Source organism: Physcomitrium patens, chromosome 21 (assembly GCF_059467195.1).
Source record: "Physcomitrium patens ecotype Gransden chromosome 21, ASM5946719v1, whole genome shotgun sequence".
Classification (NCBI taxonomy): domain Eukaryota; kingdom Viridiplantae; phylum Streptophyta; class Bryopsida; order Funariales; family Funariaceae; genus Physcomitrium; species Physcomitrium patens.
In genome coordinates this window covers 5,280,400-5,347,556 of record NC_143430.1, presented here as the reverse complement: position 1 = coordinate 5,347,556, position 67,157 = coordinate 5,280,400, and the positions used below count along the sequence as shown (strand labels likewise).

General features: G+C 42.6%; 5 protein-coding genes and 2 long non-coding RNA genes across 13 annotated transcripts; 4 read left to right on the top strand and 3 right to left on the bottom strand.

The window, feature by feature from the left end:
* Nucleotides 1-6,282: 6,282 nt before the first annotated feature.
* On the top strand, nt 6,283-10,939 carry LOC112273862 (cryptochrome DASH, chloroplastic/mitochondrial). 3 transcript variants are annotated; one of them, XM_090245633.1, is made up of 15 exons: nt 6,283-6,403; nt 6,505-6,582; nt 6,946-7,188; nt 7,626-7,765; nt 8,036-8,230; nt 8,363-8,506; nt 8,609-8,686; nt 8,811-8,927; nt 9,067-9,113; nt 9,222-9,298; nt 9,504-9,582; nt 9,840-9,909; nt 10,086-10,209; nt 10,430-10,479; nt 10,592-10,939. In XM_090245633.1, exons 3-15 carry the CDS (start codon nt 7,011-7,013, stop codon nt 10,796-10,798), a joined length of 1,506 nt encoding a protein of 501 aa, XP_090101759.1. In that variant the 5' UTR covers nt 6,283-6,403; nt 6,505-6,582; nt 6,946-7,010; the 3' UTR covers nt 10,799-10,939. The 3 variants fall into 3 exon arrangements, with proteins under 3 accessions (XP_090101759.1, XP_024358644.1, XP_090101758.1); XM_024502876.3 differs by lacking the exon at nt 6,505-6,582; XM_090245632.1 differs by lacking the exon at nt 6,505-6,582 and having other exon boundaries at nt 6,877-7,188.
* Nucleotides 10,940-14,044: 3,105 nt separating this feature from the next.
* Nucleotides 14,045-16,303, top strand: LOC112274466 (uncharacterized). Its single transcript, XM_024504010.3, has 4 exons — nt 14,045-14,306; nt 14,743-14,920; nt 15,220-15,446; nt 15,746-16,303. Exons 1-4 carry the CDS (start codon nt 14,070-14,072, stop codon nt 15,992-15,994), a joined length of 891 nt encoding a protein of 296 aa, XP_024359778.1. The 5' UTR covers nt 14,045-14,069; the 3' UTR covers nt 15,995-16,303.
* A 231-nt stretch (nt 16,304-16,534) lies between these two features.
* LOC112274465 (putative potassium transporter 2) lies at nt 16,535-22,150 on the bottom strand. Of its 4 annotated transcripts, none has more exons than XM_024504004.3 (12): nt 21,860-22,150; nt 21,142-21,438; nt 20,308-20,551; nt 19,903-20,148; nt 19,527-19,577; nt 19,026-19,286; nt 18,861-18,913; nt 18,543-18,657; nt 18,152-18,406; nt 17,510-18,020; nt 17,149-17,395; nt 16,535-17,031 (listed from the first exon to the last, which is right to left on the bottom strand). In XM_024504004.3, exons 2-12 carry the CDS (start codon nt 21,190-21,192, stop codon nt 16,717-16,719), a joined length of 2,349 nt encoding a protein of 782 aa, XP_024359772.1. In that variant the 5' UTR covers nt 21,193-21,438; nt 21,860-22,150; the 3' UTR covers nt 16,535-16,716. The 4 variants fall into 4 exon arrangements, with proteins under 4 accessions (XP_024359772.1, XP_090101681.1, XP_090101679.1 ...); XM_090245555.1 differs by lacking the exon at nt 21,860-22,150 and adding an exon at nt 21,597-21,787 and having other exon boundaries at nt 19,903-20,083; XM_090245553.1 differs by lacking the exon at nt 21,860-22,150 and adding an exon at nt 21,597-21,735.
* Nucleotides 22,151-26,580: 4,430 nt separating this feature from the next.
* On the bottom strand, nt 26,581-29,062 carry LOC112273845 (uncharacterized). Its single transcript, XM_024502838.3, has 2 exons — nt 27,658-29,062; nt 26,581-27,283 (listed from the first exon to the last, which is right to left on the bottom strand). Exon 1 carries the CDS (start codon nt 28,594-28,596, stop codon nt 27,691-27,693), a length of 906 nt encoding a protein of 301 aa, XP_024358606.1. The 5' UTR covers nt 28,597-29,062; the 3' UTR covers nt 26,581-27,283; nt 27,658-27,690.
* Nucleotides 29,063-40,503: 11,441 nt separating this feature from the next.
* Nucleotides 40,504-42,019, bottom strand: LOC149986730 (uncharacterized). Its single transcript, XR_016499660.1, has 3 exons — nt 41,175-42,019; nt 40,829-40,888; nt 40,504-40,726 (listed from the first exon to the last, which is right to left on the bottom strand). It is a non-coding gene; the product is annotated as an uncharacterized LOC149986730 (long non-coding RNA).
* Nucleotides 42,020-44,219: 2,200 nt separating this feature from the next.
* Nucleotides 44,220-45,735, top strand: LOC141044713 (uncharacterized). Its single transcript, XR_012216380.1, has 2 exons — nt 44,220-45,377; nt 45,528-45,735. It is a non-coding gene; the product is annotated as an uncharacterized LOC141044713 (long non-coding RNA).
* A 1,433-nt stretch (nt 45,736-47,168) lies between these two features.
* On the top strand, nt 47,169-66,891 carry LOC112274277 (uncharacterized). Of its 2 annotated transcripts, XM_024503600.3 has the most exons (4): nt 47,169-47,371; nt 48,649-48,884; nt 49,204-50,026; nt 50,337-66,891. In XM_024503600.3, exons 2-4 carry the CDS (start codon nt 48,696-48,698, stop codon nt 66,179-66,181), a joined length of 16,857 nt encoding a protein of 5,618 aa, XP_024359368.2. In that variant the 5' UTR covers nt 47,169-47,371; nt 48,649-48,695; the 3' UTR covers nt 66,182-66,891. The 2 variants fall into 2 exon arrangements, with proteins under 2 accessions (XP_024359368.2, XP_024359367.2); XM_024503599.3 differs by having other exon boundaries at nt 47,169-48,884.
* Nucleotides 66,892-67,157: the final 266 nt, after the last annotated feature.

The following is a 67,157-nucleotide window of genomic DNA, read 5'->3' as shown; positions in this document are numbered from 1 at the left end:
GAAGTTTTAATATGGCCTAAAAAATCTTCTACTTTGGCTTCTATGTCATCTTTATCAATGCAAGGGACTAATCTTAAAAAAAGAGAAATGGAAGAGCAAGTAGGGGATTTTAATAGAGAAGCCAATTCTTTACAGATGAAAGAAATTGGATCTTATACCAAGGGTGGTGAAGGAGAGAAGAAAGATTCTTTTCAAACTATTACTATGGAAGGCCAAGGTATCCAAAAATTTGAAGGTAATGCGAAGATTAAGGATTTGGAAACTAATGATAATGCGGTTAGAAGCTATGGCTATTCTATATTGAATAAGTTTGTGCAAGTTGGTGATGGCAATTTGGATAAAAAATCTCTTGGTGATAAAAAGATATTTTCTATATTTGAAGGAGGTGAGGATGTTTTGCCTAATACTTTAGATTATGTTGAAGAATTTAAGGTTGAACCTTTATAAAAAATAGATTATGGATCCATTGAAGGTTATGATCATGAAGATTGTATGAATTCACAACATTATGATGTGAGAAGTGGTGGGATTATGCATGGATCTGATGATGAAAGTCAAATTGCATATGGCTATGAAACCATATATGAGTTGGATGAAAGAAGTTATGAGTTTTTCCATGATTATTATAAAGAGGGTTATAAGATTACACAAGGTTATGATACTAAATGTGGTTGTCAAACCACAAAGGATTATTGTGAAAGTTATGAGACTTTTCAAGAACATGAGATTTCGAAAGGGCATGAGATTTTTCAATATTATGAAGTTATACAATGTTTTGAGACAACAGAAGATTATGATGTTTCACAAGGATGTATTCAAGAAGATATGAAGGATGTTATACAAGATTATGTGGCAAATAAAGATTATGGGATAAAAGATAAGGATGCTAAGTCATTGACTATGATTAAGTTAATTGTGAGCACTTCTGTTTTGGACCAAGGTCAAAGTTACATAAGTAATACACATATAATGGAAACACAAATGGATTTTAACAAAGATAAGATTCATCATCAAGTATGGAATTCAAGGGTTAGAAATTTAAAAATCTTCAAATATAAAGACATAGAAAATGTATTTAAAGATTACATAGACATCTTAAATGGGACTTGGAATCAAAGAAATAAAAAAAAAGATACAAGCAAGATATATGTGGCTATGTGAGAGAGGTTTCAATTCAATCTTTTCATTTCAATTTTTGTACCTCGCCAATGGTTTGGTCATGTGCAAAAGAGGATAATTGCAAAATACTTGCACATGAAGAGTAAATGAAAACATTGGCATTAAAAAAAAAAAAAAAAAAAAAAAAAAAGATTTTGAAGAAGTATAATTATAAAGCAAGACTATGGAGGTATAAAAAGGGTGGTACATTTATAAGATATAAATGCCTTTGATTTAAGTTTTATTGGCAAAAAAAATAAAATAAAATAAAATTGGAGAAGTATCATTGTAAAGCAAGACTATGCAGGTATAAAAAGGAAGGTACTCTTACAGGATATAGGTGCTTTTGATTTAAGTTTTATTGGAAAAAAAAAAATAAATAAATAAATTGAGAAAGAATTATGTGGGTTGGGAATATTAGAAAATGATGAATGAATTTTGGAATTTATCAAGAAAATGGATTGGAAGATTTTTGAAGAAAATTGCATATATTAGATTAAAGGATGATGACAATGGGAGCAAGTGAAGATACTCAAACAAAAGCAAGCATAAATAAATATAGAAGAATTTATCAAAGACATAAATATTTTAAGACAACAAGATGATTTTGATTTGAATAGCGAATATAAAGAAGAAGAATTGGATGAGGACATTGAAAATATTGTATGAATCAAACAAAGTTAGATTATTTGGTGCATACCAGAGGATGCATAAGTTCAGAGGGGGTGGATGTCATGTTGTAATACGACTATATGGTGAAAGATGATAATATGGATCTTATTATAGAAGAGACAAGTTAAAAGAAAAGGTAGAAAAATATGGATAAAAGATAGGAAGGTAGTAAAAGTTTTAGTAGTAATGCTGCCATTTTAGAAAAAATAGCTTCTACTTACTTTGTAGGGCCAAAAATAAGACAAAATAAGGTAGATTGGAAAAATAAATGATATAGACATCTTTAGGAGGAAGTTAAGAGTAAATTCTAGTAAAAATTACTTAAAAAAAAAAACTAGATGTTGATACGCAGAGAGGGCCGGTTATGAACCAGGATCGAAATCAGACCCTGAGGCTTAAAACCGAGTCTCGATGACGACTCTAAGACTCTTTGGCAGATTGGAGAATGGGGTTTGATAGAAGATTGGATAGAGTTTCTATGGGCATTAATTTTGGATAATTTGGAGTTGTTATGACTTTGTAAGAGCTTTGCAAAGTCAAGGTTTGTTTCAGATGACTTGGGTTTTATGAAATAAAATAGGGTTTACGTTTTGGATGATTTCAAGAATTTTGTAATTGATCTATAAGTGAACTTTTGTGGATTTATGGTTATAGTTGTGTTTAATATGTGTTGTGAATTTGAACTCGATCTAACGGTTGAATTGAGGAATATTGAGATTTAAGTGGGTTAAGGTGTCAAAAAGTAGAATTTTACGTCTAGTGGGGATTTTGTAAGATTTCTTACAATCTACTAATTGAATTGGAGTGAAACTTACATGAAAAGATATAAGACTTGATTTTCTATATGTATGAGAATTTTGATATCAATTGAATAGTGCAAAGGAGAGATATTGGCTCCGGAAGATTGGCATCAAGTTTGGAGAAGAAAGCTGGTCAATACCCGAGTACATTTTTGAGGTTATCGTCAATTTAGTAATTCCGATCCTTTTCAATTTTTTTTTGTTTTTTTTTTAACTTATTTTTTTAGAATTGTGCAAAATTTGAGTTGAGATCAACGGTTTATTCATTAATTATTGAGGTTTAAATCTATTATAGGAATTACTAGGGTTTGGTTTAGGATTTGGTTAGGATTTGGTTTAGGGTTTAGGGTTTGGATTAGGATTTATTTAGGGTTTAGGATTTGGTTACGGTTTGATTTAGGATTTAGGATTTGAATTAGAATTTAATTTAGGGTTTAGGATTTGGATTAGGATTTGAATTAAGATTTGGTTAGGGTTTGATAAAAGGTTTAGGATTTGAATTAGGGTTTGATTTAGGGTTTAGGATTTGGATTAGGATTTGATTAGGGTTTGATTTAGGATTTTGGATTTGGTTAGGATTTGGTTTAGGATTTGGTTTAAGATTTGGTTGGGATTTGGTTGAAATTTAGTTTAAGGTTTTTTTAAGGTTTAATTTAGGGTTTAGGATTTTATTAGGATTTAAGATTCAATTAATTTTGGCCTAAAGTTTGAATGAAGTTCTATAGGATTTTAATTAGAATTAAATTTAGATTGAATTGAGATGTATTTGAGTGATACTTGTGATCCTTTTAATATTTCTTTAAGAATTCTTATTGTTTGTTTGAAATTTCTTGAGGTTTTTTTGAATTTGATTAAAGCTTGATTAGCATTATTATGATCTAATTAGAGTTTAATTAGTATTCTATTAGAATCAGGATTTTGTTGTTGTAATTTCCATTCTTCCTTCTACAGCTAGGTACTCGGAGCATTCTCAAGCAAGACTTCACGTATTACGACAACGTGTATGGGTTTAGTTTTTTGTACTAATTGTATATTATGACTTTTAACAAATTCTTTATCTAAAAAACAAGAAGAGGCTCTCGAATTTATTAAGACAAAGGTTTTGTGGTTATTAGGTTCTAAAGATACATCTATTGTAAAACAAGAAGAGGGTTTTGAGGAGAGAATATGATCTTTATTAAAAATTGTACAAGATTCCAACCACACAATCTCTATTATAGTTGGACAAATTTGTTTTTTGACATGTTTTCATCTTTGACAGCAATACTTCTCATTTTGTAGTTGCGTCATATCTTTGGACAATATCACTAGCTTTACTTGATTGATGAATTTTTGAAACTTAAATCTTGTACCATCAAACTTCTCAAGAAATCTAATTTTTGGTTACTAGAAACTTGAATGATGTTTTGTTGTAGGAGCAATAGTATGGTTTGGTGTAGATATTGAAGTAATTCCAATCATCTCTATAACTACATTGCTTGATAATCTTGTTGCTCCTTATGGTGGTAGAGTGAATTGATGTATTATAAGCATTAATTCTCTCATTTGCTCTTGCATTTGAGCCATTGCACTCTTTATTTCAGCAAGCTTTGCCATGCTAACACAAGAAAGGTGTCTATTCTCACAAAATATAATACTCAAGAATCAAGAAAAATTTTCTAGAAACAATATCAGTTTAGAAGAGGGTAATCCATAACTTCTAATATTCTTATCTTATCAAGAGAAAGGAATAATCGACTCTTAATTAAGAAAAGACAAAGCTCTGATATTATGTGTGCATTCTTGTCAATCTGTTAAGGACACAAACTGAAAGAAGATACATAAAGTTATGGAATCTATGTCAAAAGAAAAGTGACAAAATAGAAGAAAGTATGTATATTCAAGGAAGAACTGGAATGGATATTACCTAGGATTAGAAAACATAAGACTCTTGAAACTAGACTAAAAAGAAAAAAAAATGAGTTAGCAAGAATGAGGAAGGCCTCACTCTTGCTTCTATGTATACTACTTAATTAAGAAATACATGGCGACATGCTATAGGACCTCTAATACACATCCAACTTGCAGGACACATGTCTAATTTGCAAGGCAAGTTTCCTAGGTGTGCGCCATATGTCCAACTTGTACTATAAGTGATCAACATGTCGACATGTGGCTCCTTTGTTGGCCAAGTTTTCAATCTACCAATCACCTAAAGACATGTTTGAAGGCAAAGTAGCGTCTATAAAGTTTCTAGGAAGCTTTCTACAAGATATTATCATATTTATCTACTTTGACTTACTTCTACCTATTCTTATTATGTAGATAATTATCATGATAAATATGTATGTCTGTGCCATTAATACAACTTTAAATCAATTTCTTCTATTTTTTAATTTTTTAAAAATAAAAATAATTAAATAAATCAAACCAAAAAAATAAATTAGATAAAAATATTATTTTTACAATATCACTTGCTACATAATTTCCTATATTGCTTATATGAAAAAAGACAAGCAAAAGAAAATAGAACATATTAGATAGATAATGGGGTTTTTTTTTTTTTATTTATTTATTATTATCAACTTTAATGATGTTTTGTAGATATAAATTAGATATTTAGTCTCTAATAGATATGTCAAGTGGTTATTGAAATTTATATTCTAAATTTCTTTCTTTTTAAAAGTTATATTAGAATCAACGTGCAACATGATGCTCATGCTATAAGAAAAATGTCTGTTTTTATAAGATTTCTACTTTGGATTAAAATACCTTAATATCTAAGTTTATAATTTACTATTAAATCCAACATAATTGCACATGAAGCTAAAAAGTAATTGTTCATTAGAAGTAATGTAGGTTGAATGTAAACATCTAACTTATTTGCATGCTCAAATTAAGAGACAATAAATAAATAAGTAAATAGATTTGTAGTAGTGCTCTTAATATATTTCAATGACACCATACAATCATATATATGAGAGGTTTGACAAGCAACTCTAAAGTGGTTTGGAATAACCCTTAATTACTACTAGATGATGGTATATTGGACCTATGTATCTTAAGTTTGTTCAAAAGAAATTGGTGGTTCAACTCCTAATTGTAAAATTCCAACCTTGCTCAAGATGCTCACCTTGCAATTGTCAAAACATTAAAATTAAATTTAAATTTAAAAGCAAACAAAACCAAACCAAGGTTTTCAAGGAACTAACCTCCCGAGATCTCCGAAAACAGAAAATAGAACGAAGTTCTCACGTTCCAACTCAGAAGTAACTCCGGCTCCGAGACGTTCCCATATGTTCCAATTTTCTCCCGTGCCTCGAAACGAATGCTCCTTCCTAAAAACTGGTCACAATCCAAGCTTACCCAAGCTTACAGCGTGGCAGCTCAAAATAACTCCAACCCTACGATCAGAACCAGGATCTAACGGTGATCACGGTCGTACCATCCTCAAGGCTCAAAGTGGGCCACGTCCAACAACCATGACGTCGTGAATTTCGACAGAAGGAAGATCCTACGCCCCAGCCGCGCTTTTTGTAGATGTCACGATCTTGAAGTGACGATTGTCCAGAAATTTGAAATTTGAAATGGTAGATTAGCGGGGTGGTGGATTTGAGACCTTTCTGAGAGAAGCAAAAAGAGGTGGGGGTTCGAGGGGGGGGGGGGGTGGAGAAGAGTGAAGAAGGCAGCCATGCTCTCGACGAGCGTTCTCCCAGGCAATCGCCATTTGCGCTCCTCGTTCCTGCCTGCCGTCTTTGAGTTCGCTGCCTCTCAAAACCTTCGTCGCGCAGCTGGTATGTCATTTTTTTTGGCGTTTTTTTTTTTTGTCACAATTGGTAGAGATTTACACTTCTGACGTCAGCTCGAATTGCGGTCTATGGTGCATTGTGGCTAGATGGTGGACTTCGATTTCGTGTTGGTTCTTTTCCAGACGATGAGGCTACCAAGTATCTTTTTGAGTGTGAATTAAATTGTAAGATCATTGTATTAGTAATGAGTTAGAGAATTTACTTGTGTGTGCATAAAATTTGTGATGAATTGTACGGGATGGGATTTCCAGTCGTTTTGATTGTTTTTGTAGTGCTAAATGCTGAGCTTGATAGGCATGTAGTTGTGTTTGTTTCTGGCGGACGAGCAATTCTTTGCAACCTTATGTCATGTCTGAAGTAGCCATTCTGATGATTCTGTGCTCACTTGTTGCTCGTAATAATAATATTTGATTGTAAATCTCGTAGACCTGAATTATTCACTCCTTGTTAGTGTATAGGTTTACAATACCATTGGTTCAGTTGAAGTATACAATTCCGCGTAAAATAATATGTGTCTGGCATGGTAGGAGCTTGGAGAGTCCAGAAATTCGCCGTGACATTGACTGTGTCTGCTAGCGGCGAGAAATCTAAGATGACATCAAGGAAAGGCACGGGTATCGCCATTGTATGGTTTCGGAATGATCTACGCATTTCGGACAATGAGGCTTTGCTGAAAGCCTGGCAATCTTCTCAGGCTGTGGTACCATTATACGTCGTAGATCCGCGACTTTATGGCCAGACTTATCACTTTGGATTTCCCAAAACCGGAGGTGAGCAAAATGAAAGGCCGTGGTGTTTTTAACTGTTATCTTGCATAGTGTGCCGGAGAAACAGATTCTTTGAGTTTATGAATTTAGAGCTTCCAGAATGCATGAACAACTGCTTTTCCTTTTCTTTTCTTTTATCCTATTTTACAAACTTGGAATATAATTCTTAGACTTCAACTGCAAAAATTACTTTACATCTTTTGTATCATGACATTCGTACAATATATTAAAGTGCGACTGTACTAATAAATTAATCCAAGTTGAGTGGAGTTACTATAATATGTCATGTGGAGGTGGGTTGAAAAACATACAGAAGCACTTGGAGTAATTAAGGTACAGAATAGCCGAATAATCATCCGCAGAGCCTACTCATCTTTCGCAGGATGTGTGCAGTACATGTACTGTCTAAAATTTAAAATTTTGTGTAATGTCGTGGACAGAGTTGCGAGCTCAATTCATCATGGAAAGTGTAGCGAACCTTCGTGATAACTTAAGACAACGTGGATTGGACTTGATCGTTCGCCAAGGGAAACCCGAAGATGTTGTTCCCTCGATTGCTAAATCGATAGGCGCTCATACTGTACTATTTCTGTACAGTTTGTATGAATCCTGCTCCGCGAATTTCTCATCCGATCATGGTGTTACTCTAGAATAAGAGCTTGCAGATTATCTATATTACTCAGAAGCTGGTCGAAACATGTGTTTTCTATACATTTTAATGGAGCCATGAAGTCATTATGATCCTGATTACGTGATGTATTTTGATAGACGTGTCTCACTTTCTGGATAGAGATTGGAGCGTCAGACGATTCCGTTACGATTTTGTTTAAACATAGTACTGTACATGCAGGTTTATGCGCACAAGGAAACTTGTAGTGAAGAGACAACTGTTGAGACAGGTGTAAAACGGGGTCTAGCAAACTTGGAAGGGGGTCCAAAAATGCAAATTCGGTTGGACTTTGTATGGGGTGGCACTTTGTACCATTTGGATGACTTACCTTTCAGTCCATCTGAACTTCCTGATGTGTATACCCAATTCCGAAAGGTATCGAACATCTCTGTATCGAGTTCTCTTGTTCTTGACTTGGTGGTTTTGCAGAACTAGGAACATTAGTTGATTAGATGTACCATTTCTATTATCGTTTCTAGATCTTATTATTTCATTTTTTATTTGCAGGGGGTCGAATATAATTGTAAGGTTAGACCAGCTCTGAAAATGCCGACTCAGATGGGACCTTTGCCTGAATCTTTGTCTGAAAAAATTGGAGAACTCGGAGATATACCGACTATGGCTGAGCTTGGATTGAAATATCGTGAGCAGGTATGCAGTTGTGCGTGGGTCTTTTTCTCTCTGGTACAACATGCCTTGATAGGTGATGAAGGAGATGTGTTTACAATCTATCATCTTTGTTCATGTATGCAGAGCCCCTTAGGTGTAATGCATTTCGAAGGTGGAGAGACAGCAGCTTTAGCTCGACTTCAAGACTATTTCTGGAACAAGGTGACGTTTCAATCGCTGTTTCTAAGTATGCTCGGTCGACGTTATTGAATTTTAAATCACTTATTCACTTTGTTTTGGGTTTGGATGTATATATTGAGGTGAAGTTCATCCGGTGGTTCTGTAGGACCAATTAAAAATATACAAGGAAACGCGTAATGGAATGCTTGGTGCCAATTACTCGACAAAATTCTCGCCTTGGCTTGCACACGGTTGCTTGTCACCAAGGACTATACATGATGAGGTGTGTTGTAAATTATGATATTCCCCAGCCATGGAATAGCCTGTAGTTGGTTCGGAACAGATAGCTTTTCAACGACCTGTACTCCATCATTTATTTTTTATAGCAAGTTTCGTAATGTTTACTTTGTGGTCGCTTACAGGTTAAGCGGTACGAGACCGAAAGGGTTGCTAATGATTCTACTTATTGGTACTTCTCCATTGCCTTGCACTGTCTGCATTCTTTTGAACACCTATCTAATGTATTATAGAAAGTGATCTTTCTCCCTGTTACTAACACTGTCTTATGTTGCCAAAGGGTGCTATTTGAACTTATATGGCGTGATTACTTTCGATTTGTCTCCATCAAGTACGGCAACGCAATCTTCCATCTAGGTCAGGATCCTTACTTTCACTTCTTTCATAATATCTAACCATGCGATACGATGATGTGGATGAATTACTCTCTAGGAGCCTAAACAGCTCCTTTCATTTTACGGAGTGACACGATTATTATCTTGAATTCAGTTTGAAGAACCAGGCTATAAGACAGTGGAGATATCCTTACTTATTCTGGGTGGTGACCTGTGAGTTTGCACAGGTGGACCACGAAAAGTTGTTGGTAAGAGATGGAGTCAGAACAGAGAACTTTTCGAAGCTTGGAGAGAGGGTCGAACTGGGTACAAGAACCTCTTATTCTGATTCCATTATCATGAATGAGAATATGATGCTCCATTTCGTCACCTGAAATGATATCAAAGGCTTTCAATGGAATTTCAATCTTCTTAGAACGTCTTCATTGACTCTAATTAAAATTTGTCTAAACATGAGTTACCAGTGTGGATAATATTTTGAGCTTGTGTTACTATTAGCTGCACGAGACAATTAAATAGCTAACTGCTAACTTTTTTGTATTTTGTGCAACTCATACTTGCAGATATCCACTCATTGATGCTAATATGAAGGAATTGGCTGCCACTGGATTCATGTCGAATCGTGGACGTCAGGTACTTGAGTGCTGTTTCCATGTCGGATTGCTCCTGGCATTTTTAGAGTTTCTATCAGTTCTATCCGTCTCCTTCATTTCGTGCAATTTAATCTCTCAGATCTGTGATAGATCAATTTTTTGTATTTTTGTGCAAGTACAGACCTAATTGCTTCTAGGTCCTTCAAAAATGTGCAGATTGTATGCTCTTTCCTTGTTCGTGACCTAGGTTTAGATTGGAGAATGGGAGGCGAGTGGTTTGAGACGTGCCTTCTCGATTATGATCCTTGCTCAAATTATGGCAATTGGACATATGGTGCTGGTAAAAAATATACTTACTTCCAAACTTATACACTTTTAAATTTCTGTTACACTGGTGTTTCGAATACTGTGAATTTAGGTTGTCTAATGTCATTTTGAACAGTAGCGTAGTTCAAGTTGCAGATTTTCACACCCCTTTGTCCTTGTATTGCTAACATCTTTTACACGACTTGTACATCTTCTAAGCAATCTGTTTGCTACTGATGCATCACTGATTGTAGGCGTAGGCAATGATCCTCGAGAAGATCGCTACTTCAGCATTCCAAAGCAGGTAAGAACTCATTTCTTGTGTTTGAGTATCGAACCTTGTGCGTAGCTTGTCGAACTTAAAAGTGAGTCGCACATAGATGTAGTGTGTGATCTTGGAAAGCTGCTTTTTGCAGTCAGCAACTTATGACCCTGAAGGAGAGTACGTAGCGCATTGGCTTCCAAGCTTAAAGCAGTCGCCTCCAAAGCAGCGAAACTTCCCTGGAGATGCATATTTGAGACCTATTGTGCCATTGAAGTTCGGCATGGGCAGTGGAGGAAAGCCAAACTATTCTCGAGCTGGTTATAAAGGTAAAAACGTTGGTAAAGTTGGCAAGCGTTGAAGGGTGCACAGAGAAAGTTGGCGAAGCTAAGAGGTTCGAGTATCTGAAGTGATTAGGCTTACATTCAAACAAGTTGATGAACCGAAACCAGCTGTAAATGGTTTCAAGAAGATCAATATTATTCAAAGCATAGCGCCTGGAGATATGGATCATGGATGACTATCAGAATGATGGATGTTTCCAATTTTAACAATGGGCAGGTTGTATGGCTAATTGTCAAAGTTATGATGATCAAATCTATTACAGTGCAGAAGGTTATATATATTATGTACAAAAGCATCCCAACGAAAAGTGCACAAAAACAATGATCCTAGTTTAAGTTTAATACGTTGCAAGTCACTTCCCACATTAATTTACCATATTCTATTAAACCGTCTTAGATGATGCCTTTGGTTTGAAAGGCTTTGTATACTACTTTAAAAATAAAAGTAAAATATGGACAAAAATGCAAATGCTTTGGAAGAGGGTCCATATTGTACCAAATTGATTATCTTTGGAAATAGCTTGCACACAAGAATATGTTATTGCTAATTGAGTACTTTCATTGGATTTGAATGTCATCTTGATGTTAATTTGAGTAATAATATTATAACTTAATCTAATATGCATCTTGCTTGGATACTTTCTCAAAACTAATGTAGGATTGTCTCATTTTTTTTTTTAAATATCCCTTGCATTTATTATTATATTTTGGTGCCAAATTAATCATGTAAGCATTGCTTCTTTTCTAGCCTTAGGTTTAAATCATATGTCTTTTTAATTAAATGAAACATTTGGTAGTAATATATTAGCTTATTTTAAGTCTATCAAATTTCATGTATTGTGTATAGTTTGGAATAGTTGTATTATAAATTATGTACTATAAGTCAAAAAATGAAATTTGTTTTCTAAGTAAATTGTTCAATTAAATTGATTAGATCATAGAAATTTAAGTAGGTTTTTATGTTGCCAAGAATCAAGAAAATTTAGTGTTTATGTTTGATAGCTACAAAGAACTCTTGTCATTTTTTGAAAAGAATGTCATTTTAATTTGTTTTCATCATCTTATTCCTTTCTTGCCTCTCATTTTTGCAAATTGAGATTATTCTTGTTTCTTCTTTTTCTCTTCTAATTTGATAGAAAATCTTGACTTGATATTAAGATTGCTTATTCTATGTAAAAATATGTGTAAAAAATTTAAAATAAAAATAAATTAAATTGAAACATTCTAATTAAAGAGAACAACTATACTTTTTTGTTGTTTATATGTGGTGAACTTTTGTTATCACTCTTGGATCTATTAATTAAAAATACTTAAATAAATATTAAATAAAGATCTTATTTGAAATAAAAAATTCTTTTATTAAAATTTGTGAACTTAAATAATCAATTTTTACTAGTAAATGATTTGATAATTCAAGAACTTATTTTACCTTATAATCTATGATATGTTTCTTTTAAGGATACATGAGTTATTGTAAGAACTACCTAGTCTTGCAAGCATCTACATACTATTTTTTTTTTGTTATTTGTAAATATTTCAATTAAGTTAAAATTAAGATTTGAAGAAACTCCATGCATTGATTTTATCTTTTAATACTACTCTTTTACAAAATAATGATTGTATTTTGATAATTTAGTTATGTTTTAATATCCTTAAAATTTTCAAAAGTTATTATTAGAGAAAACATCTATAAAGTCTAGGGACAATTTTGTCTTCTTTTTTATTTTAATACTTTTTAGATACATATACATTAATATTACCAAGATGTTAACTTGGAATATACAATTGCTTATAAAATTTATAGAATATTGAACATTGTTATATGTTTTGTACCAAATTTTGATAGCAAGACATATTGAGATAGCATGGTAATCACAACACTTACATTGTATATGCTTAAATTCTTTGTACCACAACCAAGAAGTTGCAATAAAAAATCACAATTTTTTTTCAAGCTTATCTAGCAATAAATAAATAAATAAATAAAATCTTATAACTTTTAGATAATTCTTTCTTTAATTTCCTTTATAACTTTGCTTTCTTCTTATACTACTTTATTGCCTACATATCTCTACTTGAATCTTTGATTTGTATAAAATGTTTAAAATTATTAAATATTATTACTTCCAAGTAATTAATCTAAAAATAAATTAACAATATTTTAAATTAAAAAATTAAAAAACATCAAAGCATCTACTCTAATTCCATTTCTAGGATTTATGAATTTTAAGAAATTTGGAACAATCATCAATATATCTTATTATAGTTGATTAAGCTTGTTAAGTAGGTTCTATAAGAAAAAAAATATTTTTATATTTAAAAAACCAAATGACCAAACAATATCTACAATGGCATATATCATATATGAGGCCAATGGCTTGAATGTGTCAAACCAAACTATATATTGAAGCTTATAGCAACAAGGACTTTCTATTAGAATTAGAGAGGAGAATTCCTTATTGAAAAAATAATACAAATTTAAGAGATTGGCCTAAGCCAAAGAACACAAGGATCCAACCAAATCAAAGAGGATTAATAGAATATAATATACTTTGATAAGTCAAAGTTTAATGTCTTTGAAGCAAATATGCAACAATGGTATTGGAAGCAATCTAATGAGATTTTTAACAAGCATTACATCCGAAACATGATAAAGCATGGATGTAGAAATGTCATGGTTTAGAAATTTATGAATTGGGATGGTGTAGACAACATCCATTGGATCAATAAAATCATAGATTTGCAAACAAACAAAGATATTTTAGAAATGTGAGGTAGAATCTAGACTTGCAAACTATTATCTTTTCAGCAAGAAAACAACAAAAAAAAAACAAAAATATTGCTCAAATCTTCTTTTTATGCATACTTCAATGAACAAGAAAACGAATTAATAAAGCATCTACTTAAATTGCTAGATCTAAATATCACTTAAGCACTTAATATTGCAAATGTTACAAAAACTAATGTTGGGCACACAAGATGGTGAAGACATAGAAAATTTGTGACTAGAGTATTATGCAATAAAATTGTGGCTTTGGTAGACTTCAATGAATGGAAACATTTTGCTGTATATCTACTTGGCACATAATTATTTTTTTATTTTTTTAGGGCTTGAACGAATGAAAAAGTTCATGGTTTGATAGATTTCAACGTGGTGGACGCTCGTCAACTTCACTGCAGTTCTAAATTTGCTTCGGTCCAAATTTGTGGTCTCGAGCTCTTTACAAAGACCGTAAGCTAGTCCAATTCCTGTTTTAAATTTCGAGATTTCGAGGGTTCGAGGGTTCGATGTGGTTCAGCAGCGTTGCAGTCCGTTCGGGAGGTGCTTGTGCTGTTGGGGTGACTCTGAGGGCCTTGGGCCTTGTGCGCATTCGAGGAGATACGCGAATTCATCGTGCGTCGCCGTCGATTTGTAGGTCGAGTGCCATGGATGCTACATCGATGGAGCGGAGGTGTGCTATCATCACGGGAGTAGCTCGTCCTCACGGCATTGGCCGGCATCTTGTGCATGGCTTCATGTCGCAGGTGAGTGAATGATCCATCAGCTGTTGTTTCATCTCGCCGTAAGGCCCCTCTCTTGTGTGTTTTTTTCTTTCATATAGCATGGAACGTAGATTATGTGGTTAATGGTGTCGACAAATTTGTCTTCTGTTTGAGTATGTTCTTGTTTCGCAATTATGCAATTGTTGAATTCGTTTTGGAAATTTTGACTAAAGAACATGTTGTTGATTCTAATCGCCCTTCGCTTGAGCTCGAATAAATTGGAGTTGATAAGGAACCTAGAAGCAACCAGCCTTTTGTTTGCTTTTTTAGCTTCATTAATCTCTGCTTCGTGAAGACGTAGAGATCCGCCTCTAAACCGAGGTTTTGGTTGAGATTTAGGGTGTGAGGGGCTTGCACGATTTCTATTTGTATCATGCATGTACAATGGAGACTCCTCAAAGATTTGATACTTGGACAGGGCTACAGCGTTGTAGGTGTGGACGTAGCGAAACCTGTGGATGATGATCAAAGAATTCATGATGAGAGTTTTCACTTCGTGCAAGCAGATGTTGGAACATGCACAGAGGCGGAGCGCATAGTTAAAGAAACAGTTAAACGCTTCGGTGATAAGATTCATGTGCTCATCAACAATGCTGGTATGATTCAAATCCATTGTTGCCTTACCCGTAGGCAACTACGCTTTGCTCACTTGTTAATTAATGTCACTTGAATGAAAGGTGTCTAGATCCAGGATTGTAGATTGATAGTAGTCGGCTCTTTCGAAACAGTCTGACCAGATTGTACTGTTGAGATTTTATCAGTTTCAATTATAATGACAGCGATCCAATCAGGCGTTGATGAACATTTGATTGCAACCATCTGAATACAGATCCACATGATTAAAACAAAAAATTCGGTGGAACTAGTATGCTGATCTGTGATTTGTGTTTATCAGCAAAACTTCCTCATAGTGGAGAAGCCGATCCATTGAAGGAGTTCACAGACACGGTTGCGGTGAATCTGAACGGAGCCTACTATTTGTCGCTGCTCGCGTTGCCACACATGCCAGCTGGAAATTCCAGCATTATTCACATGTCCAGCACTCGGGCACACCAGAGTGAGCCAGACACTGCAGGCTATAGCGCTTCGAAAGCTGGTCTCTGTGGCCTAACGCATTCACAGGTTGATGTCATTCCCTGAAAACTTTTTCATATTTTCTCATTACCTTGTACTAAGGTAATTTATTTCTGAAGACCAGCCATCTGCTATTCTAGGATGTAAGAATTTATGTTGGAAAAAGTTTCAATTCCATATCAAAAGATTATCTCATTCTTGCAGCTTTTCATCTTGTCACAGGATTCTTTTAGCACATGCCAGATTTCTATTCAGGATCTTATTCGTCTAGAGAAGCTGATAGCTTGTGTGGATTTACTTACTCAGGAACTAATCTCAGAGCTCCCTTTTTTCTCGTTTTCTGGCAGGCTATAACTTACGCAGGCAAAGTACGAGTGAACACAGTGTTACCGGGGTGGATAAACACAGACGAAGGGGGTGAAGCAGCACTTACACCTAAAGACCATGCTTGGCATCCTGTTGGTCGAGTAGGAGTTCCGCAAGATGTGGTGGAGATGTGTTTATTCTTGTGTGATGAGAAACGTGCGGGATTTATCACAGGTCAAGAATTTGTTTTAGATGGAGGAGTTACTAAGAAGATGGTATACCCTGAGTGAAGGTGGGACTCGGGTAAATAAAATTAGACTTGCGGCACCCGCCGCTACAGCCCTCGTTATAATAGAATGTAGGTGTTATGTACATATCGAGCTGTATCGATGAACCAGAGAATTGGACCTGCAATTCATTAGACGAAACCGCTGATGATTTTCAGAGTTCATAGCGCTCAGATCTGTTGGGGAAAGCGTTAGGTGCATTGTGCTGTGAGATTATGAATCACATTCAACAGCAGAATTGTGAAAAGATGTCTAAGTGAGGATCCCGTGCAGGATGTTTCGCTGCTGGTTCAATTACAACTCATATTGCTACTTGGTATTATGTGGAGAATGCTTGAAGATTATATACTCCAGCAGATGACTAAGGTTAAATGGAAACGATTACAGTACAGATACCATCTATGCCCTTTTCTCCCTCGGGCAAACATTTTTCGAAGTCTTTATACCAGACAAAAATCTCAGTGGAACACGAGGAATTTAAATTCCGAGATGACATCTACTTTTTGAACACTCAACAGATTTGGTGACAAGTCAAACAGGTCATGACCAATAACTGTCATCTTATGTTCAAGCGTAAATGTTAGTTTCGCAATTTCAAACTGCTATGAATACTCCGACTTTCACACTGAAATACGTTACAATACTTCCTCCGAAGAATAGTTGTCCACCCTAACAGGCGAAAGGTAACTTCTCCCTCATCACGGCTATACAATTCCGAAAAAAATCTACACATGATAAAACATACCCACTTCAATGAGGCTGGTGTGGGGAATGTTGAGAATCATAGCTGGGTCTCGACTATTTTTCCGCAAAAATGTGTACATGTAATCCATAGCAAACTTTTTCAAAAAGTTGGACGACATCTTAGCCTTCACATATGAGTGACTCATGACATATGCTACTCCAGCCTCCTTCGCTTTTGCAAGAGCCGAAAGCTCCTTCCGAACATCGTCACTGTCGACCGTCTCACTCACAGGTATGTCGAAGTGCACTCGTCTCGTGGGGATGAGACTTGTGGGCGGTGATATCCATTCCATGGACTGCAAAAACATTCAACTAAATCACATTTCAAGGCAAGAAGTATTGCATGGTGTTCTTACTTGATTCCTTTGAAATCCAGTGTACAAGTAGTAGTAGCAAGAGTTTTATTCAACAACCTGCAAGCTTTCATTGTTGGAGATGGCCACAGATTTGTCGGTTTCCATCTCCTTTACAGAATGGCCGTTGGAGAGCAACGCAGGCGTGGTTCCCATGACAGTTAAGTGCTGATCCCCTTCGAAGGACTGCGCATTGCTGGACATGGCCTCCTCAGTTCGGATAAACTCGACGAGATTGGCTATCAACTGATTCTCAAAATCGTCCTCGTCTCTGCGTACGTCTCTATAACCATAGCGCACAACACATCTGCATTTCCGTGCATCCATTGTCAAACAAGGTTCAAATGAAGGATTTTTTTTATTTAGAACCAGATCCATCATATCCTCTTCAGAAACGCAAAAATTGTGAGGTTTGGCTAACCTGTACATGCGGTAATCCTTAGGGCCGATGCGGCCAACCAAGTAACGTTCATGTTGAGAAACATACGGTACCGGTGCAGATTTCATACAAACGAAAACGAGAACTTCATGAAAGGCCGGCAAGTTCGTGACGAACTGGGAGAAAATAGCGGGCACCCCGCTCACAAGGTCGGTATAGATCAATCCTATGCCCGGGACACGCACTATTCCAAGGCTTGGACCCAGGTTTAACAGCCATTTCATCGACACTTTGTTCTGAAAGTCAAATTCATACTTCTTTGTGGTACCGTAATGCCAAACGTACATGATTAACATTAGGATTCCGGCGAGCACAAGAGGAACCCATCCTCCTTTGGGGACCTTGAAGAAGGCGGTCGAGAGGTAGAGCAGCTCAATGGAGCCGAATAAGCCGAAGAAGCATAAGGCCAAGAAAATGCTACGTTGCCATACTGTTATTATGACCAACGTCATCAAACATGTGGTCACTAGCATAACAGTGATGACGGCGATCCCTGCAGCCAACATTTAGCCCCAGCTGTAGGTTAATTTCGGAACCCAACTCCTCCTGATACATTTAAGCTATGAATTTAAAGCAGAACTTTGTTGACAGAATTGATATGCCCTGAAGTGAAGAAAGCTTTACCATAAGCATTTCCGATTCCAACAGTGTTTTGGAAACCAATAGTGAGACCCAGGCAAAGAATGAGCATGATCCAGTTGATCTCTGGGATGTATATTTGTCCATATATGTGGTTGGAGGTATGCACCACTTTGACTCGAGGGAAGCAACCCAGTGCCATGCATTGATTAATGATGGAAAATGTTGCAGATATGACTCCCTGGCTTCCTACTATTGAGGCCAATGTGGCTATCACAAACACTGGCCAGAAGACAGGATCTGCATGAAAACCATCAGACATAGTTGTTGTGCGTCAGTTGAAACCAGAGAAATTCCGCTTTTGTCACAGAAAGTATAAATGGTTTACTGACTGTATTGAGATGGAGGAACTCCACTTATGACTAAGGAAACTAACTTGGAACAGATTTGAAGAAGGCATGATCGACTTGATCAAGATGCTTGGACAGGTAGGCAGCCTGTCCTACATATCCAATCAACAAGGACGGGTACACAACTCCCACAAACGTGAGCTGCAATCAAATCAACAAATGCAGTGTTCAATGAATCTCTATAGATAGTCACTAAATGGAATACAACTACTGCTGAAATTCAGCTTAACAAATGAGCCCTGAAACGCCCCAATTTGAAGTGTTGACAACGCTCAAATAAGTATACCTGCAACGTCTAGCTGCAAAACGCACATGGATAATATCGTTGTAAAGATGAAGCTCACCTTCACAGATTTGGGGGAGAAATGACCTAGGTCTGCATACATTGCCTCCGCTCCTGCTCACACGAATGAATGAAAGTCCATCAGTAGCATTCTGCAAGGATAACAATAAAGCCAGTTGGACAATATGAGAGGAGAGAAATTGAACATATAGGAAGAGTCACAAACCTGTGATACAGAGGAGAATACCACCCAGAGCAATCCATCCCTCCTTTCCATCCACCTTGAAGAAGTGATACATGTAATATGGAGAAAGCGCTTTTAATATGCTTGGATTCCATGTGATCAAGTTGTACAACCCAATGCTCGCGTTGCAGAAAAGCCATGCGAGTATAATGGGTGCGAACAAACATGACACACGACGAGTGCCAATATGCTGCAGCCCGAAAAGAAGGACCAAAATGCAGCAAGCGACTGCCACGGTTACATCTGCAAGCTCAGTGAACATGACATTGATTCAAATTTCGCGAGTATTTTTGCAAAATTATGTCGAAGAAAATCTCCTTCATAAGTACTCAAATCGCGAAATCTGATCGAGTTTTTAAGACAGAATCTTTTGATTACACACAAAATTCTTGAGATGTATATAATAATGACATACATATATATATATATATATATATATATAGCGAGAGAGAGAGAGAGAGAGAGAGCGCGATTTGTACTTACTCTCGTGGAGATGGGGAGCAGCGACCCGAATACCAGATATTGCAGATAATACTATTTCATGAAACCAACAACACAAGAAACTCAGTGTCAAATCAACATATTGTAATTGGTTCATTGCTGGGATTGTCTGGACAGTAAATGCTGCTGAGGACATGGCAGTTCTCAATAGACATCAACTCACGCCCCACAGATGACAACCCGTTCGGTTTTGAGTCTCCATAGCCACTGCGATGAGACCATGCGGAGCTTCTTCCAGAATCCCCAAAGTACTTCTTGGCACCAAGCAAGAAAGATGCAACTACGTCTTATGGGGAGAACATGTTGTGCTAAAGAACAGAATCAATAAATAGTGTTTTAGAATGTTTTCAGATTCCACCTGAAAGTGCAGGAGTCAGGGCCCCATCTCCAATAACCATGCAAGTCCCCAGCAACACAACGATGAGGAGCCCATTTCGCAGGAACTTATGCCTGTCAAGAAGTTGCCTAAACCATATCCCTTTCGATGATGTAATAGGTTGTTCCAACTGATAAGTAGAAAGCTCTTCATCTGCTGCATGCTGATTCAAAATCAGGCTGAGCTTCAGATGTCGACATAGTAAAGCATAAAGCGCAAAAGTGCCCCCTGTTGCATAACGCATCGTAATCATGTAGATGGTACACCGAAAATAATGCAATTAAAACCAGAAACTCTGCTACAGACAATCATTGACTGTGTTTTTAACACATGGGTGCAAATTTTTAAGGTAGAATGCTAGGGGCACGGGAGAAGATGCTGCTGTACCCTCTCCATTGTCGTGGGCACAAAAGACAATGAAGGAATATTTGACAACGGGCACCAAGGTCAGTGTCCAAAAAATGAAACACAGAACGCCCATAATCTCGCGCTCTTCAACATCACCACGCCGTCTGCTTCCGAATGTGGCCCGGAAAACATAAAGAGGCGACACGCTAAGGTCACCATAAACCACTCCAAAGCTCTGATATGCAAGAGTCAGAAGCGCTACCATAGACGCTTTGCTCATGAACTGCATCACCCAATGCCATCATCAATAATTCATGAGCCAAAATGAAAACTCCGGAAATCATAGCTACATACATGAAATCTAATTTCGACAGTGCCAGATGATTTTCTATCAGACTTCGAAAAAGCATAAAAACTCGAACTTAGAGCTTCAGATCAGAATCGCCTAGTTCGAGAGCCAAATTGAACTCCTAATTTGAAATAAGAATACTCGATCACTTCATTTTGTTTTCTTCACCAGTTGGAATAGAAAAAAAGCCCTCTACTTACAATGAATGCCTACAAAAAGTGCCGTCCAGGACAACTCCAGTCAAAGCAGAGAAACGCGCTAATGCACAGCATTCAGGTTTTGAACTGTGAAGTTACGCCTGCCACGTGCTAGTTGAATTCAGTCTGAGATCTCCTAAATGTTATTAAATGACACAGCCTAATTAAAAGTCGAACTCGTCCAGCTGCACCACCACGTTACAGGCTCCAGGCTTTACCCATTCAAGGCTTTCGTTAGGATTTCTACCCTCACACAAAGACTAAGAAAATCATAATGCATCAAACATGCTGGCTACCACAAAAAGATCGAAGGTTTGAGCATCAAACCTGAACTCTTCTAAATGAGCTTTCTTTGAAGCTTACGCACTCCAGGTCCATGATCGAGGTGCTAGACGGATAAAGTTAGGTGCAGATCTAACACGAATTTTTTTAACAAATTCGGTTTAGAGGCAACCAAGTCGGCGTCCTAACCAGGAGCGGGGTCGCTTCATACGAACATGAACAGAATCCGGTAAAAGAACCACTGCAAACCTCTGCATGTCCACATTGGACGCCGAAATCCCACCGTATGTCACTTACACAACTCCCCAGCTCCCTTCCTTGCACTCGCTCCGCAACTGTTCACTGCAACAGCCAGACCCAGAGTCTATGAACCTCACTCCATACCCACACAGAACAACGTTCCAACTCCAATAAATCACCTCACCCTACCTCATGACTAGCCAGCAACTCCGTGCAGCTTGTACAACCTCTCAGCAAGCCCAAGAACACAGAACACTCACTCGCTCTCTCGCTTTCTGCAAACACGACCACTCTTCACTCTGCACAGCTCCTTCCTCGGCTGCACAACGCGATTCGTAGGGATTAAACCCCGAAACCAATACTCTTGGAGCTCAGAACCGACGAGAAGGACAGGCGACGGAACCTCGGATGCATAGCAGCATGTCGACAAGCGAAACTGCAAACCTGCAGCATGCATTCCGCTCAAACAGACCCTTAAATAGATATATATATATATATATATATAAACAGTGTTGAGGAGCACCGAGGCATGAGTTGGGTGTTCGTGAGAGGGAGAAAGATGGCCTCTTCTCGGAGGACGCTCGCGAGAGGACGGAGGACGAGTGATGGACCCCATAACGTCGCCGTCGCCAGCGCACGCGTTTGGATAACCAGCAGTGGCAGTCGCATCATCGCAAAACACATCTCTTCCTCACTTCCTTCCTTCCCAGCATTACTAAGTTACTCTACTTCTGCACCCTCTTGCTACACCAGATTGCAACGTAGAATATTCCCCGCATCGAGCTCCCCCTACGCCCTTGTCATGGTTGCCACCGGAACCCACTTACCGAAGTCACACTTCATGAGCCAAAAAAGCAGCTGCAGCTGCTGCCCAATGCTGCTGTACTGATGGCTCCTTCCGCATCTGTGGCACCAACCGCCTTCGCTTCGCTCCACTCCCCTGACGAAACACGGCTCTGGCTTTCACACCACTAGCTTTTCCTAATCAGACAATGAGGGGGGGGGGGGGGGGGGAACACAAAAAAACACAAAAAGAAAACAAAAGTAAGATGAAATAAAAGCAAGCCACGAAACCAGAATGAGGGATCCCCTGCCAAAGTGGCTTTTTGCAACAAAACATGCACCAAGAGGCAAATGATGCAGACCAAAGCTAGTCCACAAGTCTATTCAAGCCGGTGTTGTGTAATTCGCAGCTTTGCAAAGCCAATCATGGAGATAATTTCCTGGTTTTCTCGGCCAGTAAAAGAGTGCATACACATACACATACTCACACACACACAATCACTGTGATTGCAGCATGTTATAAAGCAGAGCTCTTAGGTTTTTTATGAACAAAAAAAAAAAAAAAAAAAAAAAAAAGCCTTTACTATTCGTTTGTGCAGCGAACCTTTAAGATGTTGAAAAGGATCTGTTTGGATGCTTTCATGGTGAGCTTTACATCCTTTGGGTGGTGAGTTACACAAGACCAAGGAAATAAACAACGAAAGCAAACAACCAATAAATAAAATAAAATAAAATAAATCAGATTTTAAAAAGGGAAAATGAATCTGTTTTATGCATGTTGTTGTGAAGTAATGACGGAAATGAAAAATGTGTGGGTATGCGTTTTTTAGGAGGGTTGTGTGAGTGTGTATGTTGTTGATGAAGGACAGGTACTTTCCTCCTGAAGAATGCCCATGTTTGTTGTTCTTTTTTCCTTTTTTTCTTTATATATTGAGAACTTGTTTTTGGTTTGGGTACTTTGAGTTGCTACACGTTTATAAGCTTTGAAGGGCATTGAACGGTGATGTGTGCTTGTTTTTGAGCGAGATGTGTTTTGAATCACAGATACTTGGCATTGCATTGCTAGTTGACTAATTTAACACACACACATACATATATATATATATATATATATATATGTGTGTGTGTGTGTGTGTGTGTTGATTGTTTTTGAGCGAGATGTGTTGCGTGCTTATTGATTTAATATACTGTACTTACACAGATTAAGAGTGAAGAATCAAGGTGTGAAAAAATTACCAATCTATAAATTAAAATATTTTATTCAAAGAATATTGATATAATTTAACTACAAATATAAAAAGATTGTTGGGAGAATTCATTATCACAATCAGAGATAAACAAATAAATAACAAAGAAGTGTGGTAAATTTTATCCTTAAAACCAGATTCACGCTAATCAAATATTAAAATATCTTCTTTTTATATTCTTGTCTTAAGTCACCTTCATCTCATTAATATTTATCCAATCAAATAAGAACTATTTTGTTTACCTCATTGTGAAAGAATTTAACAATTTGTGTTACTATTGAAATTTCTAGATATTTTATCTTGTATAATGCATACTTACCCAAAAATACAGATCTCAATGACCAAATTACAATTACCACTTATATATATATATATACATATATATAAGCAAAAACCAATGTTGTTGTGCATAGAAACCTATGGCACTGCCATCCATCCATTCCCTCATTCATCCTTATTCCCATGTTTGGCCACTAAGCATGATTCTTTGTCTCTTCACCTTATACCCAAGCTGTTTTATAATAAATATGACTAAATAAATATATGTTTGAAATAACATTAATAATTATTATTATAACATATGTCCACGTGGGATGCTGAGTCACCTGGTCCAACACTACAGTTGGTGGAATGTGGGTGACCTGGACAGCTTCACAACCTCCAATCCCTACAAAGTGTGTCAAATCAGGAATTCTGCGAGGCAATGATTTAAAGCAGAACTATTGGTTTGTTCAGATATTTACTTGCTATAATAGCAATTCAATATTACTCATTAAAAATTGTTTCTCTTTGAATGTTCACAGTTCATTTAGATTTTATACACAAGAGCCAAATAGAGTTGCTTTGAAACCACATATACGTAGATTTTCAGAAAATTTTGTGTCATTTTATATGATTTTAAGAGCAATATTTTGAAGAAGGGTTTGTGGTCTATGTTGGTAGGATTAGGATGCGGCCTACAGTTTTAAGTGTAGAAGCTAAAATAACTGAAAGGGGCTCTTCTTTTCATTTTCATTATTTCAAGCACAATGTCTAATCCAGAAGTCTAAAGCAAAACATCAAATAAAATAAAATAACAAGGTGGGTTTTCCAGCCTGGAAGTCAAATTAGCCCTTTCATGTGTGTTTTGTCTAAAACGAGGTATAGTTGATTGAAAAATAAAATGAATGATACAAAGAGATGAAGACAAAAGAGTATTGGTAATACTAAAACTGACAGAAAAGTGAATTTTTGACGGTGATTTTGTCTTTTAGAATTAACGTCACTTGTGGTGTGCTGAGATGGACATCAAAAAAGTTTTTCAACTGTGAATAAACAATTAAGATCAGTAGAAGATGTCAAATTGTATGTTATGGTAAAGGTAGCAAAGACGTACATACATACATACATACATACATACATACATATATACATACATATATATATATATGCATACATACATATATACGGAATTAAAGGGGCAACAAATTTACATGTTTTTGAAGATTGCAAATTTTTTACAGTTATTCATCTAAATTATGAATGTATGCAAATTATGAATTTTCATTTTTATAATTACATATCTTAAGAATATACAATTTAACTGATAAAGATATCAAGAAAAAATTCAGCATACTTTTGGCGAAAAACCAATACTTAATCTAATTCAGCTTTTAGGTTTGTAAATTAAATTGTATTTCTTCTACTATTGCAAAGCATTTTTATTTTTTATCTTGTTGAAAAACATAGACTTGCATTTAATGTGATGCTTGTTATTTATTGTAAAAGACACTAATCTTCAACTTGGAAATTCTACAATAGAAAGAATGTTAGTCTATATTCTTTTCATGCATTTTCATATAATTTGGTATCAATGGTTTGATTTACATTAGTAATAAAAATATATACAGACTTTTAAAGTATAATTAAACGATTTAAATTTTAAAATTTCCTTAAATTATACTTTTTTCAGTGTCTTCATACATATTAGACTCTTATGTCGTGATCATTTGTGTAACTTCAAACCAAAATAAATAAAACATGCATTTAATATGAATAAAATAATTTACAGATATTGTAGATGCATACATACGTACATACTTACATGCACACACATAAAATATTCTTATAATATTATAGAAACTTAGGATTGAATTGAATAAAAGATATATATATATATATATATTGTATTGGCTTGAAGTACACTATTTTTAAAAATATTTCTAAATGAAAAGAAAGTTCTATCACTATCCAGAAACTGAGATTTCAAACTCCAGAGTGGTAACTATTATATTGCCAGAAAATCGCTTTATTGGAAAGTAAATCGAACCTTTGATTCACTGTCTATGGCAATAGTTTACTTATTTTCATACCCATCTCTAGAAAATTAACCATTTTTCAAAAAGACACAGACTGTGTGTGTCAAAAAAAATATTCTCCCTCTAGAATTTTGTAACAAGGTTTGATCTTCCGTCAAGGGCATCATGCTCCAGAAGCATGATAAAAAAAAAAAAAAAAAAAAAAAAAAAATAGTCGTGGTCGTTGGATGGTCTCCAACTTGGCCACATTTGACTGATAGTTCAGTGCTGCAAAGAATTGTAAACTTTATGCTCCAAAAGATTCAGCTTACAGTAACTTCGAGCATAGTGCACACATTTGAGCATGTGGGGATTTTGAATGTTGATCAATTTGAAAGCATTACTCTCCTGCAACTTGCGTTTCTACCTGCGTCTAGCAAAGTCCTCACCTATTCAGACAAGAGATTCGTGGGAGTAGAGTCTCGCTGAAGCATTTGAGTAGTTTACTTTTGTGTATAGGTCTGGGGTTTCGACGTTTCAGGAACACAGGAACATTCCTGCTTTAGTTGTTTTTGTTGCACTGTTAGGTAAAGTCAGTGTCCATCTTCCTTTAGAATTTCCGGGTGACTGTTGTTTGGCAGGGGAAAATTATTGTGTCATAGGTGAGTGCAAATTTGCTGTTAATAAAACCACTTTCGCAACCCGTTAACATTGAAAAGGGATGAAAACATAGCCGTGTTACAGTTATATACATGTATTTAATCTGTATATGATTTATTTCTTTAAAAATTATGAGCATTACTTTACAATTATTATTTGCAATCTCGTATCTACATGTTTGACAGCCATCTAGTCTCAATGTTCACTTATTTGAGTCAACCGTAGCCACCTCTCTAAATTACTTCAACAAAATTCTAATTCTAAAAATGAAAAACAAGTAAATATTCGAATACTTGATTGCTTTAATAGAATCCGAAAAACATAACTGCAGAAATGTTTTAAGAAACCGGTAGGAGAGGAGCTGCTGTTCTGGATCATACGTTCCAGTTCCTTAACAATTCATACACTAGACAACGAATCCATACAGGATTCGTTGGACAATCTTAACGATTAGAAACTGAGTCTAGAGAGCTTAAAAAGGTGAAAAGACCGCACAAAGGGTCGAAACAAATGTCACCCATCTTCAGCAACTAAGCAAGTTGTGAGAAGCTTCACGTTCTTCAACGCCTGAGACATGCCCTGTCTGAGATGCTAAAAGGCTTTTATTGTGTGAAATCTTGCTGTATGGATACATGGCAAACTATACACTGTCGTCATGAACGACACTACTCAATAAGCTACATTGTGGCTTAAACAACATCGCAGTCTTAACCAGTTTGTTAGAACCTGCTTTTGATGATTCTGCGAAGACAGAATGTGGAAGGCACGGGGTTTGAGCCAGATCACATGATCGACTTACCAGACTTAGCCTTCTCCTCGAGCTAATCCAGTTCTGCCAAAAATGAGCAATTGATTTTCTCCTGAGCAGATGAATCTCATGATACGAAACAAATGGCAAGTTGAATGGTACAGAACATCATTTGTATCAACATATTCGAAGCGTTCTGCACTTTCTGCTAGCCCAGCCAGCCATCATAACATCTGCAACATAGAAAAGATAAATTAACAACATAAGTACCACTGTAATAACTTACCTCTAAGCGAAAAAATCGATTGGCTTAACCACTCACTAATTACTGAGCAAAGTCATTAACATAATTACACAGAAACTGGCGTGATCAACCACTACATGAAATACGTCTTAAAATCATTCGCCCAAGAATAGACTATGTACCTCTACGAGACGTATCTTACATTTCCAACACAACATTGTTCTTCGTTTGGACACTGTTGCAACTTCTGAACTACAGAAATTGACACAGTGGAACAATAAGAACTCGTTAGAATATAACGACAGTCACAGTGCAGAACATCAGATATGGAGATGAAATCATGGGTGAAAATAGTAGCTTTACCAGTCCGAATGTCATGATCGCTGTGAATGGCGATTAATCAGTACTCCTTTGTGATGCTACCCCTGGTGGCGCAGCGCCTAAAATTTCACATGCCTCGGTTGGGTCGGGCTGTATACTTGTTATTCTCAAACGAGCTCGCAGTTTCTGAAGTTCTTCACCCCTTCGCAACTTGAAGTACTCACGGGCCTCCTCGGAAACAAGCTGATCCTCCGGCATGGAGAACAACGCCATCGTGCTCTGTTCCTCGAGTATGGCGACCTTCCTCCACGTTGCTGCAGCCATGTCAGCTGTCGCGCGGGCTTGGGCCTTGATGGCGTTAATCATCTCCACCTCACTCTTGCGCTTCATGGGCGGCACCTTTTTCACGTCCTCGCGCAATCCCTCGCGCATGACATCGATCATCTCTACCTCACCCTTGTCGAGGTCAGTGGAAGCACCAGGAATCTTGCGTTTCAAGAGGGGCGTCTTCCTCACATCCTCGCGTGCATCACTCCAACGAGGCGAGTCTTTCAAAACAAGCCAGCAGTGAATAAAAGTAAACGACTGCTTATTGGGATGCTTCTGCTTGTACAACTCGAGAGCCCTCTGAAGCATTTCTTCAGAAGATGTCCCTGACTCAGACTCTGCACGCACAGCGCCATAATTCTCGATGAATTTTGCAACGTCATGCTTGATGATACCCCACTTCGTCTCCAGCGACCTCGCTGGTCTCTCACCACAGCCCACGGGTCGGTTGACATTGAAGTGAACTTGCACTCTATGCCAAAACCCCACCGATTTCTGCCCGTTCTCTATACTAGGCTCCTGTGAGATGAAGAGAAACGAGCGGCACAATTGGGTTTCTTCCGCTGCAACGAAGTTCTTCCCTTTCCTGTTCCTAAGTCCTCCACCCGTCTCACCTGGAGCAGAACTTGCCCCATCGACGTTAATCGAGGCCATGGACTCCCCCGAAACCGAAACCCTAAATAGCCCTGTATCACCAAACTTCCCCTCTACACTCACTCGGAAGCATTATTGACACCCAGGCACCGGCAAATTTCACCCACCAAGTCCCAGCAAACGCTCTCCCACATACAGCGCTCTCTAAACTGAACCGTATGCATGGAAGCAAAGTGCGCAACAGAAACCTTGGGAACGATTTCGTAACAGCGGGCAGGAGGGGGACAACGGGAGTTTTAGCGGGATTGGGTGGAATTCCCCACAGTCCCAATCTCCGAACCTATACCGTGAAGAAGAAGAAGAAGAAGAAGGAGTAGAGCCGCAAGATGAAATTGCAGGGCGAGATAGAGTGCGGCGGTGGTGGTGGGAGAGATCGATTGATCGCTTGATTTCATGAAGGGAGGCTCTTCTCCTTTCTCTTCTCTACTCGCTCTGGCTCGCTCAAAGCCCCACTTCACTCCATTCTACTACACCACCCAGTTCTCGGCCCCTCCGCATCGTGCACTCCGCCCCGCGAGCCCGACGGTTCCCTTGCCGTTCCCTTACGTGCTCTCCCCTTCACCCCTCATTGGAACGTGTTCTCCGTCCCGCCCCCCAAGCCTTTGTCGGTGAGGTTCAATGCAACCAAAATCTATCCATTCTCTCGGATGATATGTGTTTTTGTTTTTATTGAAATAGTGGGTATTTTTCTTTACAAAAGTTGGAATCATGTCGTGAAAAAGTTTGATAGAAAAGTTCGTGTTAAAGAAGGAGACAGTAAGAGGGTTCAATAATAATGTAATAGTGGTTCAATAATAAATCGTTATATGGTGATTTATTATAACATAAAATATGTTATTTTATACAAAACATTATATACATTGTATTCAATAGAATAATTAGTAAAAGATTTTTCACCTACTTGACATTATCAAAAAATTGTCATTTTAATATTTCAATGATAATATTTTGGATTTTTCAAGTACTACCCACAAAAGAATTATGCATCCAACGAGGATCCAATCAAAATATTCATTTTCTACTTGACATGACAAGTTTTTATATCAGCTTTCAGACAGCTATCATGGAAACACATATTAATAAATAACCCCTTTTAATTAGGGTTTCCATAACTAGGATTTTACAACACATTATAAAAAATCACCATATTTTCTAACTTGGCTCATGTTGGCTCACCATATGGTTATAATAAATCACCATATTTTCTAACTTGGCTCATGTTTTAGCATACAATAAGATCTTAGGATGAAACTAACAAATTATATTCACAATCAATGCACCAAATCATAAAAAGTACTACAAATTCTAAAAAATCATTTTTATATTTTAACATTCAAGACTTTTGAATAAAAAAAATTATAATAGACACAATTATAAAAATTAGAAAAAACACAATATTTCTAAAAATAAAAAACACATACTTCCATAAATACATAATAATAGTAACAATTAAATATCCCTACTTGATATATGCTTTAAAACAAGAGTTTTTAAAGTTGCACTTCAATAATTTGTTTTAATATATTACTTTTACACTAAAACCAGGACTTTTTTATACTAGTATAAATGATAAGAATTTTTTATAGATCAATATTAATTTGGTCATAAAAACATTTTTGATTAATTTAATTGAATAATCTATTATATAATTATAATTTTTGTTTAAAATAAATTCATATTAATAGCAACTTTCGATTAACTTCCAATATAACTTATAATACATACTATCAATATTTTACAAATATTTTAAATAAATTATATTTAAATATTAAATATAATATAAAAATTATATTATTTCTATTCTTTTTAATTTTAATTTATTTTTAAACTTAAAATATAACTAATTTATTAATATTTATTAATATAATTTTTATTTATATTTATCACATATGTACAAAAAAAAATCCAAAACTGTATTATATTTTGTATATATGTATGTATAAAACCAATTATATTTATGTATTATTTAAGAGGTGTTGAATTAAATCTCAATCCAATTTTTTGAAATGTAGATTTTTTATTTTTATTATATATATATATATATATATATATATTTACACACATATTTCAAACTAAAAAATATTTAATATACTCTTAAATGAATGGATAGTATATGTCAATTCAAAGAATAATGTTTGCAAATCTTACACCATAAGAACATCACACTATATAACTAATTATATTGATAATGTACAAACATGATTACTAAAGATCTATGAGGATAATAAAATCAAAAATCAAAGAATTTGGATGAAGTCGTCTATAGTTATTTTTAATATATTTTGGTTTCAAAAACTATTGAAGTACTATGGATGGATGAGAACTTGTACAACAAAAATAATAGTTGCAATTGTTAGCCACATCATTAGACAAAATATTCTTATGTGAACACCACTATTTCCAAACACTTTGTTCATCTATGCTTTCTAGCATATTAACCAATTTCTATGGCTATAGTATCTTGTCACGGACACACATAGGTATTTTAACAAATATCGACATGATAAGGTAGGAATTGGTAAAAATAGATAAAAATAGGTTAATTTCATAAGACCTTTTAGAAAAGATTCTTAGAAGCTTTATAGATGCTATTTTGATTTCACATGTGTTTGTAGTTGATTGATAAGTTAGAAACTTGATTAAATAGTTAACCACGTGTTGGCAACTTGCGGAACAAGCTAATTATGTGTCACAGACATACTCATGTAAGCTAGAAATTATATATACAAATAGGTGGAAGTAAGTAAAAGTAGGTAAAAGTAAGTTAATTGTATAGTATTTAATATAAAAGCTTCCTAGAAGCTTCATACATGCTGCTTTGACTTCATATGTATCTTTATTGACTTTTTGGATTAGAAACGTGGTCAACAAGTTGGCCATGTGCCACACATGTTGTTAGTTTTAAGATCAAGCTAATTATGTGGCCCACACGTAGAAAAACTTACCTTATAAGTCAAAGCATGTGTCCTACAAAGTCAACATATATTGAAGGTCCAATAAAATGTCGCCACGTAGTCCCAAGTTAGATAGTATATATAGAGACAAGATAAAAGCCTTCTTCACTCTTGTCAACTCCTTTCTTGCTTCCAGTATAGTTTCAAGGGTCTCTAGTTTTCTTATCTTTTGGCATTAGCCATTCCAATATCTCTTTCAATATACATACTTCTTTATTCATATTTTGTTACTTCTCATTGAGTGAAGGCTCACTTGTCAGAATTGCTTTTTCATGAAGTTCTTGTCCTTAACAGATTGACAAGAGTACACCTACAATATTAGAGCTTTGTCTAATCTTGATTAAGAATGGATTACCCCTTTTTCTTGATAAGATATAAGTACATTAGAAGTTGCAGATTACCCTCTTCAAAACTGATATTGTCCTTAGTATTTTCTTTGTTTTCAAGTCTTCTCTTCTATTCGTCTTGAGCGATATTAGACATCTTCTCTTTTCTAAGTGTTATCATGGCAGAACTTGTTGAAATGAACAATGCAATGGCACAAATGCAAGAGCAATTGAGAGAATTAATGCTTGCGATGCATCAACTCAAATTACCACCATAAGGAGAAATAAGATTGGCAGGAAGTGAAGATATAGAAATGGTTGGAGCTACTTCAACATCTGTACTAAACCATGTCCTTTCTCCTATGGTGGAACGCCCTCCCAGTGTTAGAGAACCAAGAATTATCCTACCCGAGAAATTTGATGGCACCACATCCAAGTTTCGAGGATATATCAATCAAGTACAACTTCTGATTGAACTTCAACCCCAAAGCTATCCAACTTCAGTATCGCAAGTTAGATTCATTGGTACGCTTCTTTCAAGTTGAGTACTATCGTGGTTTTCATCTTTTCTTGAATGACGAGATCTAATATTGGATAATCTAGAGGCTTTTCTGGTTGAATTTCGATCCATGTATAGAGAACATGATGCAATTACTGTTGTAACCAATAAGATCTGTATTTGACGACAAGACAATTGATCAATAATGTTGTACGCTTCACAATTTTGACAACTTGTAACTGATATCAAGTGGGATGATGCTGCACTTATTAGCCCATTTCTCTATGGATTACAATATGAGGTAAAAAAATGAATGTTCAACTTACCTGATCCACAAACATTGAATCAAGCAATTGACTTTGCTATGAAGTGCGACAATTACCTTTTTGAATTTCCATTTGAGAACCGTACAAGTAGACCTCAACGTTACTATAATTCAATGGCAATACCAACACCTCTTCAATACATACATTCAAAGGTAGAGGATATGCAAATTGATGCAGTACGTTTCAAATCTCTTATTGAGCAAGAAAAGACTCATCGTCGTCAAGAAGGATTATGTTTATATTGTGAAGAACCAAAGCATACTGCTCAATATTGTCCAAAAAAATGTCATAATCACAGAATGAGGAGTATGGGTGTGAAAAAAGACAATATGTCAGAAAATAAATTTGTCTAGCTACAATAGGGACCATGCGGCTAGAACCTTGCACAACATCTAGTAAAGGTCCTATTTTCTCATCAGAGCCCTCTCCTTGTTTTACATTAAATATTATTTTAGGACCTAAATATTACAAAGCCTCTCCCTTGTTAAATTCAAGAGCCTCAGCATGTTTCTTAGATAAAGAATTTATTAAAAGACATAGCATATCTTTAGTAAAGAAAACTAAATTTGTTCATGTAGAAGTCATAGATGGTCGTATATTGGCTTCTGGAGATATTACTCACAAAACCCTTCTTATAGAAGTAATAATCAATGGTCATAATAGCTTTGTAGTATTTAATATCATTAGATCTCCCTCTAATCCAATCATTTTAGGTTTATCGTGGTTAGAAAAATACAACCCTCAAATAGATTAGATTTCCTGAACTCTTATTTTTTCTAAAAGAATAACTAATAGTGTAGTTAATCAAGTAGAGAGTCATAAGTCCAGTTCAATTATATTCGTATTTATATGTGCAAAAGCTTTCTTGTATGCTACTATGAAAGAACCACCACATATTATTTATGCCACACGTATTTCTACTGGTGGAAAGATTTCAAGTGGCATTCCAAGCCAATATCAAGAATTTCAAGATGTATTCAAAAAAAAGAATGCGGATATACTCCCAGAACATCGTCCCTATGATTGCTCAATTGACCTTCAAGAAGGAGCACAACCGCCATTCGGACCAATCTACAATTTATCACAAAATGAGTTGACTGAACTCAAGGAGTATATTGAAGAAAATCTAGCCAAGAATTTCATACGCCATTCTAAATCTTCGGCAGGAGCTTCAATTCTATTTGTGAAGAAAAAAGATGGATCATTGCGGATGTGTGTTGATTATCAAGGATTCAATAAGATTACCATCAAGTACAAGTATCCACTACCTTTAATATTTGGACTTCTTGATGAGCTCAATCAAGCTAAGATCTATATAAAAATAGATCTCCGAAGAGCATACAATCTAGTATGCATCAAACAAGGAGATGAATGGAAGATTGCGTTTCAAACTAGGTATGGACATTTTGAATACAACGTCATACTTTTTGGACTTACAAATATACCAGCAGCTTTTCAACATCTAATGAATGATATTATTCGAAAGTTTTTAGACGATTTTGAAAGATTCCAAAAATGGTAAGAGATCTCTAATGCTTTTTGAGATTTGTCAACTACTATCGGATCTTCATCAAGGACTTCTCTCGAATTGCAGCTCCACTTACACATTTGACTTGTAAATACAAACTCTAATGGAATCAAGAAGCGGAAGTTGCTTTTGAATCTTTGAAGACAGCATTTATTTCTGCACCAATCTTGTATGGTGTTGATTTTTTCAAAGCATTCTTTATGGAAACAGATGCATCAAACTTTGCTCTGGGTGCAATTTTATCACAAATGGGAATAAATGACAAACTTCATCTAGTAGCCTTTCATTCAAGAAAATTCTCAGCAGCAGAAATCAATTATGGGATCCATGACAAAGAACTTCTTGCAATTATGGATTCTTTTCAAGAATGGCATCATTATCTAGAAGGCGCTTCCAATCCAATCACTATATATATGGATCACAAGAACTTCAAGTATTTTTTGTTAGCATGTATATTAAATCGTCGTCAAGCTCGTTGGAGCATGTCTTTATGAAGATTGGAGTTCATCATCACTTATCGGCTAAAAAAATAACAAGATTTGTCCAAAGTCTTGTTTAGACATTCTTATCTTCAACAAAAAGAAGGAGATGCAACTTTTGAGCAACAAAGAACGGTCATTTAGAAGTCGGAGCAATTTCATCTTTGAGTAATAAAATCAACATTGACTGTTTATTTAACTTTTCTTAAGCAAGTCCAATTAAGTATGTCTTTAGACCCTCTTATTCATAATATCAAGAATAATTCTTCTGAATCTCATGATCCCTCTAAATTTGGATTCAAGAACAACCTATTCTATTTCGAAGGACGCCTATATGTTCGAGAAGAAGAAGCACGTTTACGTATTCTTCAAATTCATCACGACTTCCCAGCAACAAGACATTTTGGATATAATAAGACTTTGGAGCTGATATCTAGGGATTTTTGGTGGCCTTAAATGTGGAAGGGAGTCAAAGATTTTGTATAATCATGTAATGTTTGCTCAAGATCGAAAACTCCTCGTCATCGATCTTTTAGACTTCTTCAGCCATTACCCATTCCAAAACAACCATGGTCTTTTGTTTCTATGGACTTCATCACGGATCTTCCAATCTCAGGTTCTTATGACTCTATATTCGTGATAGTAGATCATTTTACCAGGATGGCACATTTAGTACCATGTACAAAATCTATCACAAGTGAAGAAACAACTAAGCTCTTTCTTGATAATATCTATCACTATCGTGGATTATCCAAGGATATTATATCAAATAGGGGAACTCAATTCGTATCAAGATTTTGGTAGACTCTTTTCAAGATTCTAAAAGTGGATATAAAACTATCTTCAGCATTCCATCCTCAAACTGATGGACAAAAAGAGCGTGTTAATCAAGTTTTGGAGCAATATTTAAGATGTACCATTAACTACCAACAAGATGATTGGAAAACTCTTTTACCATTGGCAGAGTTTGCTTAAAATAACATGATACATTTTTCTACAAAATAAACACTTTTTTTTACTAATTATGTTTATCATCCATGACTTGATACTTTTGACTTTTCAAAAGTTGATAATCCTGCTGCGAAAGATTTGATGATTCATTTATCAGAGCTACATGCAACGATGAAGGCGTAGTTAAAAGAGGCTCAAGAACAACAAAAGGTCATGCGGATGTCTATCAAAAGGAACAACCACCATTCCTCTTGAGTGATAAGGTATAACTACTTCATCGCAATATCTAGACCACTCGTCCTTGTGATAAGTTGGACTATCGAAGGCTGGGACCATTTTATATTTCTGCACAAATTAATCCAGTTGGATATTGTTTACATCTACCAGAGTCAATGAAAATCCATCCAGTATTGCACGTGTCTCTTCTTAAACCATACAAGACAGTGGACATACCAAGAAGACGACAAGCTCCACCTCTTCCTATAAAAGTGAACAATAATGAAGAGTTTGAAGTAGAAAAGTCTTAGATTCATGGCAGTGCCAAAATAAATTAGAATATCTTGTCCATTGGCGTGGATATGATATTAGTGAATGCACATTGGAGCCAATAAAGAATCTTGTAAATGTAACAAAGGCGATGGAGGCTTTTCATCGACGATATCCATCAAAATCAAGATAAAAAAACTTCTTTATAAAAGAAACAACATCTAGATAAGATAACATTCTACTTTTAATCATTGTTTGTAGCTTCTTGTAGTTGTGATGCTCGGGAGATGGAGAACCAATAAGTAATGGATTCGACTCAAGAGCCTTCATTTGTTGACTTGTCGGACGAGACATTACGATTGTCACAACCTTCAAGATGATGCAATCGATATGAAGATTTTTAAAAACGACATATTCTTTCTTGAATAGATGGCAAGATACAATGCATTTTATATCACAATTTGCGAAGGGACTCCCGATGTTTGGTGATTTTGCTAGAGGTAGGAACAACTCCTGATGGTGTTCCAAATGTTCTATTGGAAGGAAGTTATGAAGGCCTCAACAATGATCAAATAATTGGATGGTCTTCTCGCCCTGATATGGAACACTATGGATGGTTGAGAGACCCTATCAATCATCTTCGAAGAGAACAAAGATCAGAGTATGTGGCGAATACAATTCGTTGCATCATGGATTTTTTCAACATATGATGACTGCTCTTCATGGAACTCGTCCCTAGAAGAGAGGGTAATGTCACGGACATACTCATGTAAGCTAGTAATTACATATACAAATAGGTGGAAGTAAATAAAAGTATGTAAAAGTAAGTTAATTCTATAATATTTAATATGGAAGCTTCCTAGAAGCTTCATAGATGTTGCTTTGACTTCATAGGTATCTTTAATTGACTTTTTGAATTAGAAACGTGGTCAACAAGTTGGCCATGTATCACACATATTGTTAGCTTTAAGATCAAGCTAACTATGTGGCCCACACGTAGAAAAACTTGCCTTGTAAGTCAAGGCATATATCCTACAAAGTCAACACATAATTGAGGTCCTATAGAACGTCGCCACATAGCCCCTAGTTAGATAGTATATATAGAGACAAGAGTGAAGCCTTCTTCACTCTTGTCAACTCCTTTTTTTGCTTCCAGTCTAGTTTCAAGGATTTCTAGTTTTCTTGTCTTTTGGCAATAGCCATTCCAGTTTCTCTTTCAATATACATACTTGTTTATTTATATTTTGTTACCTTTCATTGAGTGAAGGCTCACTTTTTTGAATCGCTTTTTCATCAAATTCTTGTCCTTGACATTGACACATCTTCATGTTGCATATAAACTCTAATCTATAACTATGGTTCCTCTTGCAAAATCTCACCAAATATCTACTTTGTGCATTGCCACTATGACATCAAGCAAATTGAACTCACATCTTTGTTGAGGTTAGTCACTTTATAATATTATTATTATTGATAATTATTACAAAGATTTTCTAACATGGTATAGATAAGATAATTATATAGATAATAAGAACCATGGAAGTTTTTAGAATTGGAGTTAGGTTAGTAGATCAGATAGGACCTACTATAGAATATTCTAGAAAGGATTTAGGGCGATTATTTAGGTAGAACCCACCATATAACTTTTTAGAAAAGAAATTTAAGGTAGTTATTTAGGTTGGGCCTACCACTTGAGAACATTCTAGAAAGTCTAAGATGGTGGGACAAGGTATAAATAGGACTAGCCAGGGGCTTTTGGAGCATCTGTTAGATATGGCTTCGAATCCTTTTTCTTAATAATTTGGTTTTGCATCTTTACGTTCAGTTTTGTTTTATTTTATTTTTGTTTGCTCAGTTTTGGCTTTCGTGTCTTGTTCTATTTAGTTTTGTTCAATTTTTTTCTAATTTGTTTTGTCCTATTTTGTAAGGAGGCCTTATATTATTGTGGATTAGAAGGATCTTGGGATTTTGAGTTAGTCTAGTTTGGTTTCAGATTTTTGTAGAAGAAGGAGTCTTCAATGTCCATATGCATGGTACTTCTTGCAAGAAAAATAAATGAAGTATGTGCATTATAATATTAAGAATAAGAATGTAAAGAAAATACATAAATAATTGAAAAATAAATTATAGAAAGATTAAAAATTAAAAATAGGAAAGTAAATATATTTATTAAAAAACTAGAATGGCTATTGTTAAAAGCTAAAAAATTAGAGACTATAGGAACTAGACTAATAGCAAATAAGAGTTGACAAGAGTAAAGAAAGCTTTTTTTTTGCATCTATATATACTATCTATCTAAGATCTACATGACAATATTTTATAGGATCTTCAAGACGTGTCTAATTTATTAGACACATGTTTTAATTTGCAAGGCAAATATCCTTTGTGTACACCACATTATTAGCCAATACCACAAGCTACCAATATATGTGACATGTGGCTAATTTGATAGCCAATTTTGTAATCTATCAATCATCTATAGACATGTATATACGTGAAATTGCATTTATAAAGCTTCTAAGAAGATTTTTTACAAGACATTATTAAATTAATCTATGTTTAACTACTTTTATCTATTAATATCATCAAGGTAACTATAAGTATGTCTATGACATTATCCACCCTTCTAGAGACGAGTTCCATAAGGAGTGGTGATCACATGTTAAGAAAGTCTAAGATGGGATAAATTATATTTGCCACATACTCTAATTATTGTTCTATTTGAAGGTAGTTGATAGATCTTCATTTGGCACAAGTGTATTGTAGCAATTATATACATCAAACAAGAACAAATTCAACAACAATTTCTTTTAAACTGAGTATCTTTTTTGGCATGCGATGTATATTATAGAGTGTGTTTCTAAAGAAATATTGAGTACAATAACGTTGGTGGTTGGTGTCTAGACTCAGAATGCTTGGGCAATCAAAAACACTAAAAATCATTGGAATTTATGACAATAAAATTGCTAAGCTTTTAGCCACTATAAGAAACTCTTTTTCAATATGATTTTGTGATAAAGTTTTTCATGTTGATTTGTCTTATAAGTTAACTACCTTTCTCAAGTAGTATTAATTTTGAGCAGTTTTCATTAAGTTATGCTAATATTTGTTTGCAATATTTGTATTCAGTTTTGAGTTCAGCAAAACGTATACTTTTTTAAAGTCATCTTTTTTTTTTTGTTTCAAACTCCCCTCACTTTGTTATGCATGCATGTCAACCCAAATGTTTCCATGCAAATGAAAACCTTATCAGCCCACAGAGGATATTATCAATAGTTAACACAGTAGCTAGCTTGATATTTCATGGTCTTGATTAGTCTTGTACAAATGCAATCCTATCTAAAAGAGCTCATCCTTAGTCAATTTAATGCACTAGGTAATTTTTTCTTTGAGCATGATGTGCATCACACCTAAAGGATGTTCTTGATTCACTGATTTTGCAGTTTTCACTTTAAATCCATCATAGCAGGCTTTGATATAGATTCCATATTGCAAAATAACATTCTAGTAGGGAACCTGTGAAGCTGTGTACATTTGGTAAGAGTGTTGTCTTCCTTTCTTCCAGCGCAACAATTTTTCTTATTTCCCTTGGCTGATGGTTTGTGTAACAACTTCTTTTCACTTACTGGTTACAAAACTGGTCTCAAAATGTGAGTGAAGTGTCTAATTAAGAGAATAATAAAGTGTGAATTTTGTTTGCTATTTCATGGCTGTTGTCACATCTTCTGAATGAGGGTTAACCTACTTGGCTATCTTTGGTTACGCAGGCTTGATTGTGCACCTCTCAAGTCCCTTCCTCACTTTCACATGAGTTTGAGTTAGATATTCTTGCTTCTGCCTTCACTGTAATCTTCTTTTGACCAACATGATATTCTTTTCATTGTACATGCCAACTTCTTGAACATATAACTGCTACTTTAGGCAAATTGTTCCCCTTCCAACTTCAGCGAAATACTTTGGATATGTATTTATGTCAAACAAAAGAAAGAAAACAGTTGGGCAGCTCCTAGCAGCATCTAATTTTGTCACCTGATAGGATATCACAAAATAAACTTTCAATATTCAAACTTATTGCATAGACCAATATTCACTACCAAGCCAGTTTTGAAGTTAAAGGTATGCTGCACCAAAGGAACAGTATTGTTTTGCAACAGCAAAATAAGACATTGTTTTCTAATAGTCACTATGAGTATGCTCTTTCAAATCTCTCACAATTCAAATTAATCATAAAATGCTCAGCCCACAATATCTCCATGGCTCACAAGTACCAACAATAGAGGATTCCAAGATTATTTTTTGAGTGTACACATTTGATTTTACAAACACTGATGCTACCACTAATAAGGGTTTCATTAGCTTTAAACCACATTATTGCTCGCTCTGTGTTTATTACTTCATCAGTTTGCACAAAACAAAACAATCAAATATTAAGTGCAAAAAATTGTTAATCAATTTGCACGATAGTGAGTGTTTAATACCAGAATACTCTCTTGTAGATATAAGCTAGGATAGAATCGCCAGCTACAGATTGTCATGATGGATATTTGCTGGCTGTAGGAACCGCCATCATGAATACTAGACCTAATTCCAGAGATCGCATTCTCCAAATACATTAAAATCTCATCAAGAGAAAAAATATATATATCATATATGTATATATTGAAAGTATGATTCAAGAATAACCTTGGATGAGCACAGGTTTGAATTGTGACGGTGATAACTTGGTAACAAAATCAGCAGAGCCTACGCAATGCAAAAGCAGTAAATTAAATTTGGCCCTTGATAACCACATATGAGTTAGCACTCTACTTGAAGATTCTATTCACAGCGTTAGTTCTGGTGAACTTGTCAAACTTCTATACATACAAGCGTAACTTCACCTTAGCATTGAGAAATGGAACAATGGATCCTAAGCGCTCAAGAATTCTAGGACGCAACAATGCCACACCTCAAATTGCTTAATACCCACTATCTCTCTGGCAAATATCGAATGATTGCGAAGTGAGGAACAGGCATTTTGGAATTCTACCACCAAGACCAGGCGAATCAAAACATCAGCTTCATCATCCACCGACTAGTGCTTGTTCTTCTGAATCAAACAAATCCAGAGGTTTATCGTTGTCCTCTCATGGTTTTGGCTCTGACACACTCCAGCTTCTTGACCTTTTTCTCCGCTTGGACATCTTCAAACCTACATTCTCCATAGGATGTTGTCGTCCATTGCGACATCGGCAAGCCATAGATACCAACGCACACGCCATGACTTGTGTTGCGGAATCCTCGTCATTGCAGCAAAATTGAGCGACGAGGCTCTTCGCACAGAATCTCTTTGCTACCGAAGCTCGTTTGACGTGTTCTAACGTGTTATAAAACCCTAGTTATGGAAACCCTAATTAAAAGGGGTTATTTATTAATATGTGTTTCCATGATAGCTGTATGAGAGCTGATGTAAAAACCTGTCATGTCAAGTACAAAATGAATATTTCGATTGGATCCTCGTTGGATGCATAATTCTTTTATGGGTAGCGTTTGAAAAATCCAAAATATTATCATTGAAATATTAAAATGACAATTTGTTGATAATGTCAAGTAGTGGAAAAATCTTTTACTAAGTATTCTATTGAATACAATGTATATAGTGTTTTGTATAAAATAACATATTTTATGTTATAGAGTTATTATGTTAACATGAAAAGTTAGCTTTATAACATATATAAATATTATTTGACATATTAAGTTTCATAAAGATGATTATTAAATTCAATTGCAAAACTGTTGCTTTGACTTCACGTCTAGAAATTTAATAAGTTCAACATATAATTTGAAGAATTTATATCATTTTTTAAAAAATAAATAAACTAATCAAGTTCTAATATATATATATATATATATATACAAGCACATAACAATTATTTAGGAAATAGTTACATTGGAGTACTTTCATTTATTATTTTTATTTTTTTATAACACATCTATAGTTACAATATCAACTTAAAGATTCATATTCTGAAACAATGAGGTATTTTGATATATATATATATATATATATATAATTTTAGCTAGTCATGTTTAATTTTAAGAGATAAACTCAACACTCTAAACATAATTATATTAAGTGAATAATCAAATTGATAATAAAATATGTTAAGAGCCAAATATCTAGCTACAATATTTTAAAAAATTAAATAATAAGATAAAGATAATTATAATTCACAATAATTAAGATAATTTTAATTTATATTATAATTATTTTATTTTAGAGGATGTTTTTATTGATTCAATTACATAACTATTTTTTGACTTGCTCTGCAAATTGCTCAGTAGCAAAATTTAGAATATGCTTAATATTTTAATCTATAAATAATATATATATACTAGAAAGTTATAATGGTGTACAGAGGTTTAAAAGAATATTTTGTAATTGAGTGCAAGAGTATGTTATTTTTTATATTAAAATTTATTGTAGATTAAGACAAAAAAAAGTTATTTTTGAATTATATGATAGCTATATAAAGACTGTTTTTTTTGAACTTATGAAATGTCAACCTGTAAATCAGAACATGCTAAATACAGGAGTAGATGATGCATGTTTTGAATGTTTAAATTAATTTTTGTTGTAATTTTAAACTCTGCAATAATGTTGAATTACTTATATTCAATGTAATTACAGAGTTCAAAGAAAAATCGTTTAAAATAGTTACAGAAGAAATACCAATAAACATAAAACATAGATGTGAATATCTGATTCGAATCAATAAGATTTCTTTTATATAAATTCAGAAATGTTACTCTTTATTAAAAAAATAAATTATGCATACGTTAACAATAAACTTTTTTTAAGTAAATATATTCTCATGTCATTATAATTCAAAAGGCACCGTCTTGATGAATTTTTCAAAAATCAATGTAATGTTTATGAAAATTAGTCACTTTAAGTAAATTTTATTATTCATTAAAACTATTGACTTATACATCAATTCTATTCGATGATGGCAAGTGTTGTACACCGCTCTTGAAGAGATGCCCATGATGTCAAAAGAGCAAAATAAATTTTAAAGGGAAACATGGGGCCTGTATTATTATGATGTGAGAGAGAGAGAAAAAAAAGAAAAAGAAAAAGAAAAAGACATGAAAACATATGTTTTTGTATCCACACAAACTTATAAATGTTAAATAATACATATGTTGAAGGTCTTGATGAAAATTTATTGATTACTAAAAGTAGATTCAATAAAAGACATAAAACAACATCATCTCTTCATCATTGTAGTACTATAAAACAAATTACCACTTATTCAACTATTTTGTGCGTAGGTGGACATATGTATATCTATATATATATATATATATATTAAAACGTAGTTCATAATCACATAATAATAAGATGCACAAGTTATTTCATCAAGATATCTATAAAAATAGTTCTAATAGGATTTTTTTTTTTTTTTTTTTTTTTTTTCCTTAAAAATAATCATGCCTTAATCTTTTTTTTATTTGTTTGATAATCTTGAATAGATAATGCTTGCATTAACATCAATTCACAAATATGCTCCATGGTGAGCTTATGGCAGAATAGCATGACCTATAACTGCAATTCCACTCTGCAAACTTGTGAAATTGTTGCACTATCAATGTGGACTTTGCAGTAGTAGGAGTAGTGGGGCGCCATCTATGAGGGAGCTAGGGCAGCGGCTATGGAGGAGAACGGTGAGATTTGTACAAAAGGGGCTCTGATTCTTGCATTATCAGAGGGCTCCGAGATGGCAGACGGCTGGATCCCCGGCCAACTTGCAAGGCTCTCTCGCACTGGCACCGTCTGAATCTGTGTCATCGCTCTTCAGCAGTTGGGGGGGGGGGGGGGGGGGGGGGGGGGGGGGGTTGAAGCAGCAGTGATCGGAGCATGCACATTCTTCTCTTCCCTGACACCCTCTCTGACGCACATGGTGGCAGCCTGACATCTGTGGCATGAATACGAAGCCAGAGTTGCTGGCCTCCAGGGAGGTATTGGTTCCGTAGATGCAATCCCTTCGCATTCTATATATATATATATATATATATATGTGTGTGTGTGTGTGTGTGTTTTCTTAACCTGTTGGGATCGAACTTCAGGTGGAGAAATGTATGTTTTACAGGAAAATGTAAGGTGTAAGTTATTTCAAGTGGGAGGTTTGAAGGGGACAACCGATGATGCTGTGAGAGGTATTTCATTGCATGAGTTCTGTGCACTTGACAGGACGGCTGACTGAACTGGTCGCCCAAAGTTTTGCCAATCCATGGTCCACACACTTCTCTCTAGGGAGCTATTGCAAAATCCAAAACGAATCACTGTGGAAGTGGATGGGAGAAGTGGGAGCTTGAGGAACTCATTCGTCGACATACACGCATCGATAGAAGCTTCGCCTGGGGCCCGTTTCGGAGACATATTTTGCTTGGAGCAATATAGTAAAAAAGTTACTCCTGCCGTGCGCTGTACACTACAACTAGCATGCACAGAGTCATTTATATGCGACCGAGCAGTGGTTGGATTCGGAGGTGGTCCACCTGGTTTCCTGTCGCGTGGGTCCGACCTCACGTGAGAGGAAGAAAAAAAAAGTTACACCTGCATTTTGTCTTCGCACCAGTGAAGAGCCCCATCTTTCGCTGCGTCCCTTTTTATGCGGTGGTAAAATTATATTGCTTCGGATGTGGTTCCTTCTTTCTGGGAGATGTTTCTGAGAATTCGGAACCTCGTAGGAATTTGGAACTTTCTGTGGACGGTAGCGAAGAATTCCGCCATTTTTTTGTTTTCTTTTTTCTTTTTGGGCAAAATGATACTGGATCAGAAAGTTGCCTGTTGTGACCAGGTCATACTTGCCTTGAGGATCTCGTTCAATTGAAGCACAAAAAATTTGCCTGTTGTGACCAGGCTGTGAAGCCATTTGATTGGGTTTCTTCGACAAGAGCGGGCGATTTTGAGCCATGTGCTGCGGCCATGGAGGATAAATTTGGGGGAAAGCTTGCAGGCGAGGGTCCCAAGCAGGGCCTTGGGCGGCGGACCATGGGGCCGATGGCTCTCAAACAAAGGCTGAGAAAAGGCGCAGCTCATCGCTGTCCTGGTCCTACTGCAATCGCACTTTGAAGAACTGGTCTTCGGAGGACTCGAATCAACTCTCATGTTCGATTGCTCTGACCACCAGACCTCGCGGTTGTCAAATTACAACTACGTTGCTGGTTGACCAGTGGGTGGAAACTTGTATGGACACCGAGACTCGCCATGGAATCTGGAATCATAGCAAGCTCACTCATAGATACGTCCAGGTTCCGCCTTTGCTTGTGTGCTTGTGTGCCATCACGCAATCTGATGTGGATTATGTGATACTAAAATCCTATTGTGCTGTCCCAGACTTCGATTTAGGAGAGGTCAAGAAGATGACAATGAGATGCAAGGCTGGTGTTGGTACAGTAGAATGTTGTGACGAAATCATGGCTTTTGTGCGTGGATGCTGCAAACCTAAGATTGTTAGTCGCGCTTCGTTTTCCGATGCTTGATAGTTTTGCAGTAGGGTTGGGGACAGCAGTTGAAAAGTAATAGAGTAAAGCAGATTACGATCGATTCGCACTGGCCGGGTACGCACAGTTGGGAATATGTGCACAGAATTCCAATTCACTAACCCTTACATATTGAAGGTCCTGAATGTTTGAATCAAACTCGAAGCCCCAATTAACAAGTTTCGCAACATTTCCATTCCGGCCTTTCTTCGAAGAGTGCAAATTTTGCAACGCATTCCACCTCTAATTTGCAAATCCTCGCCATCATTCCAGCAGTAGCAAGCATGGCACACTTGAGAATTGTGTGCATGACACACAACCCAAGAGACAATGAGAATATTCTCAGCTGATCTATCATTCTAATCTCTAACCGATCTTGTAAAGTTTGAACCGTAAAGATTTCCATGTAATTTTCTTTCATTTTTAGAATAGGAAAACTGTATGTTGATAGAAATTGATACCAAATAGGTGCATTTCACCCTTGAAAAACTATTTGTCTCACTAGATCTTGTTTTTCTCCACGGCCTCTTCTACATGGAACTAATGCATCTAGTGGACTCAGTAAATCACCTGGTTAATAACTTGTATATTTGAAACAACAGCAGTTACTGTCACACTTATGCTGATTCAATCACCATAGTGTTGATATTGTAATCACCCAGGTGGAGAGTAGCTAAGACACGAATTAATCCAGACCCAACCATCCATTGCAAAGCGTTATTTTACTTTTATTTTTTTTATTAAAAACGAGTGATTGAGATGGTATATCATGCCACAAGAACCGAGGAGAGCAATTCTCAAGGACATGAGCTAAGTGTTTGAATTTGACTGGTTTCTTGGGTACTCCCAACAAAGTATCTAAGGATGGCTACAGAGGGCTAGTGCAGCAAACTCCAAAAAGAAGATTTGGGAGACAACCAAAAATGCACAGAAATCAATAAGAACTGGGTGTACCAATGAAGCCACCTGTGACAACACATGCAACAGCCAGCTCGGTGGAAATCACGAAGCTATGCCCTAAAAATTCTATCGAAGAGGTGTGAACCCACAAAGCCTTGCAAAATGCAATGGTTGACTCACTCCCAAGGCCATGGATTTGACGTGGAAGGAAACAAGCTCATCAATAATTTCGATGTGTGTTTTTTTGGAGTACACACACTCAATTCGCAGGTGAGAGTTACTTCCATTCTCGTTTGTTTCACGGTGGAAGCGTTCATTCATTCATTCATTCATTCTCGATGGGTGAGCAATGAGTGTGCAAACGAGGAGGAGGGAGCGAAGAAGATGAAGAAGAAAGAGCCGTAATCCGGAAGGAAAAGACACACATTTACACGCACACACACAACGGAGAGTAAAAAAGAGAGTAAAAGAGAGAGTAAATGAGAGACCAGAGAAGGGTTCGAATGGTTGCCCGAATCCTTCGTGGCGACCTCGTCATCGTAGTCATACCGAACCAGCCGGCGGTAGAAGTGTACCTTCCAGCGTTGCAAATTTTCCATTGCTATAGCCACAGACCGCGAGTGCTCGGGATCCGTGTATGAGTTGGAGTTCCAATGAGCCCACCTCATTTTTTTCCTCTCTCTCTTCACCTCTGTTGATAGGGCGCGGGGGGCTCGTCTCGAATCCGTCTGTTCTCCTGGGTTGCAGAGTTTCTCTTGTTGTGAGCAGGGGAGGATCCGCGCAAGCCACCGAAGAGAGGTCTTTTTACATCTTCAGTATTTCGGCCAAACTTGTATCGGCGCTTCCGCCGTTTGTGTTTGTACTTGTGTTGGTCGTCTAGATTGGCGGGGAGAAATCTGGTTAGGATTGGAAGATTACATTGTGCGTGGAGTTGTGAGGATTCTTGTGAAGGATTGTGTGTGCGTTAGCCCTTACTTTTTCTACTGTGCACGCTGCAGCCAGGACTTGGTTCCGTGGTCTCTAGATTTTCGGAATCGTGTTAGAAATACGAAGCTGGTTTTCAGATTTCAAGTGCAGAGCGCAACTTAGGTTTGCTCGATTAGGTGTGATTTCGGTTTGTGCACTGCATCACGAGGCGTGCTTGCTCTTTTATCAACGCAAGAAGCTTGATTAAACTCATAGATCGCAGTATTTGGAGGACTTGTTTTGCGTCGCCTTCTTTTAATAACGTCTTTGAATAATTTAGCCTATCCGATGCAATACATCGTGTCGCATTTGTAGCAGGCTAGTTAACACCACTTCCCGGTTAGTTTTTACTTGTATTCTCGTTCTAAATGTTACAGTTCCACAGACAAATTTTCGCGGGACCAGGGAAGCAGCTGAAAAGGGTTAAGAGTCCTAGTTTTTCTTTACTTTTGTGAGTTAATACTCTGCCGAATCGGTGCTCCATCTGGAACATTCCAGTCGTTTTGATTTTTTAAAAGTGTATTTTATTTGTCCCCCCCTCCCCCCCTTTTTATTTTGTTTTGTTCTTGTTGTACCTCTAATTACTTCGATCATAGTTTAACGATTTTAAATAGTCCTTTTAGCGTGCCTTGCGCGGACACTACACTAGGTCTTTTGGTCCTAGTCCATCCAGCCACTTTACTTTGCAGTGGAACAGAGTTCACTTTTCTCAATCGAGTTCAGTCTCTCGTATATTGGTCTAGTGTTTCAGGTTCGATCTTCGTTGATTCCAGATCTTTCCGGCACAAAATGTGTCCTACCCTCTTGTTACTTTCGGTCTGATTCTGCGGCATAGTAGCTTTGCGATTAAATCGGTGTGCACGCATTTGGTTGCAGTTTCGCAGCTGTCCACAGACTAAGAGTTCTCTAGTAAACTTATTTTGATTCGTACTGTGTACCAGCAATTTTCTTTCAAAGTCTGAATGGAACTGTGTGATTGCTAGTTGGACCCAAGAATTGCTTTGCTGGTCCTAGTTCGTGTAGCAGCCCTTGCTGTCTGTCTCCATATCTCCGTTGTGGAAAGTAAGTCACTGTTAGTTATCTGATTCTCTGAATCTTTGTGGGGACAGAAAGTTGTTTGTCCAAGTTTTTACTTTGTGAGATCTGTCTTAGAAAGATGGGAAAAGGAGGAGGAAAGTGTGCGAGTAGAGAGCAGAGTGCGAGCTCCACGAGAACTCCAAGGATTCCTGCTGCGAGACCTGATAAACCTCCTGTTAAGTCGTCAACATCAGCTTCCAGGCCAAGCTTTTCGAAGACAAAGGCCGCCGAATCCGATTCTACAACCCTGGTGCCTCTGATTCCCAAGGTTCATGTCTGTCCCTGCATTCTGTTAAGTTGCGTTTTTCTAGCATAATGACGATCTGAAACTTCTAGTGCAGGCTGCTGCGTGTTGTAATTGAGTAAATTCTAAATAGCTGAGCTTTGGATGTCAACATCTAGATTCTCTTAGTCTTTTATTTATTCCAATGGCGGAGTGGTTGTGTGTACTGATTGTGGTGAGTAACATTGTTATCAGCGATACGTGACGCTGTGGCCTCTAAAATCTTAATCTGAGTTCTAGTGATCTTAATGCGGACAGAAGCGGCCATAACAATTGTATGTATTTTCTGGCCTCTTTTTTCCAGAAAGAGTCCTCTCCAGCTTCAATTGTTGAGAATATCGACGACGACGATGGCATTGATACAAATGTCACCTTTGATCAAGAAGGCTTGGATTATCCTGCATCGGAATCTGGACGGAGGGATACGGGAGCATCTTCATCTGAGATGCCAAGTGTCTACAACACAGCAAATGTTAGCCCTGCTCGGTCTTTCTCGAGTGGAGCACGAAGCCCTGACACCGTGTATCTCAGCGGATCAGAGGATCTCCCACAGTATATGGCCTCTCCTGCTCGTTTAGTTGGAGTGCCAATGTCCCTTCAGCATTCGAAGGCTGGTGCGAATTCGCCCGATCCTGTTATTTCAACCCAACGTCCGGTTAGCAATGTCAATGATGAATTTTTGGCTAGGGGAGGACCTACCCTTTCTGCAATTAGCGGTGCCGGACCAAGCAGCGGTGGTTTGAGGAAAAGACATAGTATTGCTGCATCAAGCACTTCACCACTGGAAGTTAGATCTTTGAAAACCAGCAGTAGTTTTACAGCACCTGGTGGGCGCGTTGAGGAAAAGCCAATTGCTCCTGTTAGTAAAGCAATAGATGAGGAACAGCTTTCAGGAGGAAGTGGATTAAGGAAAGGAGACAAAAGATTGGTTGCTGAGGGAAATGTTGCTGCCCAGGAGGAGCCAAAGTCCTACCAAACTCCAGGAGCAGAAGCATCCAAGGAGACGTTAGGTGAAAACTGGGAGATGGTCTCCCCAGTGCATCAGTCAAAAGGGTTAGGTCCAGAATGGGTCTCGGTGCCCAAGCCTAATATCAGCGACACCAGGTTGGATGTACCTTCTGCCGAAGGTAAGCTTTATTTTCTATTCGTACTTGTGAGGTGTTCCTGTCCTTAATATAGCGCGTGTGAAAAGAGTGATCTACCCGTATTTCCTTAACAGTATGATATTTCTGGGTTCACGGGAGAGTGCAATTATGCATTACATGACGCTGGTGTGAATTCTACCTAGAGGATACTTTGAAGTGTGCTTTTCGTCGTCCTCTTTGAACACGCATCAAAATGAGGATTTTTTAGGGTGAATCAGCCATCTTATAGACGGTGCATTAAATCTTGGTCCATGTTATCTTTGTTATGTTGTAATCAGTCTGCTTGTCACAGGGAGTACGAAAATGGAGTCACTACCGCAAATGAATGAGAGAGGACTTCTGCAGTCGAGAGAGGAGCCTCTTGAAGTCTCCTCAAGTACACCAGGAGTATCAATCGCAGATTTCATAACCAAGGCTTCTGAACTTCCACTAACTCCCGACGAAGAAGCAGATACTGTGAAATCAATGGGCAGTGATCAATCTGATGAAATTGAGACGCGATCATTGAATGGTGAAGGCGGAGATTATGTATTTTTGGGAACAGAAGAAAGTCCGAAAGCAGGAGGTTTTCAAGAGCCAGGCCTTGACACTGTTGTTCCTGATCCGACCATTTCAGTAAATGAGCTCCCTTCATCATCAAAAGCTGATGACAGCCCCACAGTGCGTGATGCACCCCGTGCTGAGGTTACAGAGCACAAAAGTGTTGAAGCACATGGTCTAGAAGAAGATGTTTCCACTGTACAGGATAGGAATGTTGAACTTCTCTTACCCGTGACCGAACATTCTTCGGAACACAAGGAATCACCAGTAGCCGTGGAAGTACATGAAGATGCCTCCGCTGCAGAACCTGAGAGCTCAGTGGTTGAAGACAGGGCATTACTAGCAGAGCACACTTCTAGTCAGGATTTTCCCCTAATACCACCTTTATTGCAGTCTGAAGCGTCTCTGCTAGTGGAGGAGGCCAAGGCTGAGGAGGCCGCTACCCCTGCCGAGGAGGTAACAAAGGAGGCTGAGGTCGTGCCGGAGGCTGCTGCACCCGAGGCACCCAAGACTACCGTAGTTGAAGAGGTAAAGGAGGCAGAAGCGGCCGCTGGGGTGGAGACGCGCGAGGTGGAGCTGCCGATGTCGACCGCTCAGGCGGTACCAGAGAAGGTATCAGAAGATGCGGCTGAGCCGGAGCTGTCGGCCGCAAGTGCCGAGGTTGAGAAGGAGGCTTCTCTCGCATCCGTGGCGGAGACTCCCAAGCCTGAAGAGGCTCCAGCAGTGCACCAGGCCACGGCTGAGGAAGTGGCTGTTGCTGTTGAAGAAGTTCAGGAGGTGGAGGCCGTACCAGAGGCCTCCGTAGCGGAATCTGCTGCACCAGACTCAGTCGAGCCTGCAGTGGTGGTTGAGACAGAGGCTGCCTCGGAGGTGCTTCTTGAGGAGGCAACCCCTAAGGTGGAGACACGCGAGGTGGAGCTACCGACCGCGACTGCTGAGGCGGTACCAGGAGTCGTGGCTGAGCCGGAGGTAGCGGCCGCAAGCGCCGCAGTTGAGGAGAAGGCTACCCCTGCACCCGTGCTGGAGGAGCAGGTCCCCAAGGCTGAGGAGGCTGTGGTCGAAGAGGCCCCTGCATTGGTTGGGGAGGGTAAGGCTGAGGAGGCCGAGGTCGTGCCGGAGGCTGTTGCACCGGAGGCAACCGCGGTTGACGAGGTGGTCGCTGAGGAGGCGGCCCCTGCGGTGGAGTCGCGCGAGGTGGAGCTTCCGACCGTAAGTTCTGAGGCGGTACCAGAAGTCGTGGCTGAATCTGTGGTGGCGGCTGCAAGTCCAGAGGTTGAGGAGGAGGCTGCCCCCGCACCTGTGTTGGAGGAGAAGATCCCCAAGGTCGAGGAGGCTGTGGTCGAAGGGTCCCTCGCAGTGGAGGAGACCAAGGCTGAGGAGGCTCCTGCCCCTGTGGAGGAGGAAGCCAAGGAGGCCGAGGTCGTGCCGGAAGCTGCAGAGCCAGAGGCCCCCGAGGCAGCGGTGGATGAGGAGGTGAAGAAGGCCAAGGCTGCCCCCGAGTTGGTCACTGAGGAGGTGGCCCCTGCGGTGGAGTCACGCGACGCGGAGCTGCCAACCGCGAGCGCTGAGGCGGTACCAGAAGTCGTGGATGAGCCGGAGGCGACGGCCACAAGTGTCGAGGTTGAGGAGGCTTCCCCTGCACCCGTGACGGAGGAGGAGGTCCCCAAGGCCGAGGAGGCTGTGGTCGAAGAGGTCCCCGCAGTTGTTGAGGAGGCCGCTGCTGCAGTTGAGGAGGAAGCTAAGGAGGCCGAGGTCGTGGCGGAGGCTGCAGAGCCAGAGGCACCGGAGGCAGTCGTCGATGAGGAGGTGAAGGAGGCCGAGGCTGCGCCTGAGGTGGTCGCTGAGGAGGCGGCCCCGGCGTTGGAATCGCGCGAAGTGGAGCTACCGACCGCGATCCCTGAGGCTGCAACAGAGGTGATACCAGAAGTCGTGGCCGAGCCGGAGGTGGCGGCCGCAAGTGCCGATGCTGAGGAGAAAGCTGGCCCCGCACCCGTAGCGGAGGTAGAGAACCCGAAGACCGAGGAAGCCGTGGCCGAAGAGGCTCCCACAGTCGAGGAGGCCGAGACCGAGGTGGCTGCTGCTTCTGTCCAGGAGGATTCTAAGGAGGCTGAGGTCGTGGCGGAAGCCGCAGAGACGGAGACTCCCGTTGCAGAGGCTGCTGCACCCGACACAGCTGTGGATGAAGACGTGAGGGAGTATGAGGCTGCCCCCGAGGTGGTTGCTGAGGAGGCGGCCTCTGCGGTGGAGTCGCGCGAGGTGGAGCTTCCGACCGAGAGTGCTGAGGCGGTATCAGAGGCTGTACCAGAGGTGGCACCAGAAGTCGTCGCTGAGCCAGATGTGGCGGCCGCAATTGCCGAGGTTGAGGAGGAGGCCGTGGAGCCTGTCCTCCCAACCTCCGCACCCGTGACAGAGGAGGAGGCTCCCAAGGCCGAGGAGCCTGTCGTCAAGGAGGCTCCCGCAGTGGTTGATGAGGTTAAGGCTAAGGATGCTGCTGCCCCTTTGGAGGAGGAAGCTAAGGAGGCCCAGGTTGTGGGGGAGGCTGCAGAGCCAGAGGCCCCCGTGCCGGAGCCCGAGGCAGGCGTGGTTGAGGAGATGAAGGAAGTAGAGGATGTTCCGGAGGTAGTACCTGAGGAGCCGACGCCTGAAGTGGAGACTCAGGAGGTGGAGCTGCCCATGGCGAGCACTGAGGCGTTGTCGGAGGTGGTGTCAGATGATGTAGCTCCTCCTGCATCCGTGGCGGAGGAGGCCCTGAAGGCTGAAGAGGCTTCGGCTTTGGAGGAGGTCAAGCCTGAGGAGGCGGCTGATTCTGTTCGACCAGAAGATACGTGGAGAAGGTACGTGGAGGAGGTCAAGGCTGCACCAGACGGTAGGGAGCTAGAGGCTTCCCTCGCGGACGTTGCTGCACTCGATGCACCGGAGGCTGCAGTGGATGAGGAGGCGCAGGAGGTAAAGGGTGCTCCGGAGGTGGCTTCTGAGGAGGCGACCCCCGAGGTCGAGACGCGCGAAGTGGAGCTGCCTGTACCGAGCACAGAGACTTCAAGAGAGGCCGGGGCAAAAGACAACACTGAATCCGAGGTGGTATCATCAAGTGCAGATGCTGAAGGTGAGCCTGCCCCTGTAGCCTTTGTGGAGGAAGAGACCTCTAAGCCTGAGGAAGCAGCGGTTCAAGCCGATCCTACCGTAGAATCGGCGAAGGCTGAGGAGACGGCTGTTCCTGTTGACGAAGTGGAGGAGGTCGAGGCCGTGCGGGAGGCAGCAGCAGATCCCCTTGAGGCGGAGGCTGCTGCACCCGAGGCGCCCGAGGCTGCCGTGGTTGAGGAGGAGAAAGAGACTGAGGCTGCACCAGAGGTGGTTGTTGGAGAGCCGGCCCCGGAGGTGGAGGAGCTAGCTAGCTCCACTCCTGTTGAAGAGCTAAATGCACCAGAGCCTGAGGTTGATGCCGTGCCAAAGGCAGTAGAAGTGGAGGCGCCTGAAGCGGAGGCTTCTGCTCCTAAGGCAGCGCCGGCCATAAATGAGGGGTTGACGGAGGCAGATGATGCCTCGGAGGTGGTACCAGAGGATGCGGCCCCTGATATGGAGACACGCGAGGTAGAGCTGCCGATCACGAGTGATAAGCCGGTACCAGAGGCTGTATCAGAAATCGTGGCTGAGCCGGAAGTGGCGGCGGCTACTGCCGAGGTTGAGGACGACGATACCCCCGCACTTGTGGCGGAGGTAGGGGCTCCTAATGCCGAGGACGTTGTGGTCGAAGAGGACCCCGCAGTGGTTGAGGAGGAAAAGGCTAAGGTGGCCGCTACCCCTGTCGAGGAGGAAGTGAAGGATGTCGAGGTCGTGCTGGAGGCTGCAGAGCCAGAGGCACCCGAGGCAGCCGTGGATGAGGAGGTGAAAAGGGCTGAGGCTGCCCCCGAGGTGGTCGCTGAGGAGGTGCCACCTGCGGTGGAGTCGCGCGAGGTAGAGCTGCCGACCGCGAGCGCTGAGGCTGTACAAGAGGCGGAATCAGAGGACGTACCAGAGGTGGTACCAGAAGTCGTGGCTGAGCCGGAGGTGGCTGCCGTTAGTACCGAAGTTGAGGATGAGGCCTCTGTCCCTGTTGAAGAGGAAGCGAAGGAGGCCGAGGTCCTGCCGGAGACTGCAGAGCCACAGGTTCCCGAGGCAGCCGTGGCTGAGGAGGTGATGGAGGCCGAGTCTGCCCCCGAGTTGGTCACGGAGGTGGCGATCCCTGCGGTGGAGTCACGCGAGGAGGAGTTGTCGACCGCGAGCGTTGAGGCGTTACCAGAGGCGGTACCAGAAGTCGTGGCGGAGCCTGAGGTGGCTGCCGCAAGTGCCGAGGCTGAAGAGGAAGCTGCCCCCGCACCTGTGGCGGAGGCGGAGGTCCCCAAACCCGAGGAGGCTCTCGTCGAAGTGGCCCCAGCAGTGGTTGAAGAGACCAAAGCTGAGGAGCCCGCTGCCCCAGTGGCGGAGGCTGCTGAACCCGAGGCTGCGTCCGAGGTGTTCGCTGATGTGGCGGCCCCTGAGGTGGAGTCGCGCGAGGTGGAGCTGCCGATTGCGAGCGATGAGGCGGTACCGGAGACTGTATTAGAGGCGGGACCAGAAGTGGTGGCTGAGCCGGAGGTGGTGTTCGCGAGTGCCGCGGTTGAGGAGGAGGCTGCCCCCGCACCCGTAGCGGAGGAGGAGACCACCAAGGCCAAGGAGGCTGTGGTCAAAGAGGCCCCCGCTGTGGATGAGGACGCGAAGGCTGAGGATGCCGTTGCCCCTGTGGTGGAGGAAGTGAAGGAGGTTGAGGTTGTGCCTGAGGCTGCAGAGTCAGAGGCCCGAGTGGCAGAGGCTGCTGCACCCGAGGCAGCCGCGGCTGAGGAGGTTGAGGCCGACGGTGCCCCTGAGGTGGCCCCGGAGGAGATTGCTCATGAGGTGGAGTCGCGCGAAGTTGATCTGCCGATTGCGAGCGATGAGGCGGTACCCGAGACTGTATCAGAGGTGGTACCAAAAGTTGTGGCTGAGCCGGAGGCAATGCTCAAGAGTGCCGAGGTTGAGGAGGAGGCTGCCCCCGCACCTGTAGCGGAGAAGACCCCGAAGGCCGAGGAGGCTCTGGTCGAAGAGGTCCCCGCTGTGGATGAGGAGGCCAATGCTGAGGAAGCTGCTGCCCCAGTGGTGGAGGAAGCGAAGGATGCCGAGGTTGTGCCAGAGGCTCCAGTGGCAGAGGTTGCTGCACCGGAGGCACCCGACGCAAGTGTGACTGAGGAGGCGGCTCCTGAGGTGGAGTCGCGCGAAGTGGAGCTGCCGATTGCGAGCGATGAGGCGGTACCAGAAGTTGTGGGTGAGCCGGAGGCATTGTTCGAGAGTGCCGAGGTTGAGCAAGAGGCTGCCCCCGGACCTGTAGCGGAGGATACCCCGAAGGGTAAGGAGGCTCTGCTCGAAGTGGTCCCCGCTGTTGATGAGGAGGGCAATGCTGAGGAGGCTGCTGCCCCAGTGGTGGAGGAAGCGAAGGATGCCGAGATTGTGCCAGAGGCTCCAGTGGCAGAGGTTGCTGCACCGGAGGCACCCGATGCAAGCGTGACTGAGGAGGCGGCTCCTGAGGTGGAGTTGCGCGAAGTGGAGCTGCCGATTGCGAGCGATGAGGCGGTACCAGAAGTTTTGGGTGAGCCGGAGGCAGTGCTCGAGAGTGCCGAGGTTGAGGAGGAGGCTGCCCCCGGACCTGTAGCGGAGGAGATCCCGAAGGGTGAGGAGGCTCTGGTCGAAGAGGTCCCCGCTTTTGGTGTGGAGGCCAATGCTGTGGAGGCTGCTGCCCCAGTGGTGGAGGATGCGAAGGATGCCGAGGTTGTGCCAGAGGCTCCAGTGGCAGAGGTTGCTGCACCGGAGGCACCCGATGCAAGCGTGACTGAGGAGGCGGCTCCTGAGGTGGAGTCGCGCGAAGTGGAGCTGCCGATTGCGAGCGATGAGGCGGTACCAGAAGTTGTGGGTGAGCCGGAGGCAGTGTTCGAGAGTGCCGAGGTTGAGGAGGAGGCTGCCCCCGCATCTGTAGCGGAGGAGACCCCGAAGGGTGAGGAGGCTCTGGTCGAAGAGGTCCTTGCTGTTGATGAGGAGGGCAATGCTGAGGAGGCTGCTGCCCCAGTGGTGGAGGATGCGAAGGATGCCGAGGTTGTGCCAGAGGCTGGAGAGCCAGAGGCCCCAGTGGCAGAGGTTTGTACACTGGAGGCATTGAATGCAAGCGTGACTGAGGAGGCGGCTCCTGAGGTGGAGTCGCGCGAAGTGGAGCTGCCGATTGCGAGCGATGAGGCGGTACCAGAAGTGGGTGAGGCGGAGGCATTGCTCGGGAGTGCTGAGGTTGAGGAGGAGGCTGCCCCCGGACCTGTAACGGAGGAGTCCTCGAAGGGTGAGGAGGCTCTGGTCGAAGAGATCCCCGCTGTTGATGAGGAGGGCAATGCTGAGGACGCTGCTGCCCCAGTGGTGGAGGATGCGAAGGATGCCGAGGTTGTGCCAGAGGCTCCAGTGGCAGAGGTTGTTGCACCGGAGGAACCCGATGCAAGCGTGACTGAGGAGGCGGGTCCTGAAATGGAGTCGCGCGAGGTGGAGCTGCCGATTCCGAGCGATGAGGCGGTACCAGAAGTTGTGGGTGAGCCAGAGGCAGTGCTCGAGAGTGCCGAGGTTGAGGAGGAGGCTGCCCCCGCACCTGTAGCGGAGGAGTCCCCGAAGGTTAAGGAGGCTCTTCTCGAAGAAGTCCCAGCTGTTGATGTTGAGGCCAATGCTGTGGAGTCTGCTGCCTCAGTGGTGGAGCATTCGAAGGATGCCGAGATTGTGCCAGAGGCTGCAGTGGCAGAGGTTGCTGCACCGGAGGCACCCGATGCAAGCGTGACTGAGGAAGCGACTCCTGAAGTGGAGTCGCCCGAAGTGGAGCTGCCGATTGTGAGCGATGAGGCGGTACCAGAAGTTGTGGGTGAGCCGGAGGCAGTGCTCGAGAGTGCCGAGGTTGAGCAGGAGGCTGCCCCCGCACCTGTAGCGGAGGAGACCCCGAAGGTTGAGGAGGCTCTGGTCGAAGAGGTCCCCGCTGTTGATGAGGAGGCCAATGCTGTGGAGGCTGCTTTCTCAGTGGTGGAGGATTCGAAGGATGCCGAGATTGTGCCAGAGGCTGCAGAGCCAGAGGCCCCAATGGTGGAGGTTTCTGCACTGGAGGCATCGAATGCAAGCGTGACTTTGGAGGCGGCTCCTGAGGTGGAGTCGCGCGAAGTGGAGCTGCCGATTGCGAGCGATGAGGCGGTACCAGAAGTTGTGGGTGAGTCGGAGGCAGTGTTCGAGAGTGCCGAGGTTGAGCAGGAGGCTGCCCCCGCACCTGTAGCGGAGGACACCCCGAAGGGTGAGGAGGCTCTGGTCGAAGAGGTCCCCGCTGTTGATGAGGAGGCCAATGGTGAGGAGGCTGCTGCTCCAGTGGTGGAGGAGGCAAAGGATGCCGAGGTTGCGCCAGAGGCTCCAGTGGCAGAGGTTGCTGCACCGGAGGCACCCGATGCAAGCGTGACTGAGGAAGCGGCTCCTGAAGTGGAGTCGCGCGAAGTGGAGCTGCCGATTGCGAGCGATGAGGCGGTACCAGAAGTTGTGGGTGAGCCGGAGGCAGTGCTCGAGAGTGCGGAGGTTGAGGAGGAGGCTGCCCCCGCACCTGTAGCGGAGGAGACCCCGAAGGTTGAGGAGGCTCTGGTCGAAGAGGTCCCCGCTGTTGATGAGGAGGCCAATGATGAGGAGGCTGCTGCTCCAGTGGGTGAGGAGGCAAAGGATGCCGAGGTTGCGCCAGAGCCTCCAGTGGCAGAGGTTGCTGCACCGGAGGCACCCGATGCAAGCGTGACTGAGGAAGCGGCTCCTGAAGTGGAGTCGCGCGAAGTGGAGCTGCCGATTGCGAGCGATGAGGCGGTACCAGAAGTTGTGGGTGAGCCGGAGGCAGTGCTCGAGAGTGCGGAGGTTGAGGAGGAGGATGCCCCCGCACCTGTAGCGGAGGAGACCCCGAAGGTTGAGGAGGCTCTGGTCGAAGAGGTCCCCGCTGTTGATGAGGAGGCCAATGCTGTGGAGGCTGCTTTCTCAGTGGTGGAGGATTCGAAGGATGCCGAGATTGTGCCAGAGGCTGCAGAGCCAGAGGCCCCAATGGTGGAGGTTTCTGCACTGGAGGCATCGAATGCAAGCGTGACTTTGGAGGCGGCTCCTGAGGTGGAGTCGCGCGAAGTGGAGCTGCCAATTGCGAGCGATGAGGCGGTACCAGAAGTTGTGGGTGAGTCGGAGGCAGTGTTCGAGAGTGCCGAGGTCGAGCAGGAGGCTGCCCCCGCACCTGTAGCGGAGGACACCCGGAAGGGTGAGGAGGCTCTGGTCGAAGAGGTCCCCGCTGTTGATGAGGAGGCCAATGGTGAGGAGGCTGCTGCTCCAGTGGTGGAGGAGGCAAAGGATGCCGAGGTTGCGCCAGAGGCTCCAGTGGCAGAGGTTGCTGCACCGGAGGCACCCGATGCAAGCGTGACTGAGGAAGCGGCTCCTGAAGTGGAGTCGCGCGAAGTGGAGCTGCCGATTGCGAGCGATGAGGCGGTACCAGAAGTTGTGGGTGAGCCGGAGGCAGTGCTCGAGAGTGCCGAGGTTGAGGAGGAGGCTGCCCCCGCACCTGTAGCGGAGGAGACCCCGATGGTTGAGGAGGCTCTGGTCGAAGAGGTCTCCGCTGTTGATGAGGAGGCCAATGCTGTGGAGGCTGCTTTCTCAGTGGTGGAGGATTCGAAGGATGCCGAGATTGTGCCAGAGGCTGCAGAGCCAGAGGCCCCAATGGTGGAGGTTTCTGCACTGGAGGCATCGAATGCAAGCGTGACTTTGGAGGCGGCTCCTGAGGTGGAGTCGCGCGAAGTGGAGCTGCCGATTGCGAGCGATGAGGCGGTACCAGAAGTTGTGGGTGAGTCGGAGGCAGTGTTCGAGAGTGCCGAGGTTGAGCAGGAGGCTGCCCCCGCACCTGTAGCGGAGGATACCCCGAAGGGTGAGGAGGCTCTGGTCGAAGAGGTCCCCGCTGTTGATGAGGAGGCCAATGGTGAGGAGGCTGCTGCTCCAGTGGTGGAGGAGGCAAAGGATGCCGAGGTTGCGCCAGAGGCTCCAGTGGCAGAGGTTGCTGCACCGGAGGCACCCGATGCAAGCGTGACTGAGGAAGCGGCTCCTGAAGTGGAGTCGCGCGAAGTGGAGCTGCCGATTGCGAGCGATGAGGCGGTACCAGAAGTTGTGGGTGAGCCGGAGGCAGTGCTCGAGAGTGCGGAGGTTGAGGAGGAGGCTGCCCCCGCACCTGTAGCGGAGGAGACCCCGAAGGTTGAGAAGGCTCTGGTCGAAGAGGTCTCCGCTGTTGATGAGGAGGCCAATGCTGTGGAGGCTGCTTCCTCAGTGGTGGAGGATTCGAAGGATGCCGAGATTGTGCCAGAGGCTGGAGAGCCAGAGGCCCCAATGGTGAAGGTTTCTGCACTGGAGGCATCGAATGCAAGCGTGACTGAGGAGGCGGCTCCTGAGGTGGAGTCGGGCGAAGTGGAGCTGTCGATTGCGAGCGATGAGGCGGTACCAGAAGTTGTGGGTGAGTCGGAGGCAGTGTTCGAGAGTGCCGAGGTTGAGCAGGAGGCTGCCCCCGCACCTGTAGCGGAGGACACCCCGAAGGGTGAGGAGGCTCTGGTCGAAGAGGTCCCCGCTGTTGATGAGGAGGCCAATGGTGAGGAGGCTGCTGCTCCAGTGGTGGAGGAGGCAAAGGATGCCGAGGTTGCGCCAGAGGCTCCAGTGGCAGAGGTTGCTGCACCGGAGGCACCCGATGCAAGCGTGACTGAGGAAGCGGCTCCTGAAGTGGAGTCGCGCGAAGTGGAGCTGCCGATTGCGAGCGATGAGGCGGTACCAGAAGTTGTGGGTGAGCCGGAGGCAGTGCTCGAGAGTGCGGAGGTTGAGGAGGAGGCTGCCCCCGCACCTGTAGCGGAGGAGACCCCGAAGGTTGAGGAGGCTCTGGTCGAAGAGGTCCCCGCTGTTGATGAGGAGGCCAATGCTGTGGAGGCTGCTTTCTCAGTGGTGGAGGATTCGAAGGATGCCGAGATTGTGCCAGAGGCTGCAGAGCCAGAGGCCCCAATGGTGGAGGTTTCTGCACTGGAGGCATCGAATGCAAGCGTGACTGAGGAGGCGGCTCCTGAGGTGGATTCGCGCGAAGTGGAGCTGCCGATTGCGAGCGATGAGGCGGTACCAGAAGTTGTGGGTGAGTCGGAGGCAGTGTTCGAGAGTGCCGAGGTCGAGCAGGAGGCTGCCCCCGCAGCTGTAGCGGAGGACACCCGGAAGGGTGAGGAGGCTCTGGTCGAAGAGGTCCCCGCTGTTGATGAGGAGGCCAATGGTGAGGAGGCTGCTGCTCCAGTGGTGGAGGAGGCAAAGGATGCCGAGGTTGCGCCAGAGGCTCCAGTGGCAGAGGTTGCTGCACCGGAGGCACCCGATGCAAGCGTGACTGAGGAAGCGGCTCCTGAAGTGGAGTCGCGCGAAGTGGAGCTGCCGATTGCGAGCGATGAGGCGGTACCAGAAGTTGTGGGTGAGCCGGAGGCAGTGCTCGAGAGTGCCGAGGTTGAGGAGGAGGCTGCCCCCGCACCTGTAGCGGAGGAGACCCCGATGGTTGAGGAGGCTCTGGTCGAAGAGGTCTCCGCTGTTGATGAGGAGGCCAATGCTGTGGAGGCTGCTTTCTCAGTGGTGGAGGATTCGAAGGATGCCGAGATTGTGCCAGAGGCTGCAGAGCCAGAGGCCCCAATGGTGGAGGTTTCTGCACTGGAGGCATCGAATGCAAGCGTGACTTTGGAGGCGGCTCCTGAGGTGGAGTCGCGTGAAGTGGAGCTGCCGATTGCGAGCGATGAGGCGGTACCAGAAGTTGTGGGTGAGTCGGAGGCAGTGTTCGAGAGTGCCGAGGTTGAGCAGGAGGCTGCCCCCGCACCTGTAGCGGAGGATACCCCGAAGGGTGAGGAGGCTCTGGTCGAAGAGGTCCCCGCTGTTGATGAGGAGGCCAATGGTGAGGAGGCTGCTGCTCCAGTGGTAGAGGAGGCAAAGGATGCCGAGGTTGCGCCAGAGGCTCCAGTGGCAGAGGTTGCTGCACCGGAGGCACCCGATGCAAGCGTGACTGAGGAAGCGGCTCCTGAAGTGGAGTCGCGCGAAGTGGAGCTGCCGATTGCGAGCGATGAGGCGGTACCAGAAGTTGTGGGTGAGCCGGAGGCAGTGCTCGAGAGTGCCGAGGTTGAGGAGGAGGCTGCCCCCGCACCTGTAGCGGAGGAGACCCCGAAGGTTGAGAAGGCTCTGGTCGAAGAGGTCTCCGCTGTTGATGAGGAGGCCAATGCTGTGGAGGCTGCTTCCTCAGTGGTGGAGGATTCGAAGGATGCCGAGATTGTGCCAGAGGCTGGAGAGCCAGAGGCCCCAATGGTGAAGGTTTCTGCACTGGAGGCATCGAATGCAAGCGTGACTGAGGAGGCGGCTCCTGAGGTGGAGTCGGGCGAAGTGGAGCTGTCGATTGCGAGCGATGAGGCGGTACCAGAAGTTGTGGGTGAGCCGGAGGCAGTGTTCGAGAGTGCCGAGGTTGAGCAGGAGGCTGCCCCCGCACCTGTAGCGGAGGACACCCCGAAGGGTGAGGAGGCTCTGGTCGAAGAGGTCCCCGCTGTTGATGAGGAGGCCAATGGTGAGGAGGCTGCTGCTCCAGTGGTGGAGGAGGCAAAGGATGCCGAGGTTGCGCCAGAGGCTCCAGTGGCAGAGGTTGCTGCACCGGAGGCACCCGATGCAAGCGTGACTGAGGAAGCGGCTCCTGAAGTGGAGTCGCGCGAAGTGGAGCTGCCGATTGCGAGCGATGAGGCGGTACCAGAAGTTGTGGGTGAGCCGGAGGCAGTGCTCGAGAGTGCGGAGGTTGAGGAGGAGGCTGCCCCCGCACCTGTAGCGGAGGAGACCCCGAAGGTTGAGGAGGCTCTGGTCGAAGAGGTCCCCGCTGTTGATGAGGAGGCCAATGCTGTGGAGGCTGCTTTCTCAGTGGTGGAGGATTCGAAGGATGCCGAGATTGTGCCAGAGGCTGCAGAGCCAGAGGCCCCAATGGTGGAGGTTTCTGCACTGGAGGCATCGAATGCAAGCGTGACTGAGGAGGCGGCTCCTGAGGTGGATTCGCGCGAAGTGGAGCTGCCGATTGCGAGCGATGAGGCGGTACCAGAAGTTGTGGGTGAGTCGGAGGCAGTGTTCGAGAGTGCCGAGGTCGAGCAGGAGGCTGCCCCCGCACCTGTAGCGGAGGACACCCGGAAGGGTGAGGAGGCTCTGGTCGAAGAGGTCCCCGCTGTTGATGAGGAGGCCAATGGTGAGGAGGCTGCTGCTCCAGTGGTGGAGGAGGCAAAGGATGCCGAGGTTGCGCCAGAGGCTCCAGTGGCAGAGGTTGCTGCACCGGAGGCACCCGATGCAAGCGTGACTGAGGAAGCGGCTCCTGAAGTGGAGTCGCGCGAAGTGGAGCTGCCGATTGCGAGCGATGAGGCGGTACCAGAAGTTGTGGGTGAGCCGGAGGCAGTGCTCGAGAGTGCCGAGGTTGAGGAGGAGGCTGCCCCCGCACCTGTAGCGGAGGAGACCCCGATGGTTGAGGAGGCTCTGGTCGAAGAGGTCTCCGCTGTTGATGAGGAGGCCAATGCTGTGGAGGCTGCTTTCTCAGTGGTGGAGGATTCGAAGGATGCCGAGATTGTGCCAGAGGCTGCAGAGCCAGAGGCCCCAATGGTGGAGGTTTCTGCACTGGAGGCATCGAATGCAAGCGTGACTGTGGAGGCGGCTCCTGAGGTGGAGTCGCGCGAAGTGGAGCTGCCGATTGCGAGCGATGAGGCGGTACCAGAAGTTGTGGGTGAGTCGGAGGCAGTGTTCGAGAGTGCCGAGGTTGAGCAGGAGGCTGCCCCCGCACCTGTAGCGGAGGATACCCCGAAGGGTGAGGAGGCTCTGGTCGAAGAGGTCCCCGCTGTTGATGAGGAGGCCAATGGTGAGGAGGCTGCTGCTCCAGTGGTAGAGGAGGCAAAGGATGCCGAGGTTGCGCCAGAGGCTCCAGTGGCAGAGGTTGCTGCACCGGAGGCACCCGATGCAAGCGTGACTGAGGAAGCGGCTCCTGAAGTGGAGTCGCGCGAAGTGGAGCTGCCGATTGCGAGCGATGAGGCGGTACCAGAAGTTGTGGGTGAGCCGGAGGCAGTGCTCGAGAGTGCCGAGGTTGAGGAGGAGGCTGCCCCCGCACCTGTAGCGGAGGAGACCCCGAAGGTTGAGAAGGCTCTGGTCGAAGAGGTCTCCGCTGTTGATGAGGAGGCCAATGCTGTGGAGGCTGCTTTCTCAGTGGTGGAGGATTCGAAGGATGCCGAGATTGTGCCAGAGGCTGGAGAGCCAGAGGCCCCAATGGTGAAGGTTTCTGCACTGGAGGCATCGAATGCAAGCGTGACTGAGGAGGCGGCTCCTGAGGTGGAGTCGGGCGAAGTGGAGCTGTCGATTGCGAGCGATGAGGCGGTACCAGAAGTTGTGGGTGAGCCGGAGGCAGTGTTCGAGAGTGCCGAGGTTGAGCAGGAGGCTGCCCCCGCACCTGTAGCGGAGGACACCCCGAAGGGTGAGGAGGCTCTGGTCGAAGAGGTCCCCGCTGTTGATGAGGAGGCCAATGGTGAGGAGGCTGCTGCTCCAGTGGTGGAGGAGGCAAAGGATGCCGAGGTTGCGCCAGAGGCTCCAGTGGCAGAGGTTGCTGCACCGGAGGCACCCGATGCAAGCGTGACTGAGGAAGCGGCTCCTGAAGTGGAGTCGCGCGAAGTGGAGCTGCCGATTGCGAGCGATGAGGCGGTACCAGAAGTTGTGGGTGAGCCGGAGGCAGTGCTCGAGAGTGCCGAGGTTGAGGAGGAGGCTGCCCCCGGACCTGTAGCGGAGGAGATCCCGGAGGGTGAGGAGGTCCCAGCTGTTGATGAGGAGGCCAATGCTGAGGAAGCTGCTGCCGCAGTGGTGGAGGATGCGAAGGTTGCCGAGGTTGTGCCGGAGGCTGCGGTTCCAGAGGCCCCAGTGGCGGAGGTTGGAACATCGGAGGCATCTGAGGCAGGCGTGGCTGAGGTGGCGAAGGAGGTGATCGTTGTTGAGGCGGTCCCTGAGGTGGAGTCGCGCGAGGTGGAGCTTCCTGGGGCGAGCGCTGACGCGTTTCCAGATGCGGTACTTGAAGTCGGTTCTGAGCCAGAAGTGGTCGCTAGTGCCGAGGTGGAGGCGGAGGCTGTCCCCGCACCCGTATCGGAGGTGGAGTTCTTTAAGGAGGGTGTTGTAGAAGAGGCTCCTGCAGTGGAAGAGGAGGCTAAGTTTGAGGAGGGCGCTGCCCCAGTGGTGGTGGAAGTGATGGAGTCCGAGGTTGGCGCGGAGGCTGCTGAACCCGAGGCGGCCGTGGCTGAAGAGGTGAAGGAAGCCGAGGCTTCGCCCAAGGTGGTTGTTGAGGAGGCGTCCCTTGATGTGGAGTCTCGCGAGGTAGAACTTCCGGTCGCTAGCGAGGAGGCGTTACCAGAGGCTGTATCAGAAGCGGTACCAGAAGTCGTGGCTGAGCCAGAGGCTATGGGCGCTAGTGCCGAGATTGGGGACGGCGCTGCCCCCGCACCTGTGACGGAGGCCAAGGATGAGGAGGTCTCTGCCCCTGTTGTGGAGGAATCGAAGGAGGCCAAGGTCGTGCCTGAGGATGTACAGCCAGAGGCCGCAGTGGTGGAGGCTGCTGCATCCGAGGCACTCGAGGCTACCGTTGCTAAGGAGATGAATGAGACCGAGACTGCGCCTTTGTTGGTCGTTGAAGAGGCTGCCCCTGATGTGGAGTTGCGCGAGGTGGAGCCGTCGGTCGCGAGCGATGAGGCGGTTCCAGTGACTGTATCAGAGGCGGGACCAGAAGTCGTGGCTGAGCCGGAGGTGGTGGCCGCCAGTGCCGAGGTTGGGGGTGACGCTGCCCCCGCACCGGTCGTGGACGAGTTGGCCCCCAAGGCGGAGGAGGCTATGGTTGAAGAGGCCCCTGCAGTGGAAGAGGAGGCCAAGACTGAGGAGGTCACTGCTCCTGTGGAGGGAGCGAAGGAGGCAGAGGTTGTGCCTGAGGCTGCAGAGCCAGAGGCCTCAGTGGCGGAGGAGGTGAAGGAAGCCGAGGCTGCACCCGAGATGGTCGCTGAGGAGGCGGTCCCTGCGGTGGAGCCGCGTGAGGTGGAGATCCCGATGGCGAGAGCTGATGCGATACCAGAGATGATACCAGAAGTTTTGGCTGAGCCGGAGGTGACTGCCGCAAGTGCCGATTTGGATGAGGAGGAAACTGCTGCACCTGCCCCGGAGGAGGCCAAGGTTGAGGAGGCTGGTGGCCCTGTTAAGGAGGAAGCAAAGGAGACAGCTGCCGTGTCAGAGGTAGTAGACGGAAGGCCGCTTGTGACGGAGGATGCAGCCCTGGAGGCTGAAGCACCGGTGTTGACCTCGAATGTTGATTTATTAGTTGAGGCCATGAAGAAGTTGCAAAATTCTGCTGATTCTGGTGTTGCAGGCGATTTGGTTTTTTCCGAGAGTGGTGCCACTGGAGCAGTCGATGATGCACTTCTGGAGTTTACAGGTACTGATGGACTCAAGGATGTTGAGTAAATGGCCAAGTGTGTGATGAGGCTCATCTGCCAGAGTTTTCCGCATTTAGGGGACGAACACCCGGATATCGTTACTGTTTTGGAGATCCTTGGTCACTCACATAGAACGTCAGCAGGAATCGCAGATTGCATTTGATGCCCTGACTTTCGACCATTGGCAGGCAAAGTTTGGATGTTTATTATTCTGCAGCTTTCACTACGTCTGTACTTGAAGTGTTGGGTTGTGAGAATTAATCTCCAACCCGTCTTTGAGTAAGGCGTTCACTATACAGTGGCGAGAAACTGGTCCTTTTTAGTCAAGGTTACGGTAAAGTATATTGCGGATGCACTTGGAAGAGCTCACAAGGCTTGGATTTTCACGTGCTTACAGTCTCCCGGATTGCGCCGCTTTCCGACTAGGTGCTGCCGAGTGACCTCAGTGTATACTGTTCGGATCAGAAATTATCACTGTTCTATCCATGGAATACTTTTTAGTATTTGCGAAGCTTTTGAGTTCTAGCTGACATTTTTTGGCCCAAGTTCCTCGTGTAACGCCGCAGAGACGTCTGGGGTTCCTCACATTGTCCAAATGTTACTCCTGTCCAGTTACCTTGAGGAATAGGTATTTCTTGCTGTCAGGGCACATCTTATTTCAGTATGTAATTGTTAAGCCCTATCTGCGCAATACTGTAATCATTTGCCAATGTAAAGAAAATTGTTAATTTGATTCTATCAATTGTATTATTTGTCAGTGAATATTGTTTTGTAGAAGCAATGGGCTATCTAGTTGTTGGCAGCATTGGATTGTCAAATTTGTGTGGCATATATTGGTGACTTGTGATACAAGTTAGACATATGGTGTACATATAAGAAACTTTTTTTTGCAAGTTAGATATGTATCATGTAAGTTAGATGCGTATTTGACATGCTATAGAATGTTATTATATAGTTCTTAGTTAGATAACATGCTATAGAATGTTATCATATAGTTCCTAGTT

Bases quoted from the DNA above. Each gene is read 5' to 3' on its own strand.
- LOC112273862 (XM_024502876.3), top strand. From the start codon at position 6,301: ATGCTCTCGACGAGCGTTCTCCCAGGCAATCGCCATTTGCGCTCCTCG. The intron at 8,687-8,810 runs GTGACGTTTCAA...GTGGTTCTGTAG, and splicing joins AAGACTATTTCTGGAACAAG to GACCAATTAAAAATATACAA. The intron at 9,583-9,839 runs GTACAAGAACCT...TCATACTTGCAG, and splicing joins TGGAGAGAGGGTCGAACTGG to ATATCCACTCATTGATGCTA.
- LOC112274466 (XM_024504010.3), top strand. From the start codon at position 14,070: ATGTGGTTCAGCAGCGTTGCAGTCCGTTCGGGAGGTGCTTGTGCTGTT. The intron at 14,921-15,219 runs GTATGATTCAAA...TGTGTTTATCAG, and splicing joins TGTGCTCATCAACAATGCTG to CAAAACTTCCTCATAGTGGA. The intron at 15,447-15,745 runs GTTGATGTCATT...GTTTTCTGGCAG, and splicing joins GTGGCCTAACGCATTCACAG to GCTATAACTTACGCAGGCAA.
- LOC112274465 (XM_024504004.3), bottom strand. From the start codon at position 21,192: ATGGACCTGGAGTGCGTAAGCTTCAAAGAAAGCTCATTTAGAAGAGTT. The intron at 18,407-18,542 runs GTTAGTTTCCTT...GTTTTCATGCAG, and splicing joins CTTCTTCAAATCTGTTCCAA to ATCCTGTCTTCTGGCCAGTG. The intron at 17,396-17,509 runs GTTAGCCAAACC...ACGGAAATGCAG, and splicing joins AAGGATTACCGCATGTACAG to ATGTGTTGTGCGCTATGGTT.
- LOC112273845 (XM_024502838.3), bottom strand. From the start codon at position 28,596: ATGGCCTCGATTAACGTCGATGGGGCAAGTTCTGCTCCAGGTGAGACG.
- LOC112274277 (XM_024503600.3), top strand. From the start codon at position 48,696: ATGGGAAAAGGAGGAGGAAAGTGTGCGAGTAGAGAGCAGAGTGCGAGC. The intron at 48,885-49,203 runs GTTCATGTCTGT...TCTTTTTTCCAG, and splicing joins TGGTGCCTCTGATTCCCAAG to AAAGAGTCCTCTCCAGCTTC. The intron at 50,027-50,336 runs GTAAGCTTTATT...TGCTTGTCACAG, and splicing joins GGATGTACCTTCTGCCGAAG to GGAGTACGAAAATGGAGTCA.